Below are 60,948 nucleotides of genomic sequence, written 5' to 3'. Positions count from 1 at the left end.
ATGCACTGTTGGGGTTTTTTAAATTATGTTTTCCCCTTACATCTTTTATACATACAATTACAAAATGAGACATTAAGTTTTCACAATAACGTCATAACAAGTATACAAAAGAAGTTATTAGAATGCTTTTTGTAGCATATCAAAAAGTATGCAGATATTATATATAACTATGGCATTAAATCACATGTACAAAAGTATAACATGAGTCAGTTATTATTTCAATGTCTCAATAGAACCAATAAATTAAATATAATGAGAAAGGACTGTTTCCAACTCCTCCTCCCTTTATTATAAGTATCCAATACAATTGGTCGATCTCTTAACAATAACCTCGTTTCAAAGTATTCTGTGTTTTGGAACGTTGTTTTGATTCTAAATTTCTGAATTGGAAATCCCTAGGAAGGAAGTTAACATCGCTTTCCCATATGTCGATGAATATTTTGGTTTGTTTTTCTTTATTGAATGTAGTTTCCAACCAATCCATTTGACAAACTGTGTCATTTTCCTTTAAAAAAATCTAGGGAAAGGAGGGCCAGGATCTATCCAAACCTGTAAAATAGCTTTATAAGCTGCAGCACTTATAACATTCACCCTTTTATAACATTATTTTGGTGCTTCTGGTAAATCTAAATAGCAAATAAAATACTGATGTATTTCTATAAATATGTAAGTAATAAACTAATGTTAAGCTAATTTCTTTTATTTTTATTTTGGGTGTTTTCTTGGATTATTCCTACGAAATTGTAGGTGAAAATATTTACTGTTTAGCATTTATACCATTAAATGGCTTTTATTGTGCTGTTATGTGGTGAAAGGATAAAATGACACATTGACTAGGTACTAAAAAAAAAGTTCTATAAATTTGTCTGCTTCTAGTATGTTATTTGGGATAAACTAGGGGAGGGAGGGTGTTACATCTAACATATGGTTAAAAAGGTCGTATTGGAGTCTTAGACAAAGAGAGATTTGTTCATCTCTCCACGTTTCCACTAACAAAACACACATGATCTCTGCATCCCCTAGTTTGGTCTCACTTCTCTCTTCCTGCAGAACTATGCATATCTGATGTAGTCTTAGATTATCTTATTCTTTTATCTAGATTCCTTCCTCTTCCTTCACACAAATCTTAATTCCATCCAGCTTTAGGCTATTTGTTTGATCTCCCATATTTGTTCCACACTTTCTTTGGTGCATGAAATTGCTGTGATTTGATATTACTGTGCTGGTTCTGTTATGCTGTGGGAGAGCAGAGTCACTGGCACTTGACACTGGTGTTTCTGAGACTGCTTAAAGCCTTAATACGTCCCCAAGATGGGCTGGAATCTGGTGGATGGTGCCTCTAGCCTGATTGTGTATGTTTTCTCCGGTGTAATTTTCCTTATACTTGGCTTTGGATTAATGAACCATGAGGAATCTGTACTGCAAAATAAGGTGAGTAGCAGCATTTCAACTGCCGTATATTACAAAGTAAAGGATAATTGGGTATTGGGTAAAAACTGGAACGGTGTGGACCCCGAACACCGAACCAGACCGAATTCTGGCAGCAATCTTTAACACTGAGGATGTACTAGAGCAGGGCTGGGCAACACCGGCCCTTCAAATGTTGATGAACTACACATCCCAGCATGCCTTGCATCAGTTTCAGCATGGCCACATAGCAAAACTAATGCAAAGCATCCTGGGATGTGTAGTTCATCAACATCTGGAGGGCCAGTGTTACCCAGCCCTGTACTAGAATGTCCAGCTGGCTGTGCTCATCTGCGGGGAAAAAAAGGTCCCATCTGAGGGGGGTTGGCAGGTGGTTGTGTGACAGTAGTCACTGGGGAGACCAGGGGGGAGAGATTACTGCTTTTCTGTTTTAATCCGGGGACGTGGTAAAAAAACAACGGAGCGTTCAGTGAGGCTGTAATCACTATAGAAACTATAGAAACCTATGGGGGATGCGGCCGGCGGCGGTGCAGGGGGATCGCAGCAGGGATCAGAGATCCCTGCTGTGGTCCCCCTATGATACATTTAGGAGATACTTAATATTTGCAGCTAAACCCCGAAAACGGGTGATTTTGGGGATTTAGCCGCAAATATGGTTTGATAAATGGGCCCCATTTAGTTTAGACAGTAAAGTATGAAAAACCACCTTTAAAAAAATAAGTGAAAAAAATCATGTCGACCATAAGCTTGTGTAGACCTTTTTGTCAATGTCGACCTTGGGTATGTCAACAATTTCAAGCTGTCAACCTAGACATTGTCTACCCAGTGACCACATACCATTTTTCAAATCCAGATGGTAACATGGCAGTTAGGAGCTGATTGGCTGGTACTTTCCACTTTTTCAAGGCTTAGTACAGCGGTCGCCAACCCGTCGCTCGCGAGCTACCAGTAGCTCGCGGCAGCGATATGGGTGGCTCGACTGCTCTGTGCCCGGTCAGCCGTCCGGCCGCCCCTCCAGCCGTCCGTCCGACCCCCTTCCGTTTGTCCGCTGCTACCCGCCCCTCCATTGTCCACTATTGTAAGTTGCCGCTGCCTTCCCCTCCCCCTGTGACAGACGCTAGAGGTAATTTTTCACCTCTAGCGTCTGACAGGGAGCGCAGCGCTGCAGCGTTACCCGGAAGTGCTTGGTAACCTGCAGCGCTGCGCTCCCTGTCAGATGCTAGAGGTGGGGAACATCTTGGAGAGACTCAGCATCTTGGAGAGCCTGTGCTGCTGACACTAGACGAGGCTCCACGAGGCATCTGCTCAGCAGGTCCAGCACCACAAAGACATGTATCAGAACAGGGTAGGCTCTGTATGCAGACTTTCTTATTTATTTTACAGGGTCTTGCTGTAACTTTCTCCTCTTCCCCAACATTTGCGTCCCCCCCTCCGTGTCACTCCCCACCCCTTCTCCCTATACTGGTTTCCTTCTGCTGCTCACAATTCTCTGGTACCCCCTCCCACATCCACGGCCCCCCCACACCATGGCACCCTCACCCCCCATCCCCCTCTCCCCACACAGGTTCCCTTCAAATGCTCACATCCCCCCTCTTCTATCCGCAGCCCTCCCTCTCCCCCCACAGGCTGCCTCCCCCTGCTCACTCTCTCCTTTCACTCCCCTTCCCTCATCCAAGGCGCCCCATCTCCCCCATCCGTGGCAGCCCCCACACGTTTTCTTCTCCTGCTCTCTCCCTTCTCCACTTCTGTGTCCCCCGCCCCCCTCACCCACAGACTGCCTTACCCTGCTCACTCTCCTCACCCATCCCCTCAACCACCCATTGCAACCCCCCCCCCCCCCACACACAGGCTCTTTTAAACAGGGAAGCGCCTTGTTTAAAGGCCAGCCACTGGCACCGCCACTGTAGTGCTAGCACATTGGATGAGATATCACTGGACAAGGTTGTTTCTCAGCAGCAGTTCAGACTCTCTGAATGGACACAGCGTCTATTCAGAGAGGCTGGGGGCATGGCCGGCAGCTCTCAGAGCACTGGCCAAGCCCAATAGCGAAAAAATGGGGGACGTGGCCTCGCAGAAGTACCACGATAGAAGGTCATGCCCCCTAATTTCGGACGCGTGCCTCCGGCATGCGCAAATGGCCCTTCTCCTCTGCCTCCAGTGTTGGAAGGTATGTATGCGGCGTATTGCACATTGCGGTATGTGGCATAATGTATCAGGGGCATTACAGTGTGTGGCGTAATGTGTCAAGGGCATTACAGTGTGAGGCATAATGTGTAACGGGCATTTTTCAGTTATTAGGCAGAATTCTTTTATTTTTTTATTTTAGTAGCTCTTCAGGCAGTTTATTTGGTCTCAAGTAGCTCACGCCCAAAAAAAGGTTGGAGACCACTGGCTTAGTACATCTCATAGGGATGAACTGAGAAGCACTCTACTATTTCCTGCCCACAGAGGCTTGAGATTTCTCATGTTGATTATTTAATTTGAATACCAGTAACAGCATGGTACATATAACTTGTGGGGTTTCCTCTCCATCTGCAGACTGATGGTGCTGCCTGTGGTGTAACATTCCATTCACAAAGTAGTAGATGGAAGCGATATACTATAAACCCACTGGGCTACAAATGGAATCATTTAAACCTGACATACAGGTGAGTCTATAAGGATTAAGCAGTATCTATACAATGTAATACTGGGATATTCATTATACATAGTTGTGACACATTTTTATGGAGCCATGGTTAGTTTTACAATCTTTCAAATGATTACCACTTTAAAGTTTACAGTTTGTCTTTGTGGCAGTTTGCAGGTTGTTACATTGTATGAAATACATGCATTGGGGTGCTGCACCTACTAGTCCTATATAGGAGGGTTCTGTTTAGTACATTATCTACTATTGAATTACTGTAAATAAAAGTTGGCAGCAGTGGGACTGGCAGCTGCATTCCTGGTGACACATGATTGACACCTGGCGTGGACATTTCCTTTGCAGGCAATATACATGCTCATTGGGCTGTTTGGTGTCAGGGCTGTCTATCACCTGTGGCCCTGACCCCCTTTGCACATCACCTGGTGACTCTTTCTTGCATGACAGCTGCTTCAGCCACTGTGTCCACTGATAGAGGATGAAGAGCAGGGCCGCGCCAGCAGAAAGGGAAATACAGCAGGATATGCCTGTTTGCACTGTGCTCCCCTGACCTCCCTCAGCTGGCGCCTGCACACAGATTTAGTTTACTGTGAACAGTATGCAGGGGGGACATGGAGTGGATAGAATCAGGGCTGGCCAGGAGACTAGTGCTGTCATCGGCAATTGCTGGGAGGTTTATTCTGTCCTTGAGACAGATGATCTGGCTAAAGAGGAAAGTTATTAAGTTCTAAGGGGGAGATTTTGATCTATCTGGGGGAGTCATTCTGCGCTAAGGGAGATGATGCTCTGGTGCTAAAGGGAGAACATGTATCTGAGAGGGGGGGATCTTCTATACCGCAGGAGCAAGTGCCTTATACCTGTCGCTGTTATGTGTTATATTATATGTCACCGTTTTTTACTATGTGATATGGGCAATATTACAGGGGGATGTGAATAATGAGCAATTAAAGAGCATTACAGTGTGGTGTTATGTAAATAAGGGGCAGTGTAATGTGAAAAGTCACAGTATAGTGTGCTATAATCTGAATAAGGGGTGGTGTAATGTGAATAAGGAGCATTGCAGGGAGCAGTGTAATGTGAATAAGAAATACAGGTGGTGGTGCAATGTGAATAAGGAGTAGTAAAGGGGGCGGTATATTGTGAATAAGGAATAGTAAAGGGGGTGGTGTAGTGTGAATAAGGAGCAGTAAAGGGTAAAAGGGGAGGTGTAATGTGAATAAGGAGCAGTAAAGAGGGCGGTGTAATGTAAATAAAGAGCAGTAAAGGGGGTGGGGTAATGTGAGCAACAGACAATACTGTGTGACATAGGGAGCACCAGACAAATCACTTGCTTTGGGCTGGCTCTGAAGTCACAGTTGTAAATGGTTCTCAAATAGTGACTGTTTGTTACAGGATTGTCCAATTTCCCAACACTCTAAATAGAGGGGACACAGAGAGGGCCTTAGAGATCGCCTTCAACATGTGGAGCAATGTATCCCCACTTACCTTTCATCGTGTACTGCCCAAACAGAAATCTGATCTAAGTATTGGTAAGTGTCTATAAGGAACTATACATAAGTGCTAGTGAATGTGTTCCTTAGTTATTAAAAAAGGGCATTGTCACTGACTTAATATGTTTATTATTATCATTGAAATTCTGTAGTATATGGATCCAGCAACAGAAGGTGAGCTAAGTGTACAATGTATATGGTCAGTGTTATAGTTTTAGGTCTCTGGAGCATATTCTGAGCCCTATTGATAATATTACACAATGACTAGACAGGTCGCATTTTGTTCAGACCTTCTGCCCACAACATCCAATAAGCCCTGAAGAAACAATGGGAGCAAAAAAAAACATGTTTTCTTGCTATTTTTCAAGATATTTCAGCTTTTTTTCTGGGGGGGGGGGGGGGGGGGGGGGTTTGACGGGATGACAAATTTTCTTCTAAAAACACACAGACAGTGTCACTCAAAAGCTGCTGTCTGACAGTGTGGGATTTTGCTTTGCCTACCTGTGGTTGGTTGATGAAACAAAATCCTTGATAAATTACAGAATTTGACAGATGATTGGGGCTAATTGGATAGCCCCAGGCAAGACAATTACCCACGATAGTGATTGTGAGTAATGATATACTACCCTATGAGCAGGGCTATTTTTGTGCAGGCTCCAGCAGGAACTGAGGCCCTTATTCTAGTTCACTCTTTCTGACAAAATATTTATTAGATGGACAAAACCATGTGCACTGCAGATGAGGCAGGTGTAAAACCCCACCCAAATCTAATTATCTCTGCACAAGTAACACCTGCCTCACCTGCAGTGCACATGGTTTTGTCCATCTAATAAATATTTTGTCTGAAAGAGTGAACTAGAATAAGGGCCTCAGTTCCTGCTGGAGCCTGCACAAAAATAGCCCTGCCTATGAGTCATTATTGGTCCCATGCTTAGGGGTATGGGCAGTTACTACGGGGGTTTAGTTAACCATTTGAAAGTGCATGGTCTTGGCCCCTTGATAAATATATATAGTAAATAGTTATGTAGAAAATACACCGTAGTTCGATGCAATATAACATATGTAAAATTCAAGTGCAAAGTCTGGAACATAGGGCCTTATTCTGGTTAGGTCAGTGAAACGTACGTACGGTCCGTTTCACCGTACGTTTCCCGTACGCGGACGGTGAGCATAAATCCGCCCACAGAAAAGCCGCATATGGATGGTCACAAACACCGACAATGGGGAGTGGCGTACACTTGACCGTACGCCACCGTATACGGATGGGTCTCCTCTTAGACACCACAGTGCATGGACGGGTCTCCACAGTGCATGGACGGGTCTCGCCTTTTTTCAATGGAAAACTCAGCGTGTGTCACCGATCGTGAGAGTGAGCGTACGTCCGTGCACGGTGGCATACCCTTCACATATATGGAACTGCAAATCTTCCCTTTCAACTATAATTAAGACAATTAATTAATTATTCTAACTGTTATTCAATAATTGTTTTCTATTAACTCAATTGTCTACCTTAATAAACACCCTAATAAAACAACCTTTTAACCCTCATTACATGTATATTTATTATGTTCTAATGTTGCATTTTAATCACTATCTATGTGTCCCCACATTGGTTTTACTTTTAAATTAAGTTATGTTGGTGTTACACATGTCGACTTCTGTGAATTGAGTGTCCTGCTTTTTAAAGTATACAAAAACACTTACTGAATGGGTGTAGATGGTTATAAAATAACTACCTTGACATATATAAGCAGGTCTTAGAATGACTAGGGTGCCTTGAGAAAGACCCAGTGAGGGTAGAAACGCGTTGGCGGCAGCAGCTTGGAGTTTTGTGAACGGTTCACTGCATTTGCAGATAAGGATCTAAGGAGATAGCGGGAGAGGAGAGAAAGAGCACTTGTATGCGGTGAGCTGAGCGGCGCCTGTGGGACTCAGGTCAGACAGGTGCACGGACAGTCCCGCATAGACCACCCATCCGCAAGTAACCTGACCACCAGACGCGGGGGAAGCAGGAGGCGCACAGCTGATTACAGCCGGCTGAGATCTAGCGCACCAGAGTGAGAGACGGGCTGGCATTATCCAGCTCCTGCATTCATTACCGCAAGTGGAATCCGAGATACTGGAAGGCAGGAGAATCCAGAGACTGCAGTGGCAGAGCAGTCTCTGAGAATAACATCTTCCCTGAGTAGACGGTATCCAGAGGAAAGGGGTCACACGGGCGACCGCAGTGGCAGCGTGGGAGGCCGTGACATCCCCAATCCAAGGAGAAGTCCCTAACAGTATTTACAGCGGAAGGGTGAGAGTGGTCTTTTTTATCTATTCTCTGCTCCAAGCCTTTGGAGAGGTGACTGTGAGACTGTGTTTAGAAAGCCCCATAGGAGATACCCGGGAATAACATCTTTCCCTATGAGTTGTTTGCTTTTTTTGCATAAATCGCAAGTTACCCTGAAAAGGTCTGGTTTGTTACATCAAGAATCACCAATTTCCCTAGGAGACAGTGACCGTGTTGTGTAAAAGAACTGTTTTTTTCCTGCTATATATTTTTTATATTTTTTTTTATGGTATATGGAAGCTCAATAGTCCATGCAGCTCCTGGCCAGTTCTGCTAACGTTGGGTGCCCTTTTTTGCTGAAATTTCATCTTATTTGCATTGTTATGAACAACACACAAGGAGCTTCTGATGATTAAAATGATATGTGGCATAAATATATTCTATGTGCGACTATTTCATATGCAGATACAGCCTCACTCACACACAGATTATAGGCATGCTGCATATCATTTTAATCAGCAGAAGCTGCTGATGCCCCTAGGCATTCCAAATGCCCTAGGCAATTGCCTAGTTTGCCTATGCCTAAGGCCGGCTCTGTGTGATATGGGCAATATTACAGGGGGATGTGAATAATGAGCAATTAAAGAGCATTACAGTGTGGTGTTATGTAAATAAGGAGCAGTGTAATGTGGCAGCGTGGGAGGCCGTGACATCCCCAATCCAAGGAGAAGTCCCTAACAGTATTTACAGCGGAAGGGTGAGAGTGGTCTTTTTTATCTATTCTCTGCTCCAAGCCTTTGGAGAGGTGACTGTGAGACTGTGTTTAGAAAGCCCCATAGGGCGTGGCCACGGATAGCTGGGAGTAGGCAGCAGGTCGCAGTGCTCTCCCGCTCCGTAGAAATGGCTATAATGGCTATAATGATAATATAGCCCCCGCTGACTCACCCTTTGCTGCCCGCTTGGACCTGTGGAGTATCGCCAGTCCGATTGCCGAAGTGGAGATGAGGCGCACAATGTACGGAGCGGCTGCGTTGAGGTGGTGAGCAGGCGCGCTGAACCGGTGAGGTGACGCCGCCGGAAGCTGCAGACCAGTGCCGGGTCAAGAAGGTAGCGTATCTGGGGCGTCTGGGAGAGAAGTGGCGTTTGTTGTGCTGGCCGTGCCCTTCCCCACTGTCACGCTCTCAACACACCGCCCTGGATGACTGAGAGCAGTGGAGACGCTTCTGGTGTTGGAAGTCTGCTGGGGAATCTCCGTTTGAGTGAGAGGGTGCCCTGGTACATTCCTGGACTCCCGGACAATATTGCATGGGGGTGAAGCTTTTGATTTGGTTCTCCTGCGCAAGAAGCTCGATTTGTGAGTAATCCACCCAGTGTGGAGTCATCCCTATTACTACCCTAATATCTGTACGATTACATAACAGCCACATTAGAGGGTGGTATCTGACTGCGTTTGACTGTGGTTCTGTGGACCTAGGCTGGTGAACGACCTGTAAGTAAAGGCAATATTCAAGCCTTTTGGAGGAGAGTAGTCTGTGTCGCTGTGATTAACAGGCAATATGGGGAAATCTCAGAATACCTCTGCAGCTAACAGACTAGCTAAGTATGCGCGCCAGCCGGGGACCCCAACTTCTACTTCTAGAGGAGAAGGCTCTCCCCCAGTTACCCCCCCTGAAGCAGAAAAACAACAGGACCAGCTATCCTCATCTATCCAAATGGTGCTTGATGCACTAGCTGCAAGTGAAGGTAGACTGGCTGACAAAATTGAGAAAGTGCAGGGCGACCTGGACATAATATGCCAGTCAGTCAGTAAGCTGCAGGACCGGGCCAAGGAATTGGAAACTCGCACCTCTACTATCGAGGATATAGTCACCCCCCTAGCAGACAGAGTGGAAAACATGGCTACACAGATTAAAATGATTACTACAAAACTTACTGATATGGAGGGGCGTCTACGCCGGAATAACCTAAGACTGGTGGGCCTGCCGGAAAAATCTGAGGGAGAGACACCAGAATCATTCATTGAAAATTGGTTATTGAATTCTTTTGGTCGGGAATCTTTCTCACAGTACTTTGCAATTGAGAGAGCCCACAGAGTCCCTATGAAGGCACCCCCCCAGGTGCTAAAGATCGGACCTTAATTATCAAGCTACTGCATTATGCTGACAGAGACGCGGTACTAAGGCTGATCAGGCTTAAGGGCCCTTCAATGTGGAACAGCAAAAAGGTCCTGGTTTTTCCAGATTATGCTAGCGGGGTTCAGCAAGAAAGAGCTCAATTCTTCCAGATAAAAAAACGTCTGAGGGATTTACAAATACAATACGCGATGCTTTTCCCGGCAAAATTAAGGGTTATCCACGAGGGCAGCGCAAAGTTCTTCTCCTCACCCAATGAAGCCGCAGCCTGGCTAGATGTGAAATTTCCTACTCACCGTATGATGTCCTCCCGTGAATAGACTGTAGATGGAATTTAGGAAGAGAATGGTCTAGGATGAGACTTTATACCTTTTTTTTTTTTTTTTTTTAATTTTTTATCCTCTTTTTCCTTTTTTTTTTTTTTTTGTGTAGAATGTGTCTACACTATGAAATCATAGGGGAGGCCATGCTCTACTATCTAAGCGAAGCTGTCTGTGTATATAAGGAGTACAATTGAAGATGCATGGTCCCCTTTTTGTTTCTGTGGACCTGTGACTTTTTTTTTTTTTTTTACCTATATATGTATCTGTATACTTACATGAGTATTCGTGTCACTTGTGGGTAACTACTGGTATAAATTTTGCACAATTGAAGTTTTCGGCATGTACCTAGCCAGAACGTTTCACTTTACTAACATTTAAATAAGGATGTTGGAGTCCATGTATATTAACAAAATATGGAAGAATGTGAGTCACTATATAGCCCCGCTAACAATAGCCAACGCAGTGGTGTCGCGGGTTGATTCCTTCAAATTCCTAGGGACAACCATGTCCAGTGACCTAAGATGGGGATTAAACATAACCACAAACATCAAAAAGGCCCAACAGCGCCTGTTCTTCCTGAGGCAACTCAGGAAATTCAACATCCCAAAGGAGCTGCTGTGCGTATTTTACACCGCCATCGTGGAGTCTGTCTTATGTTCCTCGATCACAATCTGGTACGGTGGCGCAAGCGAGAACGACAAACAAAAACTGCAGAGGGTAGTGAAGACTGCGGAAAGGATCATAGGGACCGACCTCCCCCCGATAAGGGATCTGTTCTCATCCAGGGTAAGGAAACGTGCTGAGAAGATTGCAAACGACAAGCTGCATCCCGGTCACAACCTGTTCGACATCCTACCATCCAGAAGACGGTTCAGGTCCATCCCCGTCAAAACGTCCAGATCAGCAAGAAGCTTCTTTCCGTTAGCCGTCCATCACCTGAACAATCCAACCAAAGCGAATGCAATCCCAATATCAACAGCCAAACGTGTCACTACTTGGCGACCTGACCACCATAGTCGTAGCTAGAAATTAAATGCTTGTAATGTCTTTATGTAATATATGTAATGTCTCCCTCCCCCCCTTTTCATCCCTGCTTGATGCTGCACTGTAATCCACAAAAAATTCCTAGTGTGCGCAAGCACACATGGCCAATAAAGTTGATTCTATTTTATTCTATTCTATATTTATCCTCTCTCGACTATAGTTATTTGTATCCCTATATCTGTATATACATATGAGTATTAGTATCACCTGTGGGTAATTATTGGTATAAACTTTGCACAATTGGAGTTTTTTTTTTTTTTTGGATGACACAGCTAGAACGTTTCACTGTGCTAATAAGGACACTCGAGTCCAGTTATATTGGTAAAATACGGAATAATTTGAGTCACTATATATTGAGTCACTTTTTTTTTTTTTTTCTCTAGTATATATATTTGTATATCTATACGAGTACTTGCGATACCTGTGGGCAACTATTGGTATAAATTTTGCATAATTGGAGTTTTTTGTATGTATTTAACTAGAATGTTTCACTTTGCTGATAAGGACGTTGAAGCCCATGTATATCAGCAAAATATTGAATAATTTTGAGTCATTACTCCGGGTTTCCTTTTTTTTTTTTTTTTTTCTCTCTTACTACAGTAGAAGCGGTGGTGGGACTGTGGGGGTATTGTTGGGGTTAAGTGAAGGGGCGGGGGAGCACCCCCAGCTGGTGGTTAGTAAGTGTTTGCCCTAGAAGTATGACTGTTTGTAGTGGGATTTGGGAAAATAAGGGAGGGAAAAGGAAGAGGCATGCCAGGGGGGGAGGTGGACATGCAGGGAGGGGGGGTGGGGGGGAGGGGTCTATGTTGGGGGTGGGGATGGGTAGGCCGATCCAGCTCATTAGTAAGATAATGGTATGGGGAAAAACACTCAGGCAAAGCAAAGTTCCGTAAGCTATAAATTCCTCTCCTGGAATGTTAGGGGGTTAAATAATAAAATCAAGCGTTCCCTTGTCATGAACTATATCCGCAAACAAGCTGCAGATGTCATCTGTCTACAAGAGACTCATCTGATAGGGGAAAAAGTGTTGGCATTAAAAAAAACCTGGATAGGGTATGCCGCCCATTCAACTCATACCTCCGCTTCCAGGGGGGTTTCAGTCCTCGTTCGGAGGGGAGTACCATTTACCGCTGACAAGGTGGTTTTAGATCAGTGGGGGAGATATGTTTTTATTAAATGTCGATTGGGACCTAAGACTCTTATACTAATGTCTATTTATATCCCCCCACCTTTCTCCTATGACGTGGTAAAAGCAGCGGCAGAATTTATAACATCCTACCCTAATCTTCATGTTATTATGCTGGGAGATTTCAACAAAATCATGGATCCAAGAATAGACAGGAAATACGCTGTCGGTATGGGTAGGGAATCTCGTAAAACGGGATTTTCAGAAGTGATAAAAGAGATGGGGTTAAGGGATGCCTGGAGGGAGAAGTATCCGGCTCAACAGCAATACTCATTTTTTTCTAGTCCGGGTAATTCTTTCTCCAGGATTGACCTGGCCCTTGTTTCAGAGGAATTGATCCCTAGTATTCAGGATATTGAATATTTAACTCGAGGAATATCGGATCACTCCCCGCTTATGCTGGACTCGGGGGTGGAAAGGGGCTACTCGTTTTGGAGGCTAAATACTTTTTGGTTAACCCAGGCCCAATTTGGAGAGAAGTTGGAAGCTATGTGGGAAGATTTTTTAATTAACAATGAAGGTTCCACTACAATTGATATTATGTGGGATACTTTTAAAGCAAGCGTTAGGGGCAGCCTGATAAGAGAGGTAGCTGGGCTTAAGTCGTTTTTTAGAATTAAGGAAAGGGAGTTGGAGGCTGAATGCCGCACCCTAGAAACAGCTTATTTACATAATCCTGCAGAGGAACATAAGTTAAGATGGAGGGCGGCTCAAGAAAAGTGGCTGGATTGCCTCTCTCAAAAAGAAAAGTTCCGGGAACTATATGCTGGCCATAGGAGGTATTTGGAGGGAGATAGACCCGGAAGTTTCCTTGCAAATATAATACGTACGAGGAGAGCAGCCAATATAGTTACGGAAATCAAGCTTAAGGAGGGTGGCTCGGTATATCAAACCCCGGAGATAGTGGAAAGTTTTAGGCAATTCTACTATCAACTATATAGTTCCCATCAAAGGCACACTCCTGAAGAAATAGCAAAGTATTTATCCATCATTAAGCATCCCGTTTTATCCGTAGAGGCTAGAGATATGTTGGATGCCCCTATCTCTTTAAAAGAGATTGAAGAGGCATTAGGTACGATCCGCATAGGAAAAGCCCCCGGATTAGACGGGATACCCCAGGAAGTATATAGGAAGTATAGTGGATTCTTTGCCCCTGCATTCCTGTCATTGTTCAACAAAAGCTATAAACTTGAGAGGCTCCCAGCGTCGATGTCTGAGGCTCTTATAACTGTGATAATAAAAAAAGATAAAGACCCTAAAGAAGTTGAGTCCTACAGACCTATCTCGCTGTTGACCAATGATGTGAAGGTAATGGCCAAGGTCCTTGCGAATAGGTTAAATCTGGTCTTACCAGATGTGATACATAGGGATCAAGCCGGCTTTATGCCGGGAAGGTCGACCACTTCCAACTTAAGAAGACTCTTTCTCCACATACAGGCTCATCGGGAGGGGTTGCAGGAGGAGGCCGTAATCTCTCTTGATGCGGCCAAAGCTTTCGATACTGTAGAATGGGCCTATTTGTGGGAAGTAATGAAGTGGATTGGGATTGGACCTATATTTATCAACTGGATAAAACTGTTATACCAGTCTCCCACCGCGAGAGTCTCTGTTAATAACTACATCTCCTGTGCATTTAAGATAGCAAGAGGTACACGTCAGGGATGCCCGATGTCTCCGGGCCTCTTTGCCTTGGCCATCGAACCGCTGGCATGCCTCATCAGAGATAGTACATCTCTCCGTGGAATTAATATTGGATTAAAGGAAGACCGAATTGCACTGTATGCAGACGATCTGCTTCTGTTTGTACATAACCACCTGGAGGCAGTGCCGGTGGTGATGGGGTTGGTGGAGAGGTTCGGGGGATATTCAGGCCTTAAAATTAACTGGAATAAGTCCTACATCCTCCCGCTGGAAGGTCCGTGCCCACCAAGTATCTCAGTTCCATCTCCACTAAAATGGGTTACTGAATTCCAGTATCTGGGTATCCAGGTATCCCGTGATATTAATAAGTTTATAACCCTAAATATATTCCCACAAATGGAATTTATTAAGTCTAAAATTGAGCCGTGGGGCCGGCTTCCCCTGACAGTTTCAGGCAGGGTTAATTTAGTTAAAATGGTGATGCAGCCAAGAATATTCTATGTTTTACAGCACTCACCCCTATACCTCCCGCGCCGTATATTTTGGCAGATCGAGGGATTAGTCTCCTCCCTAATTTGGTCCAATAGGAGACCTAGAATAAGATTGAAAACACTAATGCGAACAAAGGATGATGGTGGTTTGGCGTTAACGAATTTCTGGCTGTATTACCTGGTAGGACAATTGGCGCATCTTACATTGTTAATCCAGGAGAATCCTGGGGAAGATAGCTACATAGAGATCATTAAGATCCTCTCCTTAGGCCACACCCCTATTCAACACTTCCTCAGTGGTAACGTGAAACGTAGGTGGCCCCCAATTATCCAGCAGCTGACTTATGTATGGAGACATGCGGAAAGGCTATTGGAAACCAGGGGTATAGATCCTGAGACCCCTCTCTATAATGCCAACGTTCTACCGGAGTTAAAGAAACTCCAAGGGGTTAGGATTTGGCGAGAACAGGGTGTACAAACTTTGGGACAGGTTTACGACAACCTACAGCTCAAAACATTTCAATCTCTAAAATCTGAGTTCTCACTCCCTAATAAATTCTTATTCAGCTATATCCAACTTCGACATGCTTGCAGTGTCCAATTTAGTAATACTACCTTCGGGCTTGAACCGTCTCTAACTAAAAAAATTTTAAGAAGGTGCCCTAATACACATCAGGTCGCTTTCCTATACAGGGCGTTTAATCATGAAATCCAGAAAGATGAGTACTGGACCTGAAGTATAAGTGGGAGCAAGATATAGGTCCTATATTCATGGAAGGGTGGCGTCAAGCCCAGAATAATATTCGGTTAGCAACTTGCCAAGTACAGCTACAGCAGATTCAACTATATATCTTTCATAGAATATATATGACCACTGAGTTATTATGTAGGATTGGGGGCAGGGCCGACGCTAATTGCCCGAAATGTTTGGTAAACATAGGGTTATATTGGCACTTGATGTGGACATGCCCCAAAGTGATGTCCTTCTGGGAAGCAGTGTTTAAAGAATTAACAAGTAGAGGAGTACCCAAGGAGCACTGTACACCAGCAACCTCCGTATTATCCATATTTAATGTAGCTCCAAGAGATAAGTCTCTGAAACAATTCATTATTATAGTCTGCTTAGTAGCTAAGTCCTGTATAGCTAGGAAGTGGCTTGCTGAAGAAGGTCCCAATCTGGAGACCTGGAAGGCGCGGGTAAATGAGATTATGGCACATGAAAGATTTGTCTATATGGCTAGAGGCACAGAATCCACCTTTCTAAAGATCTGGAAGTACTGGAAGATATGAGCCTCAATAGGTTGACTGATTAGTTTATGGATGGCTCCTATAATGATTCCCTCTTTCTTTTTTTCCTCTCTTTATCTTTTTTTTTTTGTTTTGTTTTTTGTTTTTTTTTGTTCTGTGAATCGGCCTACTGGGAGTTAGATTAGTGGGGTGGGGGTTTTGAGGGGGGGCGGGAGGAGGAGGGGGGGGGGTCGTATTGTCCTTTATGCTGCTTGCCTCATATCTGCTGGGATGGTTAGTGAAGATAGGGGTTAGATTTGCTAGATTATCCTGATGAATGTTGTATAACTGGGCCAACTAACTCCATAATGGGTGCAGTGAACTTCAATATTAATGGACGAATAATGAATTATTGAACAGTTCCGCTGCAGCTAGGGCTCAACAAAAGGGTTAATAGCTAATTCTGTAAATCTCCCGGCGAGTTCCCCCACTTATATCTGAATATGCACACTATTAATACCCTATAAGTAAAACTTAAGAATGTATAAGTAAATTTAAACACCATGAGCAGTTTAAAATCAGGTTCCAATTGAAATTTTGGAGCCCCTGAAACTACATGGTAATGAATTGGTGTAAATTTGTAATGTGTAAATTAAGCTGCACTTTAAACACTATAGGGAACAATTAAACTCCCTATTGGAATCTGAGAGGGTGAGCTCGCCTGGCGATAAAAAAGAATAACCCTAACTGTATATTTCTACCCTCTGCATTCTCTCTCTCTCCCCTCTATAGTATGGGAGACGAAATGTGAAACAACCTGTACCGATGTATTTTACAATGCAGATTCTCTAAGAACCTTTTAAAAATTGTTTGTATTATATGTTTAAAAATAAAAATAAAGTGGAAATTTAAAAAAAGAAAGCCCCATAGGAGATACCCGGGAATAACATCTTTTCCTATGAGTTGTTTGCTTTTTTTGCATAAATCGCAAGTTACCCTGAAAAGGTCTGGTTTGTTACATCAAGAATCACCAATTTCCCTAGGAGACAGTGACCGTGTTGTGTAAAAGAACTGTTTTTTTCCTGCTATATATTTTTTATATATTTTTTTATGGTATATGGAAGCCATTTTTTATAGATGTGGAGTTTTTCATGTTTTTTTTAAATAATTTGTTTTTGCGAACTTTTAAGGAGGAGTGGACTGCATTTATCTTTGAAAATAAAAATCATCCTGGTTATACTGATTCCAAAGGTCCAGCGCTGTGGAAAAGCCTCAGAAATATTGCCTAGTATACAGTTGTACTATCGTTTGAGGACAAGCAGCTGCAGGACTTGTTTTGGCGCTTGAGAAGTGACTTTGTAATTTTTTGAGGTCTTAGAATGAATCTTACCTAAAATTAAACCAACCTTTACATGTAGAGAAGTGTAGAAAGATATGCTTCCAATGTGTTTAAGGGCTGTGTGTGGCTTGCAGGTAGTGAAATCATGGTTTTCACTTAATAGGCTGCAGCATTACTTATTACATTCAGGTGTAGTAATCAGCGTTAATTAGCAGACCCAGGCATCCGCTCTCATACGGTATCTCTAGGGGTGGTCTGGAGGTATCTTTGGCGTCCGCCTGTTTTTGGCCCAAAATGCACGGTTCGTTTGTCCATCGAGCGGTTGTAGCACCGTACATTTTTGGTGCACACCCCCGTGTATGCCCATGTTTACGCCCAGTTTTCCTCATTATTCCGGCCGCTCCCCTAAAAACGCCCCCATGCCGCCCACAATGACCGTACTCTTGCGGACAGGTTTTTTCGCACGGAGAGACCCGTCCGTGAGCGGTGTGAGGTCGCTGCACCTGCGCGTTGCGAAAGCTATGCATGCGCAGATGAAAAAAAACCCCGATCCGCCCATATACGGTCCCACCTTACTGAGCAGAATAAGGCCCATAATCCCCAGGGAAAGAGATGGGGCACACTGGGTGCTTCCCTGTGCTCCTGTGGACCAGTCTGACTTTGCAAGCGATAGATAGATAGATAGATAGATAGATAGATAGATATCATCATTAAAAAAAATCATGGAGTGGATAGAATCAGGGCTGGCCAGGAGACTAGTGCTGTCATGGGCAATTGCTGGGAGGTTTATTCTGTCCTTGAGACAGATGATCTGACTAAAGAGGAAAGTTATTAAGTTCTAAGGGGGAGATTATGATCTATCTGGGGGAGTCATTCTGCGCTAAGGGAGATGATGCTCTGGTGCTAAAGGGAGAACATGTATCTGAGAGGGGGGGGGGGTCTTCTATACAGCAGGAGCAAGTGCCTTATACCTGTCGCTGTTATGTGTTATATTATATGTCACCGTTTTTTACTATGTGATATCAGAGCCGGCCCTAGCCTAAATGACGCCCTAGGCAAGATTTTGGCTGGTGCCCCCTAGCACCGCCACTAGTTCCGCCTCTGACCCTGCTCCCCTTTCCCAGCACCATCAACCCTCATCATAGCAGTCATCAGTTTGGTGCTCCTACCCACAATATTTTAAATAGAAACAGTACACACATTTGGTGCACAGCCCAAACAGGGGTGTGTTCTTGCTGAGAAGGGGCATGGCCACATGCCCAATTCAAATTATGCCACACAGTAGTGCCACTTTATTCACATTATATCATGCGATGGTGTCCCTTATTCACGTTACATCACACAGTAGTACCACTTTACCTTATATACATTACTCCTCACATTATTCACATTATACCCTTATAAAAAAATCCTGAGAAAATATTGTATTTTATCCAACTCCATGGCCACACTGCAACCCAGCACAAAGCAGAGTGTGCTGGGCAGAGGAGAAGTGCTGCAGCTGCTGCTGTCACTTAAGGGGAGGGGGCCCGGGGCCCCCACTGGGCCCTTCCATCAGACTTTGGCCTGGGTAATTTATACCCCCTACCCCTTTCTCTCGGCACCCTGATAATACCACATAGTAATGCCCCTTACACATAACACACATTATTAATGTCCTTATAACCATAATGCCCCTTACACATTATGCCAACCTTTATTAATGCCATTCATACACATAATGACACACTAATGCCCTTACACATATGTTGCACATTATTAATGCCCTTATACACATGACACACAGAATGCCTGTTCCACATTATTAATGCATTTATACGTCACATAATGCCCCTTACACATATGCCGAAAACTATTGCACAACCAACCCACCCACAGACCGCACTCGCACAGCCCGCTAACACTGTGACCTCTGCCTCTGCTTAGATACAGATGTTTCCTCATACATCTTGCCTCAATAGTCCATGCAGCTCCTGGCCAGTTCTGCTAACGTTGGGTGCCCTTTTTTGCTGAAATTTCATCTTATTTGCATTGTTATGAACAACACACAAGGAGCTTCTGATGATTAAAATGATATGTGGCATAAATATATTCTATGTGCGACTATTTCATATGCAGATACAGCCTCACTCACACACAGATTATAGGCATGCTGCATATCATTTTAATCAGCAGAAGCTGCTGATGCCCCTAGGCATTCCCAAATGCCCTAGGCAATGCCTAGTTTGCCTATGCCTAAGGCCGGCTCTGTGTGATATGGGCAATATTACAGGGGGATGTGAATAATGAGCAATTAAAGAGCATTACAGTGTGGTGTTATGTAAATAAGGAGCAGTGTAATGTGGCAGCGTGGGAGGCCGTGACATCCCCAATCCAAGGAGAAGTCCCTAACAGTATTTACAGCGGAAGGGTGAGAGTGGTCTTTTTTATCTATTCTCTGCTCCAAGCCTTTGGAGAGGTGACTGTGAGACTGTGTTTAGAAAGCCCCATAGGAGATACCCGGGAATAACATCTTTCCCTATGAGTTGTTTGCTTTTTTTGCATAAATCGCAAGTTACCCTGAAAAGGTCTGGTTTGTTACATCAAGAATCACCAATTTCCCTAGGAGACAGTGACCGTGTTGTGTAAAAGAACTGTTTTTTTCCTGCTATATATTTTTTATATTTTTTTTTATGGTATATGGAAGCCATTTTTTATAGATGTGGAGTTTTTCATGTTTTTTTTAAATATTTTTTTTTGCGAACTTTTAAGGAGGAGTGGACTGCATTTATCTTTGAAAATAAAAATCATCCTGGTTATACTGATTCCAAAGGTCCAGCGCTGTGGAAAAGCCTCAGAAATATTGCCTAGTATACAGTTGTACTATCGTTTGAGGACAAGCAGCTGCAGGACTTGTTTTGGCGCTTGAGAAGTGACTTTGTAATTTTTTGAGGTCTTAGAATGAATCTTACCTAAAATTAAACCAACCTTTACATGTAGAGAAGTGTAGAAAGATATGCTTCCAATGTGTTTAAGGGCTGTGTGTGGCTTGCAGGTAGTGAAATCATGATTTTCACTTAATAGGCTGCAGCATTACTTATTACATTCAGGTGTAGTAATCAGCGTTAATTAGCAGACCCAGGCATCCGCTCTCATACGGTATCTCTAGGGGTGGTCTGGAGGTATCTTTGGCGTCCGCCTGTTTTTGGCCCAAAATGCACGGTTCGTTTGTCCATCGAGCGGTTGTAGCACCGTACATTTTTGGTGCACACCCCCATGTATGCCCATGTTTACGCCCAGTTTTCCTCATTATTCCGGCCGCTCCCCTAAAAACGCCCCCATGCCGCCCACAATGACCGTACTCTTGCGGACAGGTTTTTTCGCACGGAGAGACCCGTCCGTGAGCGGTGTGAGGTCGCTGCACCTGCGCGTTGCGAAAGCTACTCATGCGCAGATGAAAAAAAAAAACCGATCCGCCCATATACGGTCCCACCTTACTGAGCAGAATAAGGCCCATAATCCCCAGGGAAAGAGATGGGGCACACTGGGTGTTTCCCTGTGCTCCTGTGGACCAGTCTGACTTTGCAAGCGATAGATAGATAGATAGATAGATAGATAGATAGATAGATAGATATCATCATTAAAAAAAATCTAATACTATGTAGACTCTGATCATTTGTTGTATTAATCCAAGACACACCTTCACATTCCAGGATTTTATTCCTTTAATCATAGTGACTGCTGGGGCTCCCCTTTGCACCCCTGCTTTGATGGGTCTGAATGGAGAACTAGCTCATGCTTTTCTGCCACCAAGAGGAGAGATTCACTTTGATAACCATGAGTTTTGGATACTTGGACCTTCACGGTTCAGCTGGAAACAAGGCGAGTCCTACTCTTGTACTTTGGGTTATGAATACTAGGGACACGTGCCCTCATTTGGGTCAGATCGTATTTGCTAAGCTGCTTGCAGATGCAGGAGGAAGTACATCCTTCCAGCATTTGCGATAGCTAAAATTGCAGGGCCTTGTGAGGCCACATAAACTGTGCTGCAGACACACTATGTGGCCACACAATAAGCCCCCATTTTCCTGTGCACTGCCTCCTCTGCCAGTTCCTGTTTATGCCTCTGCCTGTCAATCAAGCAGAGGTATTGACATTACAGCGATGCGAACACGGAACTGGTCCTGCGAGTACGCAGTTTCCTGATTATCTGGAAAACTTTGGGTTGTATCACTTATGTGATCTGACCTGAATGAGGGCCACAGACCACAATCTTTTTTTTTTATATATATATATTTTTCTTTGTTTGTTCTGCTTTCTTATGCTACTATCCTAATACAAACATGGGTAACAGTTGAAAATAGCACAAAAAAAGGTATTGTAATATAGAGATGAAAGCCTAGTCCTGGAAAAATAAGATCTCTTAGCTAGGCCTAGCATTTAGCAGATCCACTGCCCAGTGTTGTAACTACTGTAAGGCAGTCCCAGCTGTCGCTTGGGGGAGCAAGCCACAGTCGGTCTATGTGGGCACCAGCACCCGCTGGACGCACTGACATGCTGCTGCCTGCCACTGCCCACTGGAGGCGAGTCAGCCGCAGCGCAGGTGCGGCCATGGCTAAGACTACAAATCCCCCCCTCTGGTTCAATTGACTGTACACAGAGACGGCTATTGGCTACTGTGTACAGGATGGGCGGGTGGATGGGTGTGCTGGGGCGGCCTGTGATGCGTCGGAGCCATGGGAATCACCAGTGTCTGCTGGTTTCTCTTCCTCTATTGTGCTTCAGCTTCTCCGTTATGCGTGTGACATCATCATCTCAAGCTGGGGAAACACGCTGTAGAGGAGCCCGGGGGGGGGAGCAAAATTTATTTTTACACAACTGCCACTGCCTGACCTTTGTATCATGTACTGTATGTACCAAATTCCCTTTTATTATTTAAAGGATATCAATTGTCGTCATCATCATCATCATCATCATCCTCTCTTTTATGATTGAAATCATATCAATTTATCATCATCTCTTCCATATTCGCCTCTCTTCTCCTTTTCCTACAGGAGTGTGGTACAATGATTTGGTCCAGGTAGCGGCACATGAGATTGGTCATGCACTTGGGTTATGGCACTCTAGTGATGTCACTGCACTCATGCATCCTAATGCTACCCATACACGGACACGTCACTTGGCTCAGGATGATATTTTGGCAATACAGCGTCTTTATGGTAACTTAACCCTTTTATTCTTTTTTACACATTTTTACCAACCCTATCTATTATTGTGAACTCATTTTTAATAGCTCCTAATAGCAATTATGCACCAAAGGTTATTTTACAATTGATTTCCATCAAATAACTGGGAATATTTTATAGACTTAAAATATAGAAGGTAGATCATCTAATTGGGAATTCATTTGCACCTTCCCTTTAGGAATAAAGAATTCTGCAATAAGAAATCATTTAAAATTAAATTAAATGTTAGGTTTTAAACTCCAATACTCTGGTTGAAGGACACATACTGACTATTCTAAATTGATGCCTGAAACTGATTCATTTATGTATTGTTGGTTATACTATCACTATATATATTCATCACTCTCTTGTGCATGCGCATAACCCCTTTTAACACAAGGAGTACAAATTACTGGGGGCAAGAGCTATTTGCAGTGGCATTTACCATGGTAATGTACACAAGAAGGGGACATATTCATGTCATGGGTTGTTTATGAAGGCTGGTGCATATGAACTTTCAAACATCTAATATGGTTTTTTATTGACAATTACAATTATTTATGAGCATAAAGGAAGATGTTGCACTCTAAAACAACCAATCTATTTCTTGATAAGGTGAGGGTGTACAATACTTTGCCTTGTTTTGGTATTAGGATATGGTTAGTCTTACAAAGTGCTTTCTAATGCCTACATATTCCATCCTATAGACAAGACATGGCAAGGCTTCCTGCAATTGTGAAAGAACTATATAACTGTCATCTATTACTGTCATTGGTCCCAAACATAGCAGAAAAGAGGATTCCATTCTCCATGTGTCTGGTACAGGTTGGGTATCCCTTATCTGAAATGCTCGGGACCACGAACATTTTGGATAAGGGATTTTTACGGATTTTGGAATATTTTTTTTTCATACTTACCTGGTCCCCTGTCGGTGCCCCGATGGTCCCCCCACATCCACGGTGTCCATGGCAGCCTTTGGAATCCTCTTCAGCGGCATCGCTGATCCCAGGGGTGCAGTGCACAAGTGCGCCGCTGATGTCACTGGCATGCCCACGCACTCGCAAAATGCTCCCCTGGGACCGGAGATGCCACTGAAGAGGATTCAGATGGCTGCCGTGGAAAGTGGGGGAGAAGGTAAGTATCAAACCCCCCCCCCCCAAAAAAAACCCCGAAATATTCGGGGAAAAACCAGGGTTTCGGAATATTTCAGTTTTTGGAATATACAGATAAGGGAGATTTGACCTGTAATACACAACAGGCTAGGTAGAATATGAATAGAACAGGAGGCTTTCAGTGGCTTAAATAGAAGATAATTCCAATGTGTTTTCTGTACACAATGATCAAGCTTGGTTTTCTATGAATGTATTAAAAAAAAATATTTAGGCTTGTAAACAGTTTTCTTTTAACCTAAATATATTTGTAAATATTCCATTCCAGGTTGTGCAGCTTCGAATACCAACTGTGAGTCGCTATCAGTGAAGGAAAACTGTGGTTTAAAAAGTCCTTGTGACCACAAGTGTAATGGCTGTAAGGGTGAGGCAATATTCTAGAGATATGTGGTAGCATGTAGTGTTGTCTGCACAGAAGTAGTAAATAGCAAAAATGCATTGCATGGTGTTAGTGTTGGGTTTAGTTTCACATTTTTATCACTTATTCTTCTATTCCTGTTCATTAAGAGGTTCTTGAGCGAGGACCCAAATCACACAAAGTCAAAGTGAGGACGCATTATGCTTCCAAGGGTCAGTATGTCACCTTCAACTGTACCCATGTAGCCTTCAGGTCAAGTCAGAAAGTCAGGTAAGAATCCTTTACAATAGGAACATGTTTTTTTTTTTCTGTTTAGTAAAGGTCATTGCAATCCTGAAATAAGAATAGTTAAAAAAAAATAGGTACAATTATATATATATATATATATATATATATATATATATATATATATATATATATATTATATATAATATATGTATTAATGAAGTGGTTAAGATAATGTATACAATTATATATTTTATATAAGGATGTATTCGCAGTTTAAAAATATCAACCATTTACAGTAATATTGGTGTTCAAATCAGGCCCATTGTTCCCAATATATTTGGCTGGTAGCTGCTCCTTTTTGTAGAGTACTTATCTTTGTAACACATGTTGGCTACAGCTGTCCAATAATCTTCTTCCGGAACATTTTCTTGTAGCTCACTATTGCGTTTCCAACTGCTCAGAGATTTTCTTAACTAGTAAAGACTAGTCATCTAGATATTAGCTTGCTGTATGTCTCCTGACAGAAAATGCATTTCAGTAAAGCTAAACTAATTTGTCTGATAACTGTAACCTCTTAATGACAGTATTCTCCCTGAGCTTATAACGCACTTTAGGTGACCTCTCCCCCCCCCCCCTTACTTTTCTTTTCTAGTTGGTATAAGGATGGATCCCATCTTATATCCTCAGCAGCAATTTTGATGGACAATTTGGTTGTTTTAACTGGGAAGTCTTCGGCAAGTCTGGTTCTTCAAGCTCAAGAAATCACACAGGGACGTTACACATGTGTAATTCGCCAGGGAAGGATGACATTGGGGGGAAGGTCATGGAATCTACGGGTTATATAACATTTGTAAGAAAATGTAATAAAAAGGAATTCATTCTTGTACTGTGACATAACTTATTTGCTATTAAATACATCTATGATTATTTACAAAAAAAAATTAGTTGTTCCACACATACTGTACCAGCTGCTCTCCATATCTAGCCAATAAGGCTTACTCTTTCTGTGATCATCAAACATACATATGCTCTATTCCATATTCATTTTATATCTCATTTACATATTGCTTGGGTGTCAAGTATACAAACAATAACTAGGCAACTTTCTGTAAAAGCTAATGGTGCCCATACACTCGTGAGATATCCGGTACAATCATGCAACTGCAATAAATTGCTGTGGCAAATCGCATTGGATCGCATGCCAGTTGCATGTGTCACCCGACGCGATGTGTGGGCACTCTGGTCTAATCTCGCATCTCGAGATATGGGGCCTCATTCAGATCACATCGGTCCTGCATTCGCACGCAGTACCGATGTTGCGTGTATGCGCATGCGCAGGCGGGTATCTGCGCATGTGCAGGCATATGGTGCGTGCACCCACGGCGACCTTACGGTTCGCCAGGTGCACGCACCCATGGCGGCGTGGGGGGGGCGGAGATGGGCGGGGGGTGCTGGGCTACCCCATTACCATATGGGAACGCCCAGCGTTTATGCAAAACATTCGCAGCTGTTCGGGCGAAGCTGCACTTTGAGGGGGGGGGGGGGGGGGGGGGGGGGGGGGGCGGTCGTTTGCCGTGCGGGGTTTGGTGGACTCGCAAGGCTGCAAATTCACAGCCTTGTGAATCAACTAGAATAACCCCCATTATGTGCTAAACATATTTATAAACATATTTATTGCATTGAATGTGTGATTGATGTGGTTTTTAAACACATGTGGTTTATCGTAATGCGATGTGCGATATGTGCTGTTTTGAACTGTTATATACTCCCAGATAGGCCAGCCCTCATTTCATCACTCGATTGCAGGTCGCAAGGGGCATGCTATTTATCGCATGATTGTATGCACATCAATTGCGAAAAAAGCACTGATATTTATCGCACAGGGAGCTTTAAGGGAAATTGCAGCATGATATCGCATCATATAGAACTGCACATATGTATGGGCACCATAAGATTCAGGGATACAATTGAAGTGCTACATATAAAAATATAAATACTGTGCAGTATAGCAACAAATTACTGGCATTACGATATGCTAAATATTTATATGATCTATATGCTGGGTGTAAACTCCATGCACAAACAACTAAAGTAACATAGAAACATAGAATTTGACGGCAGATAAGAACCATTTGGCCCATCTAGTCTGCCCCTTTTTTTACCCTTCAGGTAATCTCAACCCTTTTTGATCCTTATTTCTTTGTAAGGATATTCCTAAGGTGCCCACACACTAGAACGATTTTTGGGCCGATTGGCCGATTTTCGATAAATCGGCCGATATATCGTACGAAAATCGGCCGATGCTCTCTCCCGTGGATCTTTTGCTAAATCTTCTGATCTTACGTGCTGCACAAAAGATCAGAAGATTTAACAAAAGATCCATAGGAACGCACACGGGATCTTGAGAAAAATCTTTGGTAAAGATGTGCACTTGCCTGAAATCTTTTGTCCAGATCGGACAAAAGATTTGAAGGCTAATTTATGCGCACATCTTATGATCGCAGATCTTTCTAGTGTGTGGGCACCTCTATGCCTATCCCAAGCATGTTTAAATTGTTCTACTGTCTTAGCCTCTACCACCTCTGATGGGAGGCTATTCCACTTATCCACTACCCTTTCTGTGAAGTAATTCTTTCTAACATTTCCCCTGAACCTACCTCCCTCCAGTTTCAGTGCATGTCCTCGTGTTTTGTTACTACTTTTCCTTTGAAGAAAATTTCCCTCCTGTACTATGTTAAAACCCTTGATATATTTGAAGATTTCTATCATGTCCCCCCTTTCACTTCTCTGCTCCAAACTATACATGTTAAGATATTTTAGTCTATCCAGGTAAGTTTTGTGATGTAGGCCATGCACCATTTTAGTTGCCCTTCTTTGTACACTCGGTACTCTTTACCTAGAAGGGCGCCAGCGATTGAAATCGCGGTCGTCGGGGGTAAAAATCGCGGTGATCGCGGTCATCGCGGGTAAATCGGGATGGCCGCGATGCCCGCGATGACCGCGATCACCGCGATTTTCCCATAGGGAACAATGTTAAAACGGCAGATTGACCGCGATTTTACTGTTAAATGCCTCAATGGACCCGATTTGGGGCCAAATAGGCCAAATTAACCCTTAAATGTCCCCCCAAATTTTTAACGCCACCCCACGATCCACGCCAACCCGAAGCGTGGCGAGCGCAGCGAGCCCGCGAGGGGCGGCGGTACGCGTCCTCCGACCTTTTCATGCCCTACTATCCACTAGGGCGTGGTGTGAGAATACAATAGTGTGGCGAGCGCAGCGAGCCACCGAGCCCGAAGCGTGGCGAGCGCAGCGAGCCCCGCGAGGGGCCGCGGATACCTTCACAGGTAGACGCGTCCCCTCGCGGGCTTCACAGGTGTCCGCCTCGCCACGGACACCTGTGAAGGCAGCGAGGGGACGCGCATAACTGTGAAGGTATCCGCGTCCCCTCGCGGGGCTCGCTGCGCTCGCCACGCTTCGGGCTCGGTGGCTCGCTGCGCTCGCCACACTATTATATTCTCACACCACGCCCTAGTGGATAGTAGGGCATGAAAAGGTCGGAGGACGCGTACCGCCGCCCCTCGCGGGCTCGCTGCGCTCGCCACGCTTCGGGTTGGCGTGGATCGTGGGGTGGCGTTCAAAATTTGGGGGGACATTTAAGGGTTAATGGGCTCTGTGGCCCATTTAACATTGATTCCTATGGCCAAATCGGGTGGATTGAGCCATTTAACAGTAAAATCGGGTCCATCGCGCCTTTTAACATTGATTCCTATGGGAAATCGGGAGCATCGCGTCGCGGGCATCGCGGGTACATTTATGGCCCGACACGATTTCCATGTTTAACATTGGTTTCAATGGGAAATCGCGGGCATCGCGTCGGTCGCGTCGCGGCCATACATAAATGTACCCGCGATGCCCGCGACGGGCGCCCTTCTAGGTAAAGAGTACCGTACACTCCAATGTATTTATATCCTTCTGAAGATATGGTCTCCAGAACTGGACACAGTATTCCAGATGAGGCCGTACCAATGACCTATAAAGTGGCATTATTACGTCTTTTTTTCTGCTACTGATTCCTCTCCCTATGCAACCAAGCATCTGACTAGCCTTCCTCATTGTTTTGCTACATTGCTTTCCTGCCTTTAAGTCACTTGAAATAGTGACTCCTAGATCTCTTTCCTCCTCAGTAGTTTCCATTATAGTACCCTTGATACTATATTGAGCCTTTGGGTTTTTGAGTCCCAAGTGCATAATTTTGCATTTTTTAGCATTAAACTGTAGTTGCCATGCCCTTGACCAATTCTCAAGTTTACTTAGATCATCAGTCATTTGATTTACCCCTCCTGGTGTGTCTACTCTGTTGCATATCTTTGTGTCATCTGCAAAAAGGCATACTTCCCCTTCAATACCATTTGCAATGTCACTAACAAAGATATTAAAAAACACTGGTCCAAGTACAGATCCATGGGGTACTCCACTGGTAACATGTCCCTCCATAGAATGCACTCCATTTACTACAACTATCTGTTTCCTATCCTGCAACCAGGTTCTTATCCATTTAATTGTTTTATAATCCAGTCCCACACTTTCAAGTTTATTTAGCAGCCTGCGATGTGGGACAGTGTCAAATGCCTTACTAAAGTCTAGATATGCCACATCTACAGCCCCCCCCTTCATCTAGAATTTTGGTCACGGAGTCAAAAAAGTCAATGAGACTTGTTTGGCATGATCTCCCTGCAGTAAAACCATGCTGTTTTGGATCCTGTAAGTTGTTTAATTTAAGATATTCCACTATTCTTTCTTTTCATAGTGTTTCCATTAATTTCCCTACTACTGATGTAAGGCTCACTGGTCTGTAGTTACTTGCTTCTTCTTTGCTTCCGCTTTTGTGAAGTGGAACTACATTTGCTCTTCTCCAGTCCTCTGGAACTGCACCTGTATCTAGTGACTGGTTGAGTAAATCTGTTAATGGCGCTACCAACACATCTTTTAGTTCTTTTAGTATCCTTGGATGCACTCAGTCTGGCCCCATTGATTTATCCACTTTCAGTCTTGAAAGTTCTGTTAGGACTTTCTCCCTAGTAAATGTACTTCCATCTACCTTATTTTTATGACTGTCCTTGCAACTTAACTGTGGTCCCTTCTCCTTCTATAGTGAATACAGAGCAAAAGTAATTATTTAGATGATCTGCAATTGCCTTGTCTCCCTCCGCCAAATTCTCATTGTCTGTCCGCAGTTTTATTATTCCTCCATTTGATTTTCTCCTTTCACTTATATACTTAAAAAAGTTTTGTTTCCTTTATCTACCGACTGAGCCATTTTCTCCTCAGCTTGTGCCTTGGCACGCCTGATCACTTTCTTAGCCTCTTTGCGTCTGGCAAGATACACTTCTTTGTCATTATTATTTTGAGTCTGCTTGTATGTCCTAAATGCCATCTTTTTTTGCTTTTACACTGATACCTCTTTAGTAAACCACACTGGCTTCCTTTTCCTGGTATTTTTCTTAACCCTTTTGATACAAAGGTCCGTTGCCTTTAGTATTGCACTCTTTAATTTTTTCCACCTCTCCTGCACTCTTTTCAAGTTCCTCCAATCCGCTAATGAGTTGCTTAAACATCTCCCCATTTTTGCAAAGTCAGCCTTCCTAAAATCCAACACCTTAGTTTTTGTGTGACTGGAGTGCGACCCTGCCTTGATACTAAACCATACTGCTTGATGATCACTGGATCCCAGGTTCTCACCCACATATATGTCTGATATCCTGTCACCGTTTGTGAGTATTAAATCTAATATTGAGTCTGCGAGTAGGCTCCCTCACCAATTGCTTGAGAGATGCTCCCTATAGGGAATTTAGAAATTTGCCACTTGTAGATGATCTTGCAAAAGACTCCTCCCAATTCACATTAGGTAGATTAAAGTCTCCCATGATTATGACTTCTCCCTTTAAAGCCATTTTAGTGACATCAAGCAATAGGCTCCTGTCCAAATCCTGCCCCTGGCCTGGTGGCCTATAGATGACCCCAGTACGAATAATGTCCTTCTCCCCCATTTCTATGGTCACCCAAAGGGCCTCAGTTTTTTCTTCAATGTTTTTTATCAAAGTAGCATTTATGCTTTTTCTTTACATACATTGCTACTCCTCCGATTCTTCCCATTCTGTCCTTCCTAAATAAATTGTATCCTGGTATAGCTATGTCCCAGTCATGGTTCTCATTACACCATGTCTCTGTGATAGCCACAATGTCTAGGTCATCCCTTGTCATTATTGCAATTAGATCAGGAATTTTGTCTCCTAGGCTTCTAGCGTTTGCACACATAGTTTTAAAAATTTTGCCTGTGCATCTGTTATTCCTAGCCATGTTCAGACAGTACAAAATCAAAGTCTAAAGTTGAAATTACCTGTTTGATGATGTTGTTCAATGTCTGTGTTTCTTTTTACTGTTCAGAAAAGCAGTATATATGCCAGCATTCTAGAACCACATCTACACAGATTTATATTACATTTACAGTTGGATTACATAAACACTAACGTGCTGTAGACCGCACATCAATTCGCTTTAGTTACTAATGCCATTGCTCACATATAACAATGTCTAATATCAAATGCTCCCTTGTCATAATAATATATTTTCTTTCCTGATTCATGCTCCTTACACTTTGTCATTTTGATCTAAATGTAATGCCCATTACACTTTATTCTCCACACCAGAACACCGCTTACACATTATTAACCTCCCTGCTGCCTTACACATTAAACACCACACTGTAATGCCCCTTACACATTACTCACCACACCCTAATGCCCCTTACACAATTACACTTATTATAATGATACTATTTTAACAATGATGATAATGAGGTATTTTTATATTAAAATTTGATTCATTACAATCTGGATGCTAATGTTATACCCCTTTCACAGCGCAAATGCTGGGTTGCACCCGGGATTTGGACACGGTTCTGTCCCGGGAGCAACCTGGCATGTGTGAGCTAAAGCTCCCCTCAGTGACACAGCAATAAGCCAGGTCGCTGAGGTCACAGGGGCAGGGTGGACCAGCAGTGTGACATCGGGGGGCAGGGGAGGAGGAAGTGCTTGGGGCTGATGCTGCCTCCTCCCTATAGTGTAAACAGGGCCTGGGTTGCTCGACCCAGGTTACCCGTTACACTGCCCAGCAACCCGGGCCTGGCCTGGACAAACCCCTTCTTTTAATCTGAGTCGGAATGCCAGGTTGCTGGACCTGGGTTTTTCGAAGTCGTGCTTTCACACCGCACAGAGTTATAGGTAACAACTTGGGTCAGACCTGGGTTATTTGTGCAGTGTGAAATGGGAAATAGTGTTCTCTATATGAAAGCGTTCTTTATTTAATATTCAAGGTTTGATATACATTTTCCCATACCAGCACCCTCTGCTTTCTGTTATCTCTTTCTATTATTGTGAGTCTGACTAACAGGAGTGTCTATGTAGAAGAGCTGCTAATTCTGGAATTGTGCAAGAGAAGGGCATAGGGGGTTATTCAGGCCCGATTGCTGTTTGGTGATTAAACAGAGCCCTGGAATCAGATAGCTGCCGCCCAGACAAAGTGAAATCCCACCCTATGCAAGTCTGTGAATGGCTTGCGAAAATCATGCCAATCGGCTATGTGCAAATCCATTTGCCACTCACTCACCATTGAATGATTTTGCCAGTGTATGAGTAACCCAGAACCTACTCTAACTCTGTGAGGCCGGCGCTGATGTCACAGACCCTCCCTGAAAATGCCTGGGGATGCCTGGGTTTTTCCTGACTCTCCCAGAAAATGGCCCACAAATAGCGGCTTCTAGTTGATCTACTTGCGAATGGATAGTGGACAGAATATAGATTATGGATTTTGTTGTTGTTTTAGACTTCAACGTGTGTGCTATCTTTATGCATGCACTGTCATTCGATAATCATCCGCTTTTATTAATTCACAGCAATCCCACATAGATACAGTGGCAAGATTTTGCTGTGGGGCCTGAAAAGTTTTAATTATGCCCCTGGTTAATCAGGAAACCCATAACGAGCTTTCCAAAACTGACGTTGCTCTATACAAAAATTTTTTGTGTGTTTTTATTACATTTTAAAAAGTCGGGAAAACATTTAGCCCCCATCTGCAAGTTGCAAAATTTGTTTCCCATCAAGCTTTTTCGAAAAATGTATCTGAAAGCTGACATGTCTTTATTGGTCCAAAAAGTACTATTGAACCCCCTACAATTGTATTCCTATACTTTGATCTACTGAAGCTACTTAGTAGTCTCTGCTGAAGACTTCTCAGTATGGGCCTTATTCTAGTTCACTATTTCTGACAAAATCATTCTTAGATGGACAAAACCTTGTGCACTGCAGGTGGGGGAGATGTAACTTGTGCAGAGAGAGTTAGATTTGGGTGGAGTTTTACTTCAAAGTGAGATCTATATTGCAGTGTAAAAATAAAGCAGGTAGTATTTACCCTGCACAGAAACAAAATAACTCACCCAAATCTAATTCTCTCTGCACATTTTACAGCTGCTCCCCTGCAGTGCACATGGTTTTGTCCATCTAAGAAGGATTTTGTCAGAAAGAGTGAACTAGAATAAGGCCCTATCCCACCTTGTGGATCTCCTGTCAGGAGAAATAGAACCCTATGGTCACAATGGCCCTTATTCTGATCGGTGCGGCCGGATCCGAATATGCGGCCAGGACCGTGCGTGCGAAACCTCGCCTTCCATACGGATCGCCAACTCCGTCCGTACGCGGTAAGAAGCTGGCCGAACGGACCACACGTGTATTTTTCACGGAATACGCCTCCTCCATCTCAGGGAACCTCCCCCATCATTCGATGGTCGCAGAATGCAGGACCGAGTGATCCACCAGCTCCCGCAACCTCAGACCACACAGACATTTTTCCGTGCAAAAGCAGGGATCTGGGCGGGCAGCTGACATCCGGCGATGTCATATGTCCGCCCCCTACACGTGCGTCACGGCCGCATTACCATACGTACGCCCAGCGTTTTCATGGGAACGCCCATGAAACGCGGGGCGTATGCATATGGTAATGAGCCCAAATAGCCCTTCACGCCCCTCTCCACCCCCTGTTCGGAGTGTTCACATTTCATGCGGGATTTGGCCGTACGCCCCGCTCACACATGCGCAGAGACGCCTCTGCACATGCGCAGACACAAAACATCGGCGGCACGAACGCACGCGGATATTACCGCACCGATCAGAATAAGGGCCAATGTCTTAATATATATACTGAACTGGTGTGCAGTCATCTACAGCAAGAAAATGTAAGTAATCTTTAGTTAAATACATTTGTTTAATTAAAGAATCTGGGGTGAAATTTAATAGGATGATAGATTCAGAAAATGAGAGATATGGTAAGAAATCTCCAGGATTTTTAAAGCGACAATGTTTTACACTTCAAAATCAAACTGGGATTGCAGTGTAAATGATTGCCACTTTAAAAAAATTGGAGATTTCTTACCAAATCTCTAACTGCACTGGCCTGTGACCACACACTCTAGTAAATACGAATACAGGGGGCCCAGCACTCACTATAATAAACAAACTCACCTTAACATAAAATAATCAATTAAATAAATAATGGGGTTTTAGTTCATGAATTGATCAATGCATTTAAGCTTGCAGCCCAGTGCTGGGCCCCCTGTATTTGTATTTACTAGAGTCAGGGGCGTAGCTTGTGTAAGGCAGCCCCCGCCACTGCTTGGAGGAGCGGGGGCTGCGTGGGCGCCGGAAGCCTCTCACTCTAACCTGCAGAGCTGAGATGAGGTCCGTCCTGTCTCCGTCTCTCTCCCCCCCTTCCTCCCAGCAGCAGCAGCAGCATTACAGGCAGGAAGTTCGGGACTGTTTCTGTGTACACAGTACACACAACCTCCGTACCTCCGCGCAGGCTGGGCAGCTGCAGCATCGTCCCTCTCCCTGCTTTCTGTTCTTGACCGTCCTGCTCCAGCGGCTGCCTTCTATTCCCCTGCACTCTGCACTCCGGTTACAGAGCCCTCCCCTTCTACAGGCTTCAGCACAGGAGCTGAACACAACAATAAGGTTAACTCTTTCAAAACCTGGTTTTCTACAGTGGGATGCAATGCATTCAGTGTCTGTGTCATCACATGTCAGCATATTTGTGTCAGTGTCTGTGTTATGTCTCTAGATGTCAGCGTCTGTCAGCATCAGTGTCTCTATGTGCAGTCCGTGTGTCAGCGTATCCCTGTGTATAGGCGTCTTTGTGTCCATGTGTCAACATATGTGTCTGTGTCAGCGTCCATGTATCAACTTGTCAGCGCCCGTGTTTTAGGATCTGTCCATTTGTCAGTATCTGTCTGTTTGTCGGTGTCTGCGTGTCCATGCATTAGCATCTGTCTGAGGGGCTGGGGGCATGCCAGAAGCTCACAGAGCGCTTAGCATGCCTCTATAGTGATGAAAACGGGAGGCATGAAACTTTTTTGGCTGGGGGGAGCAAAATTTATAGTTACGCCACTGACTAGAGTGTGTAGTCACAGGCCAGTGCACCCCAACCTGGGAAGTGTGGGTGCTGTTTGCACCCCATTCTTAGGAATGTGGAGTGTGGTGGTACATCTGTATCTCTATGTGTGGGTTTATTTTTAATTAACCTCTGTTACTGTGATCATAGCTTTCTCATGCACCCTAGATAAGCTCATTTACATTGGAATGTTTGCACCCCATTCTTAGGAATGGCGAGTGCGATTGTACATCTGTATATTTCTCTCTCTCTCTCTCTCTCTCTCTCTCTCTCTCTCTCTCTCTCTATATATATATATCTCAAAGATCCCAGAATATGCTCTCTCTAATGGTTAGGCAAACCAATATGGGGGCTGGCCACAACCCTAAACATGATGGACAGATTCCGCTACATTTCCCCAGTGGGCCCTTAATGCTTTTTGGAATCATTATACTGTATAAAAGATATTAGTCACCAGGGACTTAGATCTTTCTTGGCCAATTTAGCTGTGGCCAAAAAAATTCGAGAATATTATCTTAATGATATATCCAAATACCATACCACTTTATCTTATGTTGCCTCATTTCATGTACCTATACCACATGGATTGGCTTGAGTGCTCTCTGAATATAGAGTCTCCTGCCAAAAAACTATTCTCTATTTGGCTCCCATATAGGCTTCTGGCGGGGTCTGGGGATGGTCACATGCATGTGGAGCTCCCATCCTCAGCCCCCGAAGATGAGATGCTCCAGCGGGTAGTGAGCGGCCGTCCACCCTGCGGTGGCGATGATGCTACAATGCCCCCCAGCGACGAATGCAGTCCCCCGGCTTGAAGATGGGCAATGCTGGCCAACAGGATCCCTGCCGCGTCCTCCAGCGGTGGATGTGGAAAGTCTTGCAGCCTGAAGGATCCACCAGCCTGGCGAGGGGAGAAATTGTCCGATGGAGGATCCTGTGGGGAAAGTAGTAGTAGTGAGCCAGCAGTGGTCCCCCGGTAGGGAGAGCAATGTGGTCAGCGGGTCCCAACCACGGCCGTGCTTCCCCCCCACCCCGGGGGGAATGGACTGAGGTTGTCCCACCGACCATGACCTCAGTGGGGGGGCATCCCAGCCTGAAGGACCCCCTGGACAGATACAGCAGTAGCCCATGGGGAGAACCACAGAGGAGGAGGTAAGGCAATGGGACTGCAACCCGACGAAGGACCAGCCTTGCCCCTGGCCTCACCTCACCTCCGCCCCCCACACTCTGGCCCACCCCTCAGCCGCATCCCCAAACAAGGCCCCTGGACACACTGGAAAACCCTCAGCTTCCCGGTAGATCGGGACTATGCCAAAAAACTTGCTGAATATGGAAAAATGGCCTGCTCAGGCCCTGCTGCTGACCTGGAAGTAACTATGACCAAGATGGCGCCACTGATGGCTGCCTAGGAACTGTGCACTCAGCCATATGTAACCCCCGTGTCTCCCTGTCTAGTACATTGCACAGCAATTTGTATCTGTACTGTATATGTACTGTCTCTGCATATCTGTTACCTACCTGGATGTTGCGTTAACCAGTGGCGCCGCTGATGGCTGACTAGGCGCTGTGCCACTCGGTAGGTATGTGTTCCCTGAGTGATAACTGTATTGTCTCTGCTTATATTGTTACCTACCTGTCTGCAGAAACAACCAGTAGCGCCTCTGATGGCTGCTTTGGCACTGTGCAGCTCAGCGTGTATATGTTCCCTGCGTCTACAATCCCCAGGGTACATCTAGCGTATACCTGTATGTGTTATGTATATCTATACTGTCTAATTGTATCTCACTGGCTGTTGCACAGCAATCCAAATCAAATTCCTAGTATACGCGAGTATACCTGGCCAATAAAAGTTTCTGATTCTGAAATCTGTATATTGCCTCTAAATAGTTTGTTTAGAAGGCAGTTACTTTGACTACATGATATAATCTGGAGTTGATATCTGCTAAGGTTTATTGATATTGATATTGTTAAGACTTATTTGTAGGGGTGTTCTTGGTTAATGTTCTTTCTCTTTTTTTATTAATTGATTTTCCCTTTACTTCTTTAGTGGTTTACCGTTTCCTACAGAGACCAATGTCATATATTACTGTATAAAGATTCAGACAGTCCAGGGTTCTCAATAAAATAACATCTAACACTGAAAAAAACATACTTGTATTCTGAGAGATTAATTCACACAAAGTCAAATTGGAATTGGAATTTATTGCATATGAATCAAATTACTCATGTATACTGTGCTGAGTGAGAAGGAAATAAAAATGTTTGCAAACAAGAAACCCCATATTGAAGGCAGCAACGTTAGTAGCAATACTTGCAAAATGTCTTGCTATATATTGTTACTAATGTTATTTAGAAATATTAGCAACAAGAATTGAAGCATAAATGCACCGATATGAGTAGCTAGCTATGTCTATATCATCTCTTATTTTCTTAAAATGTTATTTAAGCTTCATTTTCACAGCTTTCCTTCATATTCACATCAGTGGAGTCCCTAGCTGTGTGGACACCTAGGTCCTTATTTGAATTTTGCAGCCTTGCAAGTCCTGCATGCCATGCACGCCGCGATCCCCCGCACAGCTGTGAATAGATGTTTAGCATAAACATCCATTCACAGCCTTGGGTGCGGAGGAGAAATCATTCAATGGTTGGCACTGACATCAGCTGCCCGCCCTTAGCACCCATGTCACTGGATCATTTCCATGGGAACCAGCATTTTCATGGGAATGCACATAAAACGCTGGTCGTTCCCATAGGCTATGCCCCCCATCCCCCAACCGCACTGCTAGGCAGCTTTAGGCATTTGCCTAGGGCGCCGGCCACTGGAGGGCGGAACTGAGCCGCCGAGGAGGGGAACCATAGAAAGCAGGTGAGTAAGTGAGCATCCCTCTCCCCCCTCCTGCCCAGAACCCGCCCCCCGCATTTCGTCAGAGGGAATCTAGAACACAACACACACACACCCCCGTGCCGCGGTGTCGCCGGTACCCCCCCCCCCCAGGTGCATGTAGTGCCCGCTGAAAATTGCCTGGATTGCAGACAGGGTTTGCATCGGCCCTGCCCCTTTTGCAGGAGTTTATTTCGTCTAGAAAGGCATGGCCTCATGGTCCATATCCCCACTTTTTGTCACTTTTGGGAGGTGATACTGAGCAACAGTCGGCACAGTGGCGTCACTACTCGAAAGGTAACAGCCAGGTGTGGACGACATCCCTTGCAGACCCTTAGGGACGCCACTGATTCACAGTTTGATAAATGTTTTTCTTTTGTTTAGTGGTCCTTTCATTTAATCTGTAACAACAAAGTGGGGAAATTTTTAAAAAAAATCTTAAAAGACCTTATTTTAAATTTATATAGCATCTAATAACCAATATAAATTGCGTTTAAAAATAAAAAATCTCACACAGCATTAATAATACAATAGGCAGCATATGAGATATTCCGGCTCACCTCTGGTTGATAATGCACATTGATAAGAGTAACTGTATACGTAATAATACATACCTGTAGTCACTACTTATTGTTTGTATTAGTAGGTGAAACGCTCATGCATTCCTTATACAGGTTGAGTATCCCTTATCCAAAATTCTCGGGACCAGAAGAATTTTGGATAACGGATTATTCCATATTTCAGAATATTTTTATATTTAAATGATGTATCTTGCATTTATGTTGTACAAACAAATCAAACACATGGAATACACACAAATATATTTTATTTGTGCATAAAACAAGGTTTGAAAACATGAAACAAAGTTTGTGTACTCAGGTACTGTATTTGAATGCTAAGCAATCATTGTCTTGCACATATTTAGTGCCAGTTACATATCATGTCCCCAGTAGTGGTTTTAGCAAGTAAAATATTTTTTTTCACTTTCTGCAATGTATGGTTTTCGGAATAATATAGATATTGGGGTACTTGTGTAGTTTCATGGCGGCAGCTACGTAGTTAGCGTAGCGTCCCTTACAGAATCGGCGTCGTGTTCCTGCGACAAGTGTAGTCGGCGTAGTCAGTCAGAAGTAGTGTGCTGGGTACTTGTTTCCTAGCACGGGCACACCGATTTGCATCAGGGTGGTCGTGTCGGAAAAATCGCGTCATCGCATGCGATGCGATCGACCCGATTTTTACATTGAATCAAATGTGAATAGGGTCCCTGGGACCCTATTTTACATTGGATTCAATGTAAAATATTCCCCAGACCCCCAATTTTACCCCCTCAATGCCGCCACCCCATGATTGACGCCAACCCGAAGCGTGGCCAGCGCAGCGAGCCCGCGAGGGGCGGCGGTGCGCGTCCTCCGACCTTTTCATACCCCTACTATCCACATCGGCGTGGAGTTGAGAATATAAAGTGTGGCGAGCGCACGCGTATAACTTCACAGGTATACGCGTGCGCTCACCACGCTTCGGGCTCGGTGGCTCGCTGCGCTCGCCACACTTTATATTCTCAACTCCACGCCGATGTGGATAGTAGGGGTATGAAAAGGTCGGAGGACGCGCACCGCCGCCCCTCGCGGGCTCGCTGCGCTCGCCATGCTTCGGGTTGGCGTCAATCGTGGGGTGACGACGGGGCCATATACAATGTGAAATGGGTCATATTGGCCCATTTCACATTGTTTCCTATGTGAGATGGACTTAATCAAGTCCATCTCATCTTGTGCCATTATAATGGCACAAGACCGACGCGATGCTCCCGATTTCAATGTTAAAAAATATTTTAACATTGAAGGCTATGGCAAAATCGCGGGCATCGCGTCGGGGCCATGTTAATGGCCGCGGCCGACGGGATGCTCCTGATTTTGCCTTTGACGGTAAAATGGACCTGATTTCAAAGGAATTCGGGTCCATTGCGGGCATCGTGTACCTTAACTTTAAGGTACACGATGCCCGCCATTGTGGCCGTTCTAGGAAACAAGTACCGTGTGCTGTGTTCCTACGACCAGCGTAGGCATTACGTAGTTAGCGTAGTGTCCCTGTCAGCATCGGCGTAGTGTTCAAGCGGCCGCTTAGCGTAGCCAGCGTCCCTGTCAGATCCAGTGTAGTGTTCCAGCGGACAGCATAGTCAGTCAGCGGTACGCAGTTAGCATAGTCAGTCAGATGGTAGATTGTCTGAGAGTTACATTGATTTCAGTTATGGCTGCTGAAAAGCTTACTCTTTTTAACCTGCCGCAGACGGAGGAGGAGTCATGGCTTTTTTACAAAGTCACAAATTCCTGCCTGACACCAAGACCTGTCCCAATGGCCACCCTATGAGCAGGGATGGATTTAGGTGCCAGACCGCCCCTAGGCACCACATTATTTGCCGCCCCCCCCCCAACACACACACCTATTATAGAGAGGGAGAGGTGGGGTAGAGGATGGGAGTTGGGGTAGAGGATGGGGGGATGGGGAGGAGGGTTAGAAAATGAGAGGATGCACTGTCCAAAGCAGAGCAACGTCAACTGCACAAATAACTCCAGGTTGCCAATCCCGGGTCACTCACTGTGCACAATGACGGCAGTCCTTAGCATCCCACACACACTGTGCTTCCAACACAGCCGCACACAGAGGCTTACCTAGGCCTCCCCACCGCGGACTGCTCCGATCCTCTGGCGTCTTCAGCGTCACCTCTCCACGTTGTTCACCGTCTTCACTGCAATCAGGTCTCCCTCCCTCTCTGTCTGCTGCTTGCAAACTTCAGCGGCGGCTGTGTCATCTTCACTTATCACCCTGGGATGACGGCGGGTCCCGGGATCCCTCTTCCATCTGCTGCTGGGTCTCTCTCTGCCGCCTGGAAGCTGAAGCTCTGGCCGTCACCATCTTCGCTGGTGACTTTCCAGGGGACATCAGCAGCTCCGGGCGATCTCTTCTCTGCTAGCCGTCGACGGCCATCACAGGGCTGCCTCTCACCGGCGCCGGGTATTCAGCACTCGATCCCCGCTGCTGGTTCACAGATGCTTCCAGCACGGCGCAGCAATATTTAAAAAACAACAACAATTGCACGTCACTGCTTGCCGCCCCCAGCAGGTGCCACCCATAGGCCCGTGCCTCACAGGCCTAGTGGGAAATCCGGCCCTGCCTATGAGGCTCAATGTGAGGGAGCGGATGTGGCGCTGCCACATCAGAAACTGCGGAAAAAGGTCAGCATTAGGGCTGCACAATAGTTCCATGGGCGCCATCTGACCTTTGTCACACTCCTCAGATTTGTGTTTTGTTGGGCAGAGGAGCTGACCAGCATCAGCTTTAGTGAGTGGCATCTGTCGATCTAACAAAAAAACGAAAGTCCAGTACAATAATTTGATGCAGGAGGCCTGCACCGTCGACCTCATGTCGCAGCCTCACCGACGTATTGGCGGCCCAGGCAAGATCATCGAGGTGGACGAGAGCCTATTCTTCCAAAGGAAGAGCCATGTTGGTCGTATGCTGCCCCTACAGTGGCTCTTTGGAGGCATTTCTAGGTAGACTGGAGAGTGCTTCGTCACAGCCATCGAAAACACATGATGCCAGCATCCTGATGGCTGCCATCGAGAGGCACATCCAACCGGGGACGACCAGCTACTCAGATTGCTGGCGTGCCTACAACACAGAGCAGCTGGAGCTGGCAGGGTACCACCACGCTCAGGTGGATCTGGAGACTGGAGTTCACACACAGAACATCGAGCGGCTTTGGGGATCCTGCAAGTGGCGCAATAAATGCCAAAGGGGCACTGTACGCCATCAGCTCGACTCCTACTTGCAGGGGTTCATATGGAGAAAGACTGTGGGCACCGAAAACACGTTCGACCGTATCCTACATGCGCTAACCCTGCTCCTCCAGGCTTCTGATGCTGTTTCTGCCAATGCAGTTTCTGGAGAATGACTTATTCATTTTTTTTTTCTCTTTATTCTTCATCCTTTTCATAGTATTCTGATTTGATAAGTTCCTTTATTCTTCTTCTTACTCTTAACTAAAGACCAGTTACCAGTTAACACATGTCCTCATTACTGTCTCAGATGTATGATATGGCAGATGTGAATGTGTTCCTGAAACACCCCCACCATCCACACCAGCCCAAAGCGTGATGAGCGCAGATAGCCCTGCGAGGGGATTTTCATACCCCCACTATCCACGTCCGCATGGAGTTGACTTTATAAAGTGTGGCGAGTGCAGCGAGCCACCGATCCCGAAGCGTGGCGAGGGGACGCGGGACACATGTGAAGTAATCCACGTCCCCTCGCGGGGCTCACTGTGCTCGCCACAACTCCATGCCGACGTGGATAGTGGGGGTATGAAAAGGTCGGGACACTTCGCTCGCCACACTTCGGGCTGACGTGGATAATGGGGGTATCAAATGGAGGCATTTGCCAGTATGTAACATGGAGCACTGGGAAATGCCTCCTTTATTGTGCATTGATGCACTTGCGTCCGCACCCCCTCTTTGTGCAGGAGACACACGCGCTACTGAACCCCTATCCCTGTCGGCAGGGTTGATGTAGCCTGCCGCAATAGTTACTCAGACGCAGGAGCGTCTGAGACGCTCCTGCGTCTCACACAGATGGTGCGCCTCTCCGCCGGCACCCGCATGATCCCCTCTCCGAGCGCTGTGTGTGAGGCGTTCACTAGGCTTGCCAGGGACGCCTGCAGTTCCTGCCAACAGTATGGTAGTTACTTGTGTAGTTTCACGGCAGCAGCCTAAGCTATGCTGATAACGTAGCTTAGGCTGCCGCTGTGAAACTACACAAGTAAGGCAGCCGTTGGACTACGCTTATAACGTAGTTTCAAACATAGCGTAAGCTTCCACCATGAAACTACACAAGTACCGATTATGGATATTTGGATTGGGGATACTCAACCTATAGTTAGATATGCAAAGAAAATGGATTTCAAAATTACTGTTCCATATATCCATACAATTTACAGGGGATGTTTTCAGGATTCCGGAGTTCAATATACCAACATCGGAATCCTATCTACCACCAGGAGACCGGCAATGGAATCCTGACATTAATTAGGATGTTGGCACTGGAATCCCCACTTCCAGGATGACAAAATGTAAGTATTCGGGCAGGAATTAGTGTTATGTTCCTGAATAGAAAGTTAGGGTTAGCCTACAGGGTGGGAGGGTTGAGGTGGGGGTTATGTTCAGGCAGTGAAGGTGTGGGGGTTAAGCAATAGTGAGGAGGTTTAGGGTCAGGCTGTGGGAGAAGGATGGTTATGGTGGGGGGAGGGCAGGGGGGGGGGGGGGGTAAATAAATGTACCTGTGCTCCTGTCAGGATTTCCTCCTTTGGGATGCTTGCGCCGGTATTCTGACCGACGGTCATCCTTATGCATCCTGTTTACAAAATAATAAACTGATCCATATATCCATATTACAAAACACAGTGAACTGGAAATAATATATATACATGTTTGTTTATATGTATCTGTGAAAATCAAAATAATTATATGAAATAACTATATGAAATGCCACTGACCTTTACTCAAGAAATGGCTCTAAAGCTTAGCCTCCACCGTGGACCACAGCCCTTTTATACTGGTCGAGGAAAAGCAACTAACCATCACCCTAAAGATTAGTGTCTGTCATTGCAATTGCCTTTTTCAATATGACAAAGGGACAGCCACTGTTGAATTTGTTCTGTAACCACCATAGCAGAAAGCATTAGATTCATGGAGGCAAACAAATCTGTTGGATTTGGATATCTCTTGAATTAAACTCTGTGAACTGCATGGCCTGTATGGTCTCATGGGATCATCTTTGACCAGGGTTTACATTGAAAACAAAATAGACATCTGATAGTCCTTTTGAGATGATGTAATGACTCTCTCTGGTCACTGTAGTTGTGTGTGGTTCAGGAAACCAGGTAGAATGGGAAGGTATGGTTACAGGTGAGGGGTCTGTGCAGAAGTAGCGGTATGCCACACCGATGCATACTGTCCCACTTCGAGCACTGGTTATGACTATAAAAATGGACTCTGGAGTAAAAAGTCATGACAGGTGTAGCAGTGACTTTACTGCACATCTATTATGTTATACTGTGACACCTGTGTATAATGCCAGCATGAACCCTTGGGCTCATATATTGTCTGTATGTATATTATACTGGCACTGGGTGTCGGGTAGCCTCTCGACAGTTGGGATTCCAACTGTTAATACCCTGACACTCAGGATCCTGACTGACAGGGGTTATTTCCCCTCGTCGGGGTACACAGCCCCCATAGAAGGAGACTATACTAGGTCTGTACTAGTCAATGCAGCCCTGTCTATCTGGCTTCAATTTGTGCTGTGCGGGAGCGCGCATTGGGACCGCAAGATTAAAAAAACCTGTGCAATCTGCATGCTATCCCAAAGCGATTTTGACTATATAGTCAAAATTGTATGCTGAATTGTACCGTTTGTACACATCATTAGTTACAATGGGCAGTATTCAATGAGAATTTTGACGATGTGCAGCGAATCCTGTTTAGGATTCGCTGCACATTCGCCACTGCCCGCCGCGTCCCGGAGCCTCGCCGGCTCCAGTATTCAACGAGTCAGGGGCTCACTGCCCCTGACCGGCGAATTTTAACTCCTGCTGTGATGCCGCAGGGAGCCTGAGGACGGCGGCAGGCAGGGAGATGGAAGTCTCCCTGCCTGCCCCAGAACATTTGTGGGGGGAAGGTGGGCTCCCTGGGAGCCAGGCAGCCCCCCGGGATAGCCAACAGGGGACCGGGTATTCACTACACCCGATCGTGCATATGTAATGATCGGGTGCAGTGAATATATGAACATCTAATGAGCGGCTCGGCTCCCGGTCCCCTGCTGGCTGCTGTGTAAAAAAAATAAAAATATATTTTTTTAAATTAAATATATATTCATGTGCTTACAGCACATGAATAAAAATAGCATGCCCCTCCTCAGAATAAAATTCCTAATTTTTTTACACCAAATGTAAAAAACAAAACACTTTATTTTAAAAGTTCACATTCCACTTCACCATAAAAAGATAGTGATTGCTACTCGATGAATCATGGCGATAAAAACCTTGAAATGTATTCGCCATCTGGTCATTGAATAGGGTGATTCACCGCTTTAGTAAAAAAATCGCCGTACAGCACGAAAATAGCACAAAATCGCCATAAAACATGGCGAATCAGCCTCATTGAATACTGCCCAATAACTCCGCTGTCCGAGTCACAGCAGTCGGAATTCCGATGTCGGACTAATGAATGTCGGAATCCCTACTGTTGGTGGGCTATGCCACACCCCTAGTACCAGCCAGTGGCTCCTGAGCCATGGATCTGGACGAAAATATAGTAACTACTGCTGGACCACTGGTCGGAAAAATGTAAGCTACTGTATGTATATGTTTAAGTGCACAGTTTGGAATCTGATCCCTAAAAGATGGGGGGGGACAGCGACATCGTCAGCACATTTAGGAGGTAGCGGACTACATTTCCCGTCATCCTCGGCGCTTCCGGGGCGCGTGCCTCCCCCCTTCCCCGGTCTACTCTGTACGCGTGCGCTTAGCCGGCCGGCCAACATGGCGACCTTCGTTGAGATCCTAAGAAGCGAGTTCCCGCAGCTGGACACCGAGCTCTTCCAATACGTCACCGGTGAGAAGGGCGGAATAGCAGCATGGGATCCTGTGGGGGAGAGGATACGTGGCCGCATGTCACCGGCGTGGCTGTGCTCACACGCTGAGACCGCGGTCCAGTCACTTACCGTATAAATGGGGTGGTTAGCAGTGCGCCTCTGCCTGGTGTATTTCCCTGTGTATGCTACGTGTTATAGGTTCCGGGGAAAGGGCTTCTCTGTGACATACAGTATATATGTGCTACCCTTATTTGATAAGGATGGGTCCACTAAAGGAGTAATTATCCATTAAAGCTTAGTTGTGCCTTAATAGGTATTGGCTCATGTAATAGACAGTCTGTGACACATTAAAGAAAGTAGATTGGAGATCTGCTAAATATTTTCTTGTGCCGATGGCATATCCACCCCTGTGTGGTAGCTGCTGCTAACTGCACATAACAGGGACTCTGGCAATGACACAGGAATCCAAAGCATCTTACCCACAGCTTGTGAAAATTCAGGGAGTGAGCCCTGTAGTATATTTTAAAAACCTATTTTAGCTTTGTCTTTTAGTGAAGACAGGCCTTCCACATCTTATCTCTGCCCTCTTTCTCACAAAGTATAATAATACTTTACTTGCTTCAATTAGATGTTCTTGACAGCGGACGGTCGGACTTTGAATCCGAGAATGACTTGTTTGACGCAGTTGGGGAACTGCTGCAGGATGTGTCGGGAGATACCAAAGATGATGAGGACATTAAACACATCTGCCTGAGGATGTACAGAACAATGCGAATGTGAGTACCCATTAGTGTACATAATGGCATTCTTGTAATTGTTCAAAAGTACAGGCTCATGATAAATCAGCGCATCGTGCTGTGTGGGTTGTACGGGTGATCTACTGGTGATTGACAGCCCAGTGGGCGGGCTCATGCAAATACCGCTGGCCACTTGTTATGTCAGTTCTGATGGATCACAGCAGTTTGAACACGTTGCCTGATCGGTCTGCAGATATATCTATTAGTGTGTACCCGCACCGTTTGAGAGACCACCACTCTAGAATGCTTCAAAAACAGACTCAAGACTTTACTATTTACTCAAGCGTTTCCTTCAGTCCCTTAAGTATTGTTTATGAAAAGCTTGTCTGTACTTCATTGTATCTGTTCTGTATTACATTCATTCTATCTGTTAAGCGCCTTGAGTCCTATTTGAGAGAGCGCTGTATAAATAAAATTATTATTATTAGGAGTTCTGATATATTACTAGCTAGTAAGTCTAAATTGTTAATGCACGAGAGCTGTCTGTGTTGTTTGTACATGACTTGTAACAGGGCGTTTTAACCCCTTCAGTGGTGTGTTTTTTTTTTTTTTTAAAGGGAGCGCACACCACTGGGCAAGTTTTTTTGAGGGGAGTGCTCCCTAACACCCCCACTCCATCAGCCGCTGCCCTGCCTTGCCCCTGTTAACCCGGCTAACAAGGTCATGCCGCACACAGCCATGGGAAGGAGGTAGGGCTAAGCAGCAGGAGCCGGGCAGTGGCTGAGCTGATCTCAGCGGCGTTGCCCAGCAGTAGGGAGCGCAGGCAGCGGCACTCCCAAGAATTTTCCAGGTTTGCTAGTCTTCGCACTGGAGCATAGCCTGGAAAATTCTCAGGAGTACCAGCAAATTCCACTTGGAAGTGCTGCCAGAACAGCTTCACTACATGTCTTTACGTTCATTTCTACTCGTAGCCAGCTCCTTGCATATTATGGGCCAGTGTTTTGTTGCGGGGTTTTATTTATTCTTGTGTAAACATCTTACACAGTACTGACTTTTTACTATTTAAAGTAAATCAAAATGTAACATTGATCTCACTTTTTCTAAGGGGGAATCACCAGGTCCCTTCACAATCACAGGTGCTCCTTGAGGCTCCTATCCAGCTTTCCCAAATTACTGACTACGGTAAGACTGAGTACCTTAGAGCGCCTGGTTATTTTATGTAACACAACCACACTTCGTTCCATTTCTTTTCTATAATGTTTTTTTTTTTTTTTTTTTTTTTTGAGGGTTACTTAATGCAATTTGCAAGATAGAATTTCAACAGCATTTAGCCTGCATACATAAACTTTCATATTCATGTGTAAACTGAACATCTGCGGTATTCTATCTCTTATGTTTCTTAATCTTACTTAGAACATTATGTAAAAGCACCCCAATGACTTTTATGAGGGAAGAACATAAACTGTAATGTATCAGGGTTGTACGGCATACTACAAGTGCAGCTGTACCTGGCTGGTTTGTACTGTTAACTATGTAAGATCTGGTCATCATTTTTGTCATGTTCCTTAGATGTTGACCCTCAAATCTTGAATGTGTTGCTGATGAAAAAGGACCCGTCTACGGTGAGATTTTTTTTTTTTACTAAAGGTGCAGTCATTTTATAAGGGGATATTAATTCTCTTCTGCAACATTAGTTAACAAAAATGACGTATGTGTGAGGATATAGAGCTGTATATCCATCCTGATGAAGGGGTACTGAGTCCAGAAACGTTGGTGCACCCGACTTTTCACCTGTGATATTCCCAGATACGCTCGCCTTGCTTCACTGAATGAAATCTGTATCTTTTAACGGGCAGAGTTCAGGATTTCACTTGCTTGGACGCAGTTATTTAGTAGGTAACCATCCACCTACTGAACAACTGCGTCCAAGCAAGTGAAATCCTGAACTCTGCCCGTTAAAATAAAATAAACTCTTGGCTACCTGTCCACTAAAAATGTACCTTAAGGATTGAAATGCTTATAATGTATGTAGTGCTGCTGCTGTGTTGTCCACAAAAAATTCCTAGTGTATACATGGCCAATAAAGTTGATTCTGATGTGGTGAAGGCTAAAGGGGCATACACATGGGATGATTTTAACCACATTTCTATGCGTTGTGACTAGGTTTCCAAATTAGTGTAAATTAATACACAAAGCTGTGTTCCCTTCACCGGCACTCAGACAGAAAGAAATACTACACGTGGGGTGGAGGATAGATGGATCTAAGCATATTCTTCTAAAAACCACTCCAAGTGAATTTCCAGGTTATGTTCCCTTCATCAACATTCAGAGAGGGGCAGTACTGTACATCCCTTGTAGAGGATAACTGTCTACTCTTCTCCACCTCTCTGAATTAGAAATTCATTAATCTGATGATGGCAATGACTTCAGACGATATCCTTAATGGAGTTGGTGGAGAACAACAAAAGTTCTCAAGATGGCAGTCCCGTAGGCTTGATGGTCCTGGGATTTGTCTCCACTAGCTGGGTCTGGATTATGGAGCTTGCAAACCAGACTATGCTAGAGGATGCTGGGGTTGCCCCGGGCATAGGTGCCGATTTATGTTTTTGCTGGTGGGTGCTCAAGCCAAAAATATAGGTGAGTGGCTTCATGGGAAAAAGGGGCGTGTCCACAAAATAATACGGATTTATATTCCGCAGCACAGTTGTCTCCAATATTCAAATGATGGAAACAGTGCCAAATACATAAATGCCCCCACAGTGCAGGTACAAAAATCCCCCCCCCCCCCACAGTGCCAAATACATAAATGCCCCCACAGTGCCAAATACATAAATGCCCACACAGTACCTGTGCCAGCGACGAGGGAGGGGGAGTGCAGTGGGAGACGGGCGGGTGTGCTGCTGAGCGGGGGTGGGTGCTCATCAATTTCCGTGGGTGCTTGGCCCTCAAGCACCCACAGAATCGGCACCTATGGCCCCGGGTGTACAGGGCTCAATTTGTATCCATAACCCACATCTAAATAGCTGTTATCAGTGAGAATTTGTGCTAGCCCTTTATCTGATGCAAGAGATCCACCTGAAAACAGATGAAACTCTGATGCCTCCAATTCTGCATAACCCAATACTGAACATATACAGTACCGTAACTGAACATGTGAAGATCCTGTTGTTGGGCCAGTTTAGATGCAGGTACAGTTGTGACTGAGATGGACAAATTCCTGTAGATGTATTTATTCCGCCACAGAGCATGCACAGTGCTACTTATCACAAACATGCTAGCAGAACAGAATTGCATGCACCTCTGTATCAGCCCCTATAAATGTGTCTTATATAAAAATCCTTCTGTAGAACTTTAGTGTCCCTTGCACTGTGAGTATTATACATTCTCCTATTTTGCATTGACTATATAATGCCATTCTTGGAGGGGAATGAAGCTTTGAAAATAAATGTAAGGTTATTTCCCTTTGTTTTGCTCAGACCGTTAATGTGAAGAAATTGGAAAAGGCAGAAGCTAAACTGAAGTCAAAACTTGAAAAGCGGACAGAACGGGACTCTCAGAAAGTCGGCGGTAATGTGTAAGTGTGAAGGATGTAATGTTGTGTGTTTTTTTATTTTTGTTCCAACTTGGGAAATGCTTTTATTTTCAGCATTTCCGTTACTTCCTCCTAGGGCAGCACAGACTTATGGGTATGTTCATCCTATTGGTCTGTAGATAGGAGAGAGAGAGACACTGAGAGCATATAATGGCCACTCCCACTGTCTTCTGGGTGTTTTTCTTGACAATGGGTTAGTCGGCAACACACACACACGGCTTACCTCATGGAATGTGGAAGTTTCCCGCCACAGCTGTGTATTCCACAAGCAGCAGGAGGTGTCTGGCTGGCCTCATGATACTGGGGGAGCAATTGTCCAAGCTGCAGGTCCACCCCACTTGCTAGGACGACCAGAGGTAGCTATGTCAGCAGCAGTAGTGCCACCATTGTCCTAAGGACAAGTCGGACCAGTTTGCCTGGAGACCCCCGGCATCTCCCCAGGAGGCTCGCATGCGATCTGGCACTTGATGTGCTATTTTTACATGCATTTAATCGCATGAGCTTTATTGCATGTAATACTCCCTGGGAGCTGCGGCAGCGGGGTCCGGCCAGCTGGTGCTGGTAGCAGGGGGCGGGCAGCTAGTAGTGGCGGGCAGCTGGGCCTGTCCGAGCAGCGTCTGGGAGCTTGTGGTGGCATTTTGCCAGGCAGCAGGACGGGATGACTGGCAGACATTGGCTAATTCTCTCAGCCAATCAACGTCCACCAGTCATTTAAAAATATTCAGTAGCCGCATCCCGCCGCACGGCAAAATGCTGCAACAAGCTCCCAGCCGCTGCCGCTTTTTGGACAGCTGGCCACTCACTGTGCCACCACCACCAATTGGAAGACGCAGGAGATGGTGGGAGTGGCCATTATACGCTGTCAGTGTCTTTTCTCTTTCCTGTCTGCTGCCCAATGGGATGAACATAACCAGAAGTCTGTGCTGACATGGAGGAGTAAAGGAAACCTTCTTAACAGGTGTTAATCTGTAATATCTTTCATTCAAACGAACTAGTTATTTTTTGCAGTGTAATGGAAGAGGCCTCGGCCAGTCAAGCTGCTAGTAAAAAAGAGAATCGAATCGAGTCCAGTGGCAAGAACAAGTCATATGACATCCGAATCGAGAACTTTGATGTGTCTTTTGGAGAGAGGTGAGTACTAGATGTCAGTGGCCTGCTGGTACTTGAAGTTATTTTATATTCTAGTCATTTAGATAAGTTGTATGTACTAGTTGTAGTACTGGCTTTGTGTCTCAACAAAGTTTTTAGTAAATTAAATAGTTTGTATGGCATGGCTAATTGGTTTAGTCTAAATTGTTGTAAACCTTCATAAACCATTGTGTCCCATGATACCATTTACTGTGTTATCGTGAGTGTTAAGGTGTGTACACACGGTCATTTATCGCTGGCAATATGGTCGCTGAGCGATCATATTGCCAGCGATTGGAGTGTGCTCCGGTGATAAATCGTCAGGTGCGCGCTCCAGTTTTTAGCCCCCTAATGGTCGCTGGTTGCAACCAGCTGATTCCCTCTGCGGCTCCCCTGGCAGAGGTTTCCTTTCATCAGCGACCATCTCTGGTCGCTGATGAAAAGGAGACACTGAGCAATATATCGCCCCCGTTGTACACGGCTTTAAGGTTGAAATACAATTTAAATAAAAACTGATGAATATGTTAAATATCAAAGCTTTTATTTTGTGTATTGTAAATGTACAATTATTTTTTTTTATAGTTCTGTAATGAGCTGTGAACATACAATGAGCTGTAATTCTAACAACTTTTCATTACAGGGTCCTGTTAACAGGTGCTGAGTTGCACTTGGCGTCAGGTCGGCGATATGGTTTAGTGGGAAGAAACGGTCTGGGTAAAACAACGTTGTTGAAGATGCTTGCTAGTCGCAGCCTTCGTGTTCCCTCACACCTCAGTATTCTGCATGTGGAGCAAGAGGTGGCTGGAGATGAAACCCAAGCGCTACAAAGTGTGTTGGAGTGTGATACTGTACGTGAAAGTCTACTGCAAGAGGAGAAAGCACTTAATGCACGGATCAGTGCGGGAAAGTAAGGGAATGTGAATGGATTGAAGTAACATATTAGATAATTGATGATTGTTACTTTTATTTGGCCAAAAATATTTGATGATATGATGATTTGGGAGCTTAGTCATTCCAGTTATGCCCTGCCTTCTGTGGGGTAATTGTATAGTTAGTTGCTAGGGTTGGGATCGTTTGGTCTACAGCAAGTTAGTTGACAAGCATTAGGTCGACACCGTTAGGACATGGGGAAGGGGTTGACATGGATTTAGGTAGACTAGTCAATATGTCGACACAAGCATTAGGTCAACAGTGTCTAGGCCAACAGTCAAAAGTTTGACGTGGGGTTTTTCACTGTTTTTTTTTTTTTTTTTATCCAAATGTTGACACAGTCGACATGGACACAGTTTCCAGTGCACTGCATCGCTTGCTTCGCTCGCAATGCTTTGGGCACGCTGCGCGCTCCACACACAATTTTATTCTCACACCACGCCATAGTGGATGGTAGGGCATGAAATACCGGCTGTCGGCACATGTTTGCTCAAAGAACAGTGAAAAATCCCATATTGACCTTTTGACCTAATGACCTGCCGACCTAGACCCATGTCAACCCAATGCCTGTCGACCAACCTGCTGTAGACCCAATGACCGTATCCCGGTTGCTATGGGTGAGAGACACTGCAAGGCATCTTTGGTACTATATGACCCATTTTCAAACACTGGTTTATCTTTCCTGCAGGTGTTCTTAGAATTCAAACACAAAAGGTGCGTACACACGGGGCAATATGATCTCTGGCAATATATTGTTCAGCAATCATATTGCTCAGTGTCCCGTTTTCATCTGCGACCAGAGATGGTCGCAGATGAAAATGTCACACTGCCGGGAGAAGAGGCAGTGGAAGTTGCTGGTCGGAGGAGCATGCTCCTCCGACCAGCGACCATTCAGGGCAGCGACCATTCAGGGGCTGAAAACATAAGCGCGCACCTGGCGATTTATCGCTGGTGCACACTCCAATCACTGGCAATATGGTCGCTCAGCAACCATATTTCCAGCGATATTTGCTATAATCGCCCCTGTGTGTACGCACCTAATGGGCTTGATTTAATTGCAGGCTGGTCCTGCAATGTGCCATTGTAATGGTGTAGAAACACCTGGGGTACTAGAAGCGCAGAATTTGTATGCACTCATTTGCCCCGTATCACTCACGGTTAAATTGAAATTTCACTGATTCAGTCATGTTTTGTAGATGAGCTATATAAAAATATTTTTCTTCTAGGTATAAACATGACATCCGTTACAGCTCTGATAAAATTGACTTTTTCACATAATAAGACAGCTAAATGTATCCCAATATTAGGCCTTTGTCTTAATTCCTCAAGAGAAACTATTAGGTTGAGTGGTTACCTAATTTTTTGGAATTATGGCACCCGAAGGCTGAAAGTTTCTAATTGAGATATTTTGAATAAAATGTAAGCAAATTGTGTTTATATGTCATCCTTAGGATTGGTTATGTGGTGAGGAATAGGATTTGCTTCTGTTTGTCCCATGTATTTTATTATGGGCAGCCACTAGCACTATTACACTGACCATAAATAAATGTCATTGGTCCTGGACGACCAACCAGTGGCATGCACACAGTTTGGGAACCACTGATTTAGGTCATTGAGTACAGCCATTGATTTAGTGTCATTTCTCTTACCATGACCCAAATTTCTGAATATTGTCTCCCAAGCTGTAATCTGTTTGTGCTGTTAGTCTCTGTAGATGCTGTTCTTGCAGATGGCCTTCCTACTAACATGGAGACATGTAGTGAAGAGCAGTGAAAATGATGCACTTTAAAGTGCAACATATCCAGTTATTTTATGAATTTTAGTCTCCGTATTAACTCTCTCTATAGCAGGCATGTCCAAACTATGTCCCTCCAGCTGTTGTGAAACTACAAGTCCTAGTGTTCAGTCTAGCACCCGCTATCTTTGAAACCCCATGCAGTTCCTCTTCCCTGCCTGGGATGTCACTGTCTGCTGTAGTGCTTCTAGCACAGTGTGGTCTGTATATCACCACTGATATGCAAACCAGACCTGTGCTAGAAACACCACAGCAGACAGCGACACCCCAGGCAGGGAACAGGAAGTGAGCTAGAATGAACACTAAAGTCCCATCATGCCTTGCCACAGTTTTGCTTCTAGGAAATGCTAAAACTATGGCAAGGCATGCTGGGATGTGTAGAGGAGGCAGCGATTGGAGCTGATGCCTCTTCCCTATAGTGTGAATGGGATTTGGGTCGCTCGACCCAGGTTACCCATACTCACTGCACAGCGACCCGGGTCCAACCCAGGATGTCTAATAAGGTGGTGATCTACCCCTTGCAGATAGCAAAGTACAAATGATGAATGTTGTATGAAATACTTGATTTTTTCTGCAACTGTTACTTCTATCCGCATGCAAATTTAAATCTGTTTCATGTTTTCCAGAGGTGATGGTTCAGAGACTGCCCGTCTGTCAGAGATCTACAGCAAACTAGAAGAAATTGAGGCTGACAAAGCTCCTGCCAGGTACAGTCTATCTCTCATTGTTTCCCTTGTATCTCTGTATAGTAAGAAATCGTATTTAATGTCTCCTCTCTCCATTCAGAGCCTCTGTGATCCTTGCTGGGTTGGGATTCAAACACTTTATGCAACAGCAACTGACCAAGTAAGTGGATGATGGTGACCGTTTATTTTCAGGTTGTGCTGGTATTAATGGGTTTTGCACTGAAAGCTATTGCCAACTTTTTACTAAAGCACTTTACATAATGTGGAAAAATCATGTCTTGTAAGATTTCATCTAGGTTGCATTAAGAACAATTTTGATTCTTCTCTTTTCAGGGAGTTTTCTGGTGGATGGCGCATGAGGTTGGCTTTGGCTCGGGCCCTATTTGCCAGGTGAGTAGTACATGGTTTTCTTTCATTCCGAACCATAACATACAAGGAAACAAGCTTACAGTGTTAGATAACAATTAAGAGACAATGGTATTATAGAACTATATGCTGAGTGAAAAGCAAAGAGTAACAAGTGTAAAGGCAAGAAATTTAAGCAAACAAGATACAGTAGTAGTCCATAAGAAAGAAAATATAAAACTTTCGAAGGTGCCATGTGGACTAATAGGCCTCCATCACAAGTATAGGGGGATCACTATCCAATATTTGCAGTGTATACTACTAAGTGGATAAAAATAATGTTGAATTTGGGGCATTCCGCAATTCCTCTATATCTGTAACCTATGGTGGAACCTCAATGGGGCATAGTGTCTTTGCCTGGCCAAAGTATCCACTTCTTTGCAAAATTTGCTGGTTCCTGAGGTGTGTCCACAGGTCTTTGTTGATCTTTTTGTCCCTGAAGGCTTTTCGCTATCTCTTCTGTGGTGGCATCAGTTATCTCATCTTACCGTGGGTTGGCTGTTCATGGTCCAACAGTAGGTTCTCGCCACAGACACTAGCATCAGAGACTTGGGGGCATTTATTCAGAAGGCAACTTCCATGGACTTTAAACAAAACAGGAGTCGCGTCTTCCCATAAACATGTTAAAATTTAAAGAGATCTACAGGGCCTTGTCAGCTCCATTTAGACAACAATTGTCTTCCAAAACTGACATCTGTTTACATCCCAGAGTTGGACAACTGGGAGGCCAATTATCTCAGCTGTCAGGATATCCACCCCTGGGCAATGGTCTGTTGATCAGGGAGTTTTTCTGTCAACTGGTAGACTAATGGGGTTCTTCCTTCCATATGTCTGACATCTCGCCCACAAACTTCTGCACTACTGTTCCAGAACTTTAAAACCCAGGGATGTTCTGCATAGATGCCCTATCTTTTCTTGGACCTTTCGTCTGATGTACATCTTTCTTCAAAGTCCTTCTACCTCCAGTAATTTGCAAGACGAAGTTGAAGGCATTAATAGCTCCTTTTCTCCTTCATCCTCTGGGGACACTGAAGTACTACGCTGGGGATAGTGTGGTGTTATGGAGGAGTTGGCACTTTAAGAACTTGAAGTGTGGTGTGGCTCCTCCCCCTCTATCCCCCCCTCAGACTCCAGTCTTAGTTTAGTGCCCGGAGGAGTAGGATCCCTGGGCAAGAGGCTCCCGCAGGAGTCTCTGTTTTGTCCTTATTTATTTATTTTTTGTTGTTTATTATGAAGTGTGCAGGCAGCCTGGGTGTTAGACTGGCTGCCTGCAGTGTATACAAGCTCTCCGGGAGGTCAGAGCGGCTCTGCGTGCGGCGCACGCTGCTGACCTCAGCCGCCTGCATGTTAGATGCGGGGGAGCCGCCACAGCTGCTCGCGGCTTGTGTTACCGCTCCGTCGGCTATGTCACCCGCCGGAGGGATCAGGACGCAAGGCGCTGTGCGCCGGGTGACTGCTGGACCAGAGTCGCGCGCTGGTCCAGCTGAGGGGCAGATTGTGTCTCAGCGCCGCTGTCCTCAGCGCGCGCTGGGACAGAGGAAGGAGGAGGCGTGTCATGGGCGTCTCCTCCGCATTAAAGATCCTCAGCGCGGCAAACGCTGCCTCTCTGCCCACGCTGCCTTCCTCTGCTTGCTGTGTCTCATCGGATTCTTCTGCTACAGGACAGCAAGGCGCTTCACCCAGACTGGACAGACTGTGTCACTGCGCTGGGTGAGTGAAGGGGTTCTCCTTTTAGGAGTCCCCGCTTGGAGTGTTTAGGTGGGCCTAATTCGGGGAAGGTGAGCTCCTCTTCCCCTATTGTATTTTCTCCTTTTTACCTGCTGAGTTTACACTGCTATCTGTGTGAGTGTTAGCGTGTGCTGAGTGGGAAGTGTTTGGGGTTTGCATTATGGCAGCAAAAGCTTCTAGCTCTAAGGCTTCTCAGAAGCTGTTCACCTGCACTCAGTGTAATCAGCAATTTACACAGCATGTGAAAGGTGTGTCACTGTGTAAGGATTGCTATAAAGGAGGGGCTGTTCAACAGCCAGCTGCTCTCTTTAACGCTGATGGGGTTACAAGTGTGTTAGCTACCTTAGCTTCTGAGCTGGCAGCGTCTCGTAGGGACAGGGAGATTTTACATTCTCATCTGTCTACTATGTCTTCTGCTGAGCCTTCATGGGCCAGAGAGTTGATTAGGTCAGTGGATTCGCTGGTACAATCCACCGTTATGCCTACACAGGCCAGCGTCCCCCCTCCACCTAAAAAAAGGGGTGCTCCTTTGGTTTTGAGGATTGATACCTCTGATGAGGAGGAAGTTAACCCTCTAGAGGAGGGGGAGTGTCAGGCGTTGGATGATACCTTTGCACCTGTGGATGAAGAGCAGGGTGTTCAGGATGAGGCTCAAGGTTTAGAGGCCTTGATTCAGGCTATTAAGGTGACCCTTAATGTTGCTGAGCAAGAACCTCCTGCTCCGGTTTCTATTTTTGGCCGTCCTGTTAAAGCTGCGGTAACTTTTCCTGAGTCCATAGAGTTGGAGAAGCCTCTGTTGGACATTTGGAAAGTGCCTGAGAAAAAGCTTCAGTTATCCAGGCGCTTTAAGGCGTTTTACCCTTTTGCCCCGGAAGCCAGGGCGAAATGGGAGAACCCGCCGTTAGCGGACGCTTCCGTCTCTAAGCTTTCAAAGAAGGCGGCGCTTCCCATTCCGGGAGCGGTGGCCCTGAAGGAGGCGCCAGATAGACGTTTGGAGGCGGGGCTTAAGCACATCTTTTCTACGGCTGGGGTCTCTTTGCGTCCTATTTTTGTTATCTCCTGGGTCAGCAGGGCCATGGAGAAATGGGCAGAGGATTTGTCCAGGGGCTTGGAGGAGCAGAGGCCTCCTGAGGAGTTAGCTCAGTTGGCTGATCAAATGCGAGAATCCGCGGCATATATTGGAGAGGCGGCCAGGGATTCGGCTTCATTGGTGGCGAGGATCTTGGCTCTGTCAATTACAGCCAGACGGTCTTTGTGGCTTAAGTCTTGGCAGGCGGAGGCGGATATAAAAAAAGCAGTGGAAGCTCTTCCCTTTACGGGGGATGTTCTTTTTGGCCCAGAGCTGGATAGATTAATTGCTCAGGCGACAGGGGGTAAATCTACCTTCCTCCCTTCCTCAGCGCCTCCTCCGAAAAAACCTTACCAGGGTCCGGCTTTTCGCTCCTTTCGAGGGGCCCCGAAATTTAGAGGTAAATCTAGAGGTTCCTTTACCTCGGGCCGTGGTAGAGGTAGAGGCTTTGGCGCCGCCACCTCCGCCGCTAACCCTGGCTCCCGGCGTACAGACGCCAAGCAGCCAGAAAAGCCTGCGGCATGACGCCCTCCCCTCCTACCTGGGGGATCCCAGAGTAGGAGCGCGGCTTCTGGATTTCTGGCAGGCCTGGGAAGAATCCTGCAAGGACAAGTGGGTTCTCTCAGTCGTGTCTCGGGGATACAAACTAGAGTTTGCCGGTTCTCCTCCTCAACAGTTTTTTATGATGGGTCTTCCGCATGCGGAAAAAGACTCTCAATTACTACTCCAAGCAGTTCAGCGGTTGTTATCAGCCGGCGTGGTAATGCATGTCCCAACCGATCAACGCAAAGAGGGGTTTTATTCTCCTCTTTTCCTGGTTCCAAAACCAGACGGGTCGGTAAGGCCGATCTTAAATTTAAAGAAGCTGAACGAGTACATTATGTACCACAGATTCAAAATGGAGTCGCTTCGCTCGGTGGTGGCAGGTCTGGAACCGGGGGAATATTTGGCATCCTTGGACGTCAAGGATGCCTATCTACATATTCCCATTTACGACTTACACCAGAGGTTCCTTCGGTTCGCAATCAAGGACCAACATTTTCAATTTCGGGCTCTGCCCTTTGGCCTGTCATCGGCGCCTCGCCTTTTCACCAAGGTAATGGCAGTCATGGTTGCCTTTCTCCACACACTAGGAGTCAAGATTGTTCCGTATCTGGACGATTTGGTGATAAAAGCCGGATCCAAGAGTCAGCTGGAACAGGCGCTTCACGTGACTTGTCAGACCTTGATTCGGCATGGCTGGATTCTAAACTATGGGAAATCCCAGATGGTACCTTCCCAAAGGATTTTGTTTCTTGGACTGATTCTGGACACAGAAGTACAGCGGGTCTTCCTTCCTTTGGAGAAAATTGCCTCGATTCAGGACTTGGTGAAGCAGGTGCTTCGTCCTCGGAGGGTGTCGGTGCACCTTTGCATTCGGTTGCTTGGCAAGATGGTCGCCTCCTTCGAGGCCCTGCCGTTTGGCCGTTTCCACTCCAGGACTTTTCAACTCGATCTGTTGAGGCAGTGGTTGGGTTCGCATGTCCACATGCACAGGACGGTAATTCTTTCACCCTGCAGTCGGCTGTCCCTTCACTGGTGGCTTCACACGGCCAATCTGTTGGAGGGGCGTTGGTTCGGAGTCTGGGAGTGGACTATCATCACGACGGATGCCAGCCTGAGGGGCTGGGGGGCGGTTGTGATGGGACGTCACTTTCAGGGCCGTTGGTCTCCGCAGGAATCAAGGCTGTCGATAAATATTCTGGAGATTCGGGCTATCCGTCTGGCTCTTCTCAAGGCGGACCTGTTCATCAGAGGGAAGCCGATCCGAATTCAGTCGGACAATGCCACGGCTGTGGCATATATCAACAGACAGGGTGGAACGCGCAGTCGGGCAGCTATGCAGGAGGTACGCCCGATCCTTCAATGGGCGGAGAGGAATTCTCTGGCCTTCTCGGCGTTGTTCATTCCAGGGGTGGACAATTGGGAAGCGGACTACTTAAGCCGCCAGGATGTGCACCCAGGGGAGTGGGCACTGCATCCGGAGGTGTTTGGCCAGATTGTCAATCGTTGGGGGTTACCTCAGATAGACATGATGGCATCCAAACGGAATTGCAGGGTGGCTCAGTATTGTTCCAGGTCACGAGATCCGGAGGCAGTGGCGACGGATGCTCTGACCGCAGAGTGGAATTACCATCTAATCTATGTGTTCCCTCCGTTACCCTTGATTCAGTTAGTACTCAAACGGATCAAGCGCGAGAAGGCAACGGTGATTTTCATAGCTCCAAATTGGCCTCGTCGGCCTTGGTTTGCCGATCTTCAGGGGATCCTGATAGATCAACCCTGGCTACTGCCTCAAAGAGAGGATCTATTGCAACAGGGACCATTCGTCTACCAAGATTTAAGGCAGCTGCGTTTGACGGCGTGGCTGTTGAGGCCGAGCTGCTGAGTAGGCGTGGGGTACCTAAAGAGGTCATTCCCACAATGATGAGAGCCAGGAAGGAGGTTACTTCCCGGCATTATTACAGGATTTGGAAGGCTTATGTGTCGTGGTGTGAACGACACAAGTGCCCTACAGCTGTTTTTTCTTTGTCCTGATTGTTGAGGTTTCTGCAATCAGGGTTTGAGGCGGGCCTTCGTTTAGGGTCCCTTAAGGTCCAGGTGTCCGCCTTGTCGGTTTTCTTTCATAGGCGATTAGCCTTGATGCCGGAGATACAAACATTTTTGAATGGGGTTCTAAGGCTGCAGCCTCCGGTAAGACCTCCGGAAGAACCTTGGGATCTTCCTTTGGTGCTGGACTATCTCAAGTCGGAGGTGTTTGAGCCTTTAGAATCTATTGATTTACAATTACTTACCTGGAAGACGGTGATCTTACTGGCTTTGGCATCGGCTAGACGAGTGTCTGACCTCAGGGCTCTCTCATGTCGTTCTCCGTATTTGGTGTTCCACTCAGATAGGGCGGAACTCCGGACTAGATTGGATTACTTGCCAAAGGTGGTGACGGCTTATCATCTTAATCAGCCAATCGTGGTTCCGGCCTTGACAGGAGAGTTCGCTTCACTGGATGTGGTCAGAACTTTGCAGGTTTATGTGGACAGAACCAAGGATCTCAGGAAGTCGGATTCTCTGTTTGTCCTATACTGTTCCGCAAAACGTGGTTGGCCGGCTACCAAGCAAACTTTGGCCAGGTGGATTTGTCTAACCATTAAACAAGCTTATGTTCAGGCCTCCCGGCCTCCGCCTACTAGAGTTTCGGCTCATTCCACCCGTTCGGTGGGACCTTCTTGGGCGGCGGCCAGAGGGGTGTCTCTTTCTCAGGTATGTAGGGCAGCCACTTGGTCTGGGCCCAATACCTTAATTAAGTTTTATAGGTTTGACACCTTCGCGGCATCCTCTACTAGGTTTGGCCGCGCGGTGCTTCAGGATGCCCAGCGCCTTCCCGCCCGTGGGGATGGCTTTGGGACGTCCCCAGCGTAGTACTTCAGTGTCCCCAGAGGATGAAGGAGAAAATAGGAATTTGGTACTCACCGATAATTCCCTTTCTCCGAATCCAAAGGGGACACTGAGCGCCCTCCCGGCACTGGTCTTCTGGTAAGGGAGGGGTTTTTACAGGTCGCATGTGGCCAGGTTGTGTTGCATGCGATGGTCTGTATGTAAGTTCTTTTGACTTAATTTTGTTTCGGTGTCTTGTTTTCGTTCTC

At 45.4% G+C, this 60,948-nt stretch overlaps 1 protein-coding gene and 1 pseudogene across 3 annotated transcripts in view; both read left to right on the top strand.

The window, feature by feature from the left end:
• Nucleotides 1-912: 912 nt before the first annotated feature.
• Nucleotides 913-25,021, top strand: LOC146062963 (matrix metalloproteinase-23-like; annotated as a pseudogene). Its single transcript, XR_014471544.1, has 8 exons — nucleotides 913-1,431; nucleotides 3,967-4,076; nucleotides 5,465-5,601; nucleotides 20,910-21,078; nucleotides 22,251-22,415; nucleotides 23,859-23,954; nucleotides 24,098-24,218; nucleotides 24,829-25,021. The product of XR_014471544.1 is annotated as a matrix metalloproteinase-23-like (transcript).
• Nucleotides 25,022-44,820: 19,799 nt separating this feature from the next.
• ABCF3 (ATP binding cassette subfamily F member 3) overlaps nucleotides 44,821-60,948 on the top strand; it is a 25,200-nt gene continuing 9,072 nt past the window's right edge. Inside the window, exons 1-10 of one of the 2 annotated variants that reach the window (XM_083177421.1) lie at nucleotides 44,821-44,950; nucleotides 45,827-45,974; nucleotides 47,041-47,117; nucleotides 47,505-47,557; nucleotides 49,412-49,509; nucleotides 50,536-50,658; nucleotides 51,296-51,562; nucleotides 54,007-54,087; nucleotides 54,167-54,226; nucleotides 54,400-54,456. In XM_083177421.1, the coding sequence (XP_083033547.1) occupies nucleotides 45,955-45,974; nucleotides 47,041-47,117; nucleotides 47,505-47,557; nucleotides 49,412-49,509; nucleotides 50,536-50,658; nucleotides 51,296-51,562; nucleotides 54,007-54,087; nucleotides 54,167-54,226; nucleotides 54,400-54,456 (836 nt within the window). In that variant the 5' untranslated portion in view covers nucleotides 44,821-44,950; nucleotides 45,827-45,954. Of the gene's footprint in view, nucleotides 44,951-45,061; nucleotides 45,219-45,826; nucleotides 45,975-47,040; nucleotides 47,118-47,504; nucleotides 47,558-49,411; nucleotides 49,510-50,535; nucleotides 50,659-51,295; nucleotides 51,563-54,006; nucleotides 54,088-54,166; nucleotides 54,227-54,399; nucleotides 54,457-60,948 lie in introns of those variants that run through there. The other variant, XM_083177420.1, reaches the window with a different exon arrangement.

The sequence above is a fragment of the Crinia signifera genome, chromosome 3 (genome assembly GCF_055691185.1).
Source record: "Crinia signifera chromosome 3, ASM5569118v1, whole genome shotgun sequence".
Taxonomy (NCBI): domain Eukaryota; kingdom Metazoa; phylum Chordata; class Amphibia; order Anura; family Myobatrachidae; genus Crinia; species Crinia signifera.
Note: the sequence above shows the minus strand (reverse complement) of the source record. Positions and strands in the feature narration are given on the sequence as shown.